At 34.0% G+C, this 71,790-nt stretch overlaps 7 protein-coding genes and 1 long non-coding RNA gene across 15 annotated transcripts; 4 read left to right on the top strand and 4 right to left on the bottom strand.

The window, feature by feature from the left end:
• Nucleotides 1–19,776: 19,776 nt before the first annotated feature.
• Nucleotides 19,777–21,947, top strand: LOC141721073 (phosphatidylglycerophosphate phosphatase 1, chloroplastic/mitochondrial-like). Of its 3 annotated transcripts, none has more exons than XM_074523816.1 (6): nt 19,777–20,507; nt 20,747–20,824; nt 21,047–21,120; nt 21,208–21,315; nt 21,425–21,488; nt 21,579–21,947. In XM_074523816.1, exons 1-5 carry the CDS (start codon nt 19,781–19,783, stop codon nt 21,446–21,448), a joined length of 1,011 nt encoding a protein of 336 aa, XP_074379917.1. In that variant the 5' UTR covers nt 19,777–19,780; the 3' UTR covers nt 21,449–21,488; nt 21,579–21,947. The 3 variants fall into 3 exon arrangements, with proteins under 3 accessions (XP_074379917.1, XP_074379916.1, XP_074379915.1); XM_074523815.1 differs by having other exon boundaries at nt 21,425–21,491; XM_074523814.1 differs by lacking the exon at nt 21,425–21,488 and having other exon boundaries at nt 19,780–20,507.
• A 1,037-nt stretch (nt 21,948–22,984) lies between these two features.
• Nucleotides 22,985–25,353, bottom strand: LOC141721072 (taxadiene 5-alpha hydroxylase). Its single transcript, XM_074523813.1, has 3 exons — nt 23,882–25,353; nt 23,562–23,749; nt 22,985–23,432 (listed from the first exon to the last, which is right to left on the bottom strand). The coding sequence occupies exons 1-3, from the start codon at nt 24,939–24,941 to the stop codon at nt 23,136–23,138; spliced, it is 1,545 nt and encodes a 514-aa protein (XP_074379914.1). The 5' UTR covers nt 24,942–25,353; the 3' UTR covers nt 22,985–23,135.
• A 7,930-nt stretch (nt 25,354–33,283) lies between these two features.
• On the bottom strand, nt 33,284–41,898 carry LOC141721071 (uncharacterized). 5 transcript variants are annotated; one of them, XR_012574647.1, is made up of 5 exons: nt 41,826–41,898; nt 39,930–41,544; nt 39,383–39,455; nt 34,159–38,140; nt 33,284–33,620 (listed from the first exon to the last, which is right to left on the bottom strand). XR_012574647.1 is itself a non-coding variant. In XM_074523812.1 (2 exons), exon 2 carries the CDS (start codon nt 41,511–41,513, stop codon nt 40,467–40,469), a length of 1,047 nt encoding a protein of 348 aa, XP_074379913.1. In that variant the 5' UTR covers nt 41,514–41,544; nt 41,826–41,898; the 3' UTR covers nt 39,739–40,466. The 5 variants fall into 5 exon arrangements, 1 of the variants encoding a protein (XP_074379913.1); XR_012574646.1 differs by lacking the exon at nt 39,383–39,455 and having other exon boundaries at nt 34,159–37,592; nt 38,022–38,140; XR_012574645.1 differs by lacking the exon at nt 39,383–39,455.
• LOC141721070 (uncharacterized) lies at nt 34,313–36,350 on the top strand. Its single transcript, XM_074523811.1, has 3 exons — nt 34,313–34,478; nt 34,773–35,757; nt 35,860–36,350. The coding sequence occupies exons 1-3, from the start codon at nt 34,313–34,315 to the stop codon at nt 36,197–36,199; spliced, it is 1,491 nt and encodes a 496-aa protein (XP_074379912.1). The 3' UTR covers nt 36,200–36,350.
• A 4,436-nt stretch (nt 41,899–46,334) lies between the features above and the next one.
• LOC141721069 (zinc finger BED domain-containing protein RICESLEEPER 1-like) lies at nt 46,335–49,424 on the bottom strand. Of its 2 annotated transcripts, none has more exons than XM_074523810.1 (3): nt 49,235–49,424; nt 46,752–48,723; nt 46,335–46,676 (listed from the first exon to the last, which is right to left on the bottom strand). In XM_074523810.1, the coding sequence occupies exons 2-3, from the start codon at nt 48,709–48,711 to the stop codon at nt 46,621–46,623; spliced, it is 2,016 nt and encodes a 671-aa protein (XP_074379911.1). In that variant the 5' UTR covers nt 48,712–48,723; nt 49,235–49,424; the 3' UTR covers nt 46,335–46,620. The 2 variants fall into 2 exon arrangements, with proteins under 2 accessions (XP_074379911.1, XP_074379910.1); XM_074523809.1 differs by having other exon boundaries at nt 49,254–49,423.
• Nucleotides 49,425–51,364: 1,940 nt separating this feature from the next.
• On the top strand, nt 51,365–52,687 carry LOC141721067 (HVA22-like protein f). The gene is made up of 5 exons (XM_074523807.1): nt 51,365–51,469; nt 51,608–51,634; nt 51,814–51,936; nt 52,030–52,276; nt 52,465–52,687. Exons 1-5 carry the CDS (start codon nt 51,423–51,425, stop codon nt 52,489–52,491), a joined length of 471 nt encoding a protein of 156 aa, XP_074379908.1. The 5' UTR covers nt 51,365–51,422; the 3' UTR covers nt 52,492–52,687.
• On the bottom strand, nt 51,814–56,089 carry LOC141721068 (uncharacterized). The gene is made up of 3 exons (XR_012574644.1): nt 55,828–56,089; nt 52,649–52,769; nt 51,814–51,950 (listed from the first exon to the last, which is right to left on the bottom strand). It is a non-coding gene; the product is annotated as an uncharacterized LOC141721068 (long non-coding RNA).
• On the top strand, nt 53,436–54,920 carry LOC141721066 (uncharacterized). Its single transcript, XM_074523806.1, has one exon. It carries the CDS (start codon nt 53,525–53,527, stop codon nt 54,899–54,901), a length of 1,377 nt encoding a protein of 458 aa, XP_074379907.1. The 5' UTR covers nt 53,436–53,524; the 3' UTR covers nt 54,902–54,920.
• Nucleotides 56,090–71,790: the final 15,701 nt, after the last annotated feature.

Genomic DNA, 71,790 nt, shown 5'->3' with positions numbered 1-71,790 from the left:
CTCTGGTCCTGCCAGCCTTTTAAAGTCCTCCATCACCTCAGTAGCCCAGCCCAGCAGTGCATCAGGGCCTCTGCCAGGTAGTGTGGCCCCATGTAACCTAGCCTCAAGAACCCTCCGTGTCACATGAATCTCCTCTCGAAGCTCCCTCACACCACGATCAACATCTGTAGTCCTGATGATATGCTGTAACTCTCTAATCTGAGCCAACAAGGAATCACGCTCCAATAGAAGAGCCTCATACCGGTAATAAGGAACTGGGGGCAATATAGACTGGAATGGGGCACTCGCTACTGAATGCCCAGTGGAATCTGAATCAGCTGGTGGGGGTCCTCTGACAGGTGGCCTCATGCCTGGAGGTGGAATAGCTTGCAATGGTACGGGCTGCAACATCGGTGGAGGTAGAATAGCCAATGCTGGTGGAATAACAGGATGTGGATCCGATGCTGGTGCTCCAACTGAAGGCTCTGAGTGATCAGCTGATACGGGAATAAAAGAGTCGGCCATCTCTGCTATCTGGAATCATATCGTAATATAAGAATCTCGTACCATGACGCAAACTATACTAATACCGGTTATACCATAACACTCAACCTCTCGACGTTCTATCGTCCTATACCTTACTTCTAATCCTATCCCTCTACCCATTCTCGTCAACCTAGGCTTGTGTCAGTGACTTATAACCTGTAGCTCTGATACCAAACCTGTGGCGCCCTCCAAACCCGGGTCAGAAGTTTGGGGTCCACACACACACCTTAATTATAACCTGTTTATAACAATAATAAAGATAATAATAATATATGCAGTGACCCTACTTACCAACCACCACGGACCGCAATAGGTTAAACTATGCACACAAGCCAAACACACTAATATATTACAAACCGTTCAAATCCCAACTATTTCAAACTCAAACTGAGTATTAAACATTATTATAACCTTTTACAGACTTAAATTATTCCAAAAGAAACCTACTAGCTCAGCTTTCTCAACCTGAACCCCTAGCTCTCGCGCTGGACTGGGGATCCTCGCTACCAACTGGTTCCTTTTTAACTGGAAAGAATATAAACAACATCGCACAAATGAGCTAACTAGCTCAGCAAGTCACAATGACAAAACTGAGAATAATGATCATCAGGTGAATATGATTATGATATCAAGTGAACAATGGATTATGATTTAGAATTAGATACTATACTTTTAATTTAAAAACCAAGGTCAGGCTGCTGATCAGTCACGCACTAACCCCGAGCAAGGCACACAGCATTGCTCTAACTACTGGATCCAAGGCACACATTGGCCTAACTTGACCATTATATGGCCTGACCACGAATCTGGTCCACAATTTTATAAAAACAATCCAATTCTAACATAATAACAGAATATGCAATAATAAACAATAACTGAAATCATTAACAACAATAAATGTTTAACAATGAAAGGGTTTCAATCCTTGTAAGGATCAATAAGGCAATTTAAAAGCTTGGATGCTGGGTAATGAAAGAATTGGATAACAAAGGGATCAACATTTCAGGGTTTCAAAGATTTGGGCTTTCAAAGCATATGATACAATGATTGAATGTACAAGTAATTCAGTTCAGTGTTTGGGATTTTGTTTATATGTATTTGTGGAGTAATATCGTATACTTGAGATTTGTGTTTAGGTTTACAATAATCAATGGTCTAGAAAGAATAAGGTTTATGGCTCAAGAACAATAACTGGAATCAGGGTTTAGGTTTCAGTGCTTCAAAGCACTTGCAATATCAATCTGACTATCAAATACTACAATATCTCGAGAAAGTTCAGAACACTTGCCTGATATTAGCTTACTACACTGCACTCGCTTCCAATCACAACCATCTTACTCCTTAATTCTCTGTTTCCCTTTCCTACGCCTTGCCTCTTCTGCTTACATATCATAAGCATCTATCAATAATCAACTCATAGAGTTCTATTCAGCACATACTTCTATCTACCCTTCGTTTTACCCAAATCCGATTAACGGACTGAAAGTTATGCAATAATCAAGTAAACACCGAATATATAGACCGATAGTCAATTAACAAGTCACATATAGCACATAATACATCACGTAATCAATGATATATTATTTATAAAGAAGTCTCGGGTCATAAATAGGCTTTCTGGTATTTAAAATGATTTTTAAAATATTTTTCGGAATTAAAACGGGTCGTTGAATCAATTTTGGGTTAATAAACAGGGTTCGGTTGGCCAATTCTGGCTCCGAAATAATTTTAGAATAATTATCGAGCCTTGGAAATAATTTAGAATAATATTTTAAAGCTCGAAACTATTTTTCAGAATTTTTAAATCATTTTTAAATAATTAAATCTAATTAAATAATTAATTAAAATTAATTAATAATTAATTAAATCAATTAATCAATTAATTTTTGAATTAATTGACCAATTAATCAATTAGAAATTAACTGAAATTAATTAACTAATTAATTTAGATTTATTTGTGAATTAAAAATAATTTTCAGAATTAAAATAATAATTTTTAGAATTTTCAGAAATTAAAAATGAATTTTTATAATAAAAATAAATAGGAAATATGATTTTTAAACATTTTTAAAACAGGAATCCAATTTTTGCAAAGTCTGGAAACTTCAGGGACCTAACTGTATCGTCCCCAAAAGTCCAGGGACCAAACTGCAAATTTTACACCCCGTCGCCGGAAAACACAGGGGTGGCCGGAGAACACGTTCCCCGCGTCCTCACCCCACCAACACCTCCAGATCACATCTACAGGTTACCAGGAACACAACCATGCAATCAGAACAACCTAACAATCCCTGAGTTGGCCGGAATTTGGCCGTGAAATTTTCCAGTTTCCGGCGAACATCGGAAAACTTCAAAACACAACTCCCTTCTCTACAGACCTCGTTGGTTCATGAAACTTATACGACTAGATTGCAAATTTCACAGAGAACACAACCCATTATAACACAACATCAATCTATCACAGAATAAGAAACCCCCAAATTTCAATTAAGAACATTCATACGGGTTATAAACCCTAATTTTAAAATTCGAAAATCAAACTCAAATTTGACTCCAAATCAGACGTATGACATATGAAAATCATCAGGAAAACAAGCTCTACAACATGCAATCATCAAATCATAGAAACAATCATCCGAACAAAAATTCATATTTTTCATAAAAATAATTCGAAAATAAATAATTTTTTAGAAATTAAACCTTTGATTCTGCAGGTGTATGGATTACAGATTCTGATAGAGCTTCTCAAGACCTTCAAATCCAGTACTCGAGCTTTTCAAACAAAGATCAATAACACCTTCAAAAGTTGGTTTGATTCTTGAAACAGTTTATGAATATAGGATTTTTCTCTGTAAAATTATATATTTATCTGTCTGCAAATGATTTTGATACGAAATAAAATACGGTAAAAAGGCTATTTATATTTACGGAAAATTAGTATCCCGTTGGATCATTCCGGATATAAAACGGTACGTTTATTTGTAAAAACTGATCCAAACGGTATCGGTTTTTGGGATAATTATCCAAATCAGTACAATTTGTACTGCGGTCTTGGTCTCAGCGCCTGGTTACACGTATTACGAATGATAATTGTGATAGTTTAATAAAAAGCTCCCGTTTATCGAAAATACGGGTTTTATTGATTTACCGAAACGAATATTGTATCGAAAATGTTACGCCGGGACCCGCGCAGGACAAACCGTACGCCGGATCGAAAAAGTCAAAACATGGAATATGCTCGGAATATTACAATTAGGTTAGGAAGGAGTTCTCGAAAGAGTTTCGGGTTCCAAAAATGTAACAACGGTTGACGTCGGTTGGTTCCCGTTTTTATAAAATAGATTTTAATTACCCGGAAAAAGATTTTAGAAATTTCATATAATTCTTATAAATCCATAAACCAACATAAAAATAATTAGGAAGATATGACAATTATCTATATTTTATTTTGGACATATAAAAATTAAAATACTTAATTAATATTATTTTTGAATAACCAAGTACAGATAACACTTAACAATTAGCTCACAGAATAGATACTGAACACACATAATAATTATATAATAGCAAAATAATTACACGATATATCCCGAATATTACAGAAGCAACCAGTTCCAAACACTTATCATCTTGACAACTGGAATCATCCTAACTTCAGCTGGAGCAACAATCAGAATGCGGTACAACAGCCTTATCAGCAGTTTGGATCCAATCAATTCAATCCTCCTGGTTTTCAGCAATAATTTGCACCAAGAAAACAACTCCAACTTCAACAACAAACTCAAGATGCAGGTCAATATTCGAATGAAAAATTTAAATTGGAGGAGTTGAGGCTTATGTGCAAAAATCAGGCTCTTATATGTCGAAGCCAGGCTATTTCTATTAAGACTCTGGAGAACCAGATAGGACAAATTGCTAAGCCTTATTGAATCGACTACTATGAACGCTTTCTAGTGATGCAGAAGTTCCAGGCAAGAGGGAAGCATAAGAGCAGGTTAAGGCAATTACATTGAGGTCTAGGAAGGTTGCAAGCCCTGAAAAATCTCAAGTTCCAGAATCTAAAGTTTTGGCTAAAAAGATGTGTAGAAGGAAGCTGAAGTGGAATCAAGGAAGAAAACTGTGGAACACATCCTCCTGAGGGTAATACAGGGGAGAAACAGGTCTATCCTCCACCTCCTTTTCCTATAAGGCTGCAGAAGCAGAAGTTGGATAAGCAATTTGCTAAGTTTCTGGAGGTGTTCAAGAAACTTCATATCAATATACCTTTCGCTGAAGATCTTGAACAGATGCCTAGCTATGCGAGGTTTATGAAAGGTATTCTCTCTCGTAAAGTGAAGCTCGATGACTTAGAGACTGTTGCTCTTACGGAGAAATGCAGTGTTGTGCTGCAACAGAAGTTTCCTCCGAAGCTTAAAGATCCTGAAAGCTTCACTATTCCTTGCACTATTGGAAACTTGTCATTCGAAAAATGCTTGTGTGATTTGGGAGCTAGCATCAATCTGATGCCCTTGTCTATCTTCAAGAAGCTTGGTCTACCTGATCCAAAACCGATATATATGTCCTTGCAATTGGCCGATTGTTATATTACATATCCACGAGGCATTATGGAGGATGTGTTGGTCAAGGTGGACAAACTTATATTTCCTGCTGATTTTGTAATTCTTGACTTTGAGGAGGATAAGAAGATTCCCATTATCTTGGGGAGACCATTCTTAGCTACTGGTTGAACTATGATCGATGTGAAAAAAGGAGAGCTTACGATGAAGGTTCATAATCAAAAGGTCATTTTTAATGTGTTCAAGGCAATAAAGTTACCCACGGCTAAAGAGGAGTGCTTTCAAGTAGAATGGGTCGACTTTGTAGTAAATTCGGAACTTGAGCAATTGCCAAAGTCAGATACCTTAGAGAGATCATTAATAGGCGAATCAATTATTGAAGATGAAGAAGGAGCAGAGCAAATGCAGGTGTTGAATGCACCTCTGTGGAAGAGGAAGTTGGATATACCATTCGATTCTCTTGGGTTAGCAGAGCTAAAAATTTCTCAAGAGCGTTTTGAACTATCTATTGAAGAAGCTCTCACACTTGAGCTCAACCGAATGCCAGATCACTTGAGTTATTCATTCTTAGGTGCACCCCATGATAAGGGGTTGGGATATATTTTTGTTGATGTAAAGAGTGGCTGGACGGATCTTCCCGTGCCTATAGAGGGTTCTTCTCATGTGCAACAGGTAGTTGATAAGACTGGTGTTGGTGATCAGCAGTACAGGCGAGTGACTAGGCGTATAGAGGCCATGCACGACATTTATCGTCATTTGGCTGCAGATTTGACACAGGCTTTGGGCACTATTTTCCGAGACACTGGTGTCGAGGTTGATTGGCCACCTGATCCTCCACCCGAGGAGCGTGATCCTCCTAACAACTAGGTATGCCTGAAATCCTTATTATTACCTTCAATGAGAACATTGAAAATTTTAAGTTTGGGGGTGATAATGTAAGGATTAGTTTGTGTGTGTCCATATAGTTCATATAGATTCATGTTGCATATAGTTGTATTTCATTCGTAGTGTTACATGATTCTTCATATAGGACATATTTGTTTGTCTTTTTATGTGATTTCATATAGTTGCATTTGCATGCATATTAACATGACCCCTTAAGATGAACTATGCTATTTGATAAGTTGATGTTGATTTGAGTGTGGTGATGACGAATAAAGGGATGTTTAAGTCCTAATGAATTGATTTGCATGCCAAAAACAAATATTTTCACAAAGTCTTATAGGGTTGCTTTTGATCTTGATCATGATCACACTTGTTTGTTATTGAGATTTAATCACTTGGTTATATTTAGAATTTGTGATATTCTCGTATTGACGTAAAAATACTGATTTTTTTATCTGGACAAAAATTTGGATTTCATTGCTAGTTGTTGTAAGGCTAGGCGTCAAATGGCTAGTATCCGGCTCATATTTTGTGAGTAGTTTAGAGTTGAATGAGATGGAGCGAAACGCACTCATTCAAAAATTGTTGGAAAAAAAAGCAAAAGAAAAAAAAAGTACGTGTTTATGCATAATTGATTATGAGTGAGCTCTTTAATACTCGAGTTATTAAGTTCTAGGGGATTTTGTGCCTAGGGACCTAAGGCTTTTCATAGTCTAGGATCAGCTAACCTAACGCTCGCTACATGGGTATTACTGTATAAGTCTTTTGGGACCTCATTCATTGCACGATCAAATAAGAATCTTTGTTATGTGTTCAATAATAGCGTGAATCCTTGTATAACTCTAGTAGGAAGGAGGTGTTGTGAGTCATTATGTGTTTAACGTCTATTCTGTTTATAAACTTGTGATTGTTTGGATAAAAGATAAGTTATGGCTATTGATCTAGTTTCGAGAGTATATATGTTAAGCATCCACACACGCACGTTTCTGGTTTGTGAGTCGGTTTGTGTGATTTATTCGAGCTCTGTTTTGAGTCATTGCATTCTTAGAGGCATTGGCTTAGTCATTTGGTTATGGTTATTCTGAGGGGATCGATTGCATTATCATTTAGTTGCATTCACATAGTTGCATTCATGAATTAGGTTTGTTTTGTACTTTTGAGTCTGTTTATGCTTGAGGACAAGCATCGATTCAAGTTTGGGGGTGTGATGATTGGATTTTATATCTACTTGGAACGCTTCATTACAGGCTTAAATTGTTATTTTGGACTCAAGTTATTGATATTTTTGATGTGTTTTTGTGTTTTTGCATTTCAGGCATTAGTTGGAGGATGAATGAAACTTTTATTGAATATATGATGAAAATAGTCAAGAATCTGAAGTAAAGTATTCCCAAATTGTAGAGGATCTCGAGAGCTTCGCATGGACTATTGGATTGTCGAATTCTGATAAGCGGAACTCAACTTACAAGAAAAAGAAGAAATTGGAGCAAAAATCCAGAAGCACGGCGCGCCCGCGCAGGGAAGCGGGGCGGCCGCGCTGAAAGAATAGTAGCACGGCGCGCCCGCACTGGAATGCGGTGATTCCAGTCTGATTTTGAGAGTCTGGAAGCCCAGAACGACCAGAAGCCTATATATATCAATAAACTCACATTTTTAACAACAAGGAGACCTGAGAGAGCAATAAGAAGACCTAGAGAGCACGAGAAGGCTACGGAGAAGAAGACTTTTATTTTCTTTGATTTAGGCGATACTTGGATGCTTGTTTTCGATTTGTCTTTGAACCCTAGTACTCTTATATTGTTTATTATCATGTTTTCATTGGAACCCATGGTGACGATGAGTTCGATTATGGGCTAATCGTTATCGTGGGGTTCCAGCGGATATATTTATGGATTTTTTTAGTTAAATTTTTTTGATATCTTAGTGTGTGGTGATTGTATGATAACCTAGTATTGGTTGTGCTTATTCGTCTTATGTGCGTAGCTAACGTATAAGATAGTGTGTTAATCTTTATTGAAGCGACAATGAATATAAAGGTTTAGAACTTGCCATGCTAGCATAGGTTCATGTGTTATTGTTATGCATGATTTGTAGGTAATTTTAACCATCTTACTTGCCCTATGTAATCACGATAGATAACTTGCGCATTAAACCGTTATGTTTTCAATTCTTATAGACATATAAGGACTAAGCATAATTGGTGTCTATTCAACTTCTATCTCTTTTGTGGATGCTTGGTAGTAGGGTATTCGTACAACGAAAATTGGCGTTTACTAGTTTCGTGTTATCTGATTAGTGTCATCACCATTACATGTTAAGGTTAAGAATAAAAAGGCTATTGAATGAAGTATTTAATGAAGTTAGGATCCCATGTTTGTCTCATATAAGTAATTCAACCTCAGTTCTCTTAGTTAATGCTATTTAGTAAAATCTCTTAGTTTAATCAAAACCCAATTTGTTATTTGTCTTAGCATTGAACGATAACCATACATTGTTGCATAGGTGCATAAATTGAACTTAACCTAAACCAGTCTCTGTGGGAATGAATTTAATTTATATCTTATACTACTTGTGAACGCGTATACTTACGTGAATTATTAGCGCGTGTTAACGTCCTAACAGCAACATAGTAAGGATTTTGTGCAAATGGCATATTAGCAAATTGTGCATTCAAATTATGTGCAGGCATAACATTCACATGCATTGTAGGCATATTAGGAAATGAAGGAGGTGCAGACATGGGTGCAGGCATAGCAAGTTTGCAATTAACAAACAGATGATTAACACCACCACACTTCACACAGATTTTTCTAGGTGCATATTTATCAGGTGTGTAGTTGTTATGTTTGTTAATTCCTACTTTCCCAATTCTATTGTTTTTCCTTTTTGATTCTGCTTTAACTTCTATTTTCTCCAATCTGTCATTCAATTGCTTGATTGACAGATACCCTATATTGACTCTCTTGTTCTTTTTCACTTGACTTGTTTCTCCTGGAACAAAGTTCTTGGAAACTGATCCATATTTCTCATTTTACTTAGCTAGATGGGATTTGCTATCAGGCTTCCTTTCACTCAACTGATGTGGTTCCTTGTCTTTTAACAGATAATTTTTTTAATCATTCGACGGATAACCTTCATTATCCGTCGAATCCACATCCGTTGAAAGTCCTTCTTCCAAGTTGGGATTCAGTTTCTCCTTGCTCTTTTTCCAGGCTTCATCACAGAAGGATTATATACCTTGAACTTTAGTAATTTGAGTATGGACATCTCTAGACGATTCGCATGCCTTAATTACTTCCTGTTCTCGTTCAAGTTGCTTTCTTAAAATATCCTCTTTCTTTAAGGATTTAGTTAGTTCATCTTTGGCAATCTTGCACTCCATCTTCAGTTTCTCAAACTTAACAAATTGATTTTCTAACACATTGTTTCTTTCACTCAAAAACAAATTGTTCTCTTTAATTTTAGTATTTTCTTTACTGAGAGATTTGAGTGTAACACACAGATGATATAATTGAGTAGACATGTCATTTATAGCATCATTACACTCAATTTTAGATAAATATGCTATATTAGTGGTGATTACCTGATTACTAGATGAACTGACCTCTATTTCATCTGATTTGGCCATAAGTGCTAGATTGACATAGCTTGTATCCTCATCCTCCTCTAATCAATCAGCAGCCCAGTCATTTTCCTGAGTTAGAAAAGCCCTAACCATTTGTTTGAGCAACTCAAAGTACCTTTTTTTGTAATCCACAGGCTCAAACTTCTTTCTATCAGAATCAGGCTTTCTGCATTCACTTGAAAAATGACCACTCAAGCCACACTTGAAACATTTTAACTTTGACATGTTTCTGTTTGGCTTGGATGCTCCAAAATTCTTCTTGAATTTGAGCTTGGCAAATCTTCTGGATAGAAAAGCCAAATGCTCATATATGTCATCCATATCATCTTGACTAAGATGGTCTTCATGTTCAGCTACTAGCCCTTTTCCTTTGCATTCACAAACTCTCGGGTTTGGTGCAGATTCCACAGTTTATACATTTATCTCTATCTCTCTCTCTTGCTCAGCAACCAATGCAATGGATCCTCCCTTCTTCCTTCCTTTCTCCAGCTTTTCATCTTGCTATATTTCAAGCTCATAGGTCTTTAGAATCCCATACAGTCTGTCCAAGGTAAATTCCTTGTAATCTTGAGAGTTTCTTAGTGAGACTGTCATAGGCTTCCATTCCTTTGGCGGAGATCTAAGGAATTTGAGGTTTGAATCCTTTGTCTAATAGACTCTTCCATGCAGCTTTAGAGCATTTAGTAGTTTTTAAAACCTACTAAATATGTTAGTGAGTGACTCACTTTCTTCACTATAAAAATGCTCATTTTGCTTAATCAAGAGTTGCATTTTGTTTTCCCTTACATGCTCAGTTCCATCACATATAACTTGAATTGTATCCCAGACCTCTTTGGCAGTTTTGCAATTTATGATGTTGTCAAACATATCACCATCAACACCATTAAACAAAATGTTCATGGCCTTCTTATCCTTATGAACTTGCTCAATATGTAGATAAGACCATTCTGCTCTAGGCTTTGGGATGGATGTCTCATTTCCTGTAGCAGCTCTCATAGGGACATGAGGACCTTTCTCAATACAGTCCACATATTCTTCATCTTGAGAGAGGAGATGCAGGTGCATTTTCACCTTCCAGTGGTGATAGTTGTCTTTGTCCAGAAATGGAATTTTTACTCCAATATCCTTTCTGCTCATCTTGTTAGTTGTTGTGATCTTTAAACTCTTTGTTCTTCAAGAGCTTGCTTTGATACCAATTATTATTCCCAAACAATCTAACAAAGAATTCATTGAAGGGGGGTTGAATGTAATTCTGGTTTCTTTTTTATTTTAAGTAATGTTATATCTTAAATATATAGTTGTGTTTGATTTAGCTAAGGTGTGGAATGAAAATATTGAACAAATCAAACACAAAGCAATCAAATACAAGTATTTAAAAACTTTCTGGTGGATTGAATTTTTCTACCAGAGATATATATAAAATCGAGAACTATGTGCTGCAAGGTTTGCACACAGCTGCTTACAAGTAGAACTTACAAAGAACAGAGAAATTATTTACAGATACAGCTTTATCTATTTCTCTGGTAAATTGCTTACTGACTTGATTCTTTTCTACTTGCTACCCTCGGTTTATATATCACCAAGTTACATGATAAAAAGACAAACAAATAAGATAAAATGTTTCTTAGTCTAATTACATGCTTCTTCATTTCTCTATCCAGCATCTTTGAATATCTTCAAGTTAGCATGAAAATGAAAATGCTTCTTTGTTCTCTAAAACCTGTAAGTAGGCTGCCACATTCCATTTGCATCTAATCAACCCATGTGACTGTCAGGTCACTATCAACTGCTATTTGAATTTAAACATCCGTTGAAACTTCATTGGATCATCCGTCGAAACTGTGTTGAATCATCCGTCGAAGCTTCACTGGACCATCCGTTGAATGTGACTTGGGTCTTCCGTCGAAGCCTTGTTAAATCATCCGTTAAAAGTCTTCCATAGTAGTTAACTCTATTTCACTTATGCAAAATTACAAGACATTTAATATTTATAATTGGCCAACTTATTTTGCATATCACACTAATAGTCAACATGACTTTGAATATCCTACAAATTCTAAATCTTTAAGGCATTTTAGAATGCAGAAATGTGTTACAAGACTTATTGATACATAAGTTACTCTCTCAACGGATGTTATAGTGATCATCCGTTAAAAGCTACAAAATACACTAAATTGAATCTATTAAGGTATTTTATTTAACTTATCATCAAGTACACAACATATTTCTAACACTAATAGTGAAGGGTTTCGAGCACATAAACGCAATGGAAATGATGTAAAATTAAATTAAAATCAGAATAAAATCGAAATCATATGCAGGATCCATGCGAAAATAGATATTTAATTCGTAGTAAGAATCTTTACCTTAAAGAAGTTTTAAGAGTTCATTAATGGATGATTACTGGAGTTCCAAACCATGTTGAATCACCACGTAACCTCCTCTCGCGATCTACGCTTTACGATATCCACACGAACACTTTTCTTGAAGGATTGATGTGTACTAGCACCCGAAAACTCCATTTCTATCTCTCTTCCTCTTTCTCCTTAAACGACTAGGGTTTTGTAAACCATGTATTCATTTGTATAAATCAGCCCTCAAAGAGTTATATAAAGAGAAAAATGAGTTTTTTAATTATAATATAATTATAATTAATACTAATCCGAAATCCCAATTAATTATTTATTTAAGTCACACTTAATTAATTAATAACTTATTTCAGAACTAGTTTAAGTAAATTTTCTATTTTATTTATTTAATTAATTAAGTCATACTTAATTAATATCATAGATAAAATAAAATACTTATTTAATTTAAATTCATAATTGAAATTATTTCTCCTTCAAGCGTTCTTAGTATGTGAACATGTAGGTTATTATTACGTTAGCAATAATTTTAATATCTCATATTAAAATTATAAACAATAAGCGGCATCTAGTAATACATCATCACTACCCAAGTAATAATAATTAAATCGGTGATTCGATTAAACCTTTCGTGATAATGTACAATGTAATATAATCCCTTTAACCAAATATTATAGATTAAACTAGAGGCATGTAATGTGTCATCCTCATCATAAATAATCCAAGTTTTCTTGATTAATGAGTAGATTATCATATCAAATCAACATTTGAGTGTGTCCACGCATTTCATAGTCCAGCTCACACAAGAGGCCAATAATATCACCCCCTAAAACAGAAGGGTTAAATCTCATCTAGATCATTCATATTTCTGATACGGTTTATAATATACCCAATGTCCACTTTTATCATTACCCGATCAAAGATAACTTATAATGGAATCAAATGATATTAATCCCTGTTACAAATATAATGACTTCAGGTCTAAGGACCATTACATCATTATCACTATGAGAATAACTTATGACACTATAAATATGTAGTATCTCAAAACGGATCAATCCAGCACCATGTATCTAATACATGTGCCTGTATTTTGACTTTAGTATCATCATACTTATGATCAATGAGATGTGATCATCAGTCAACAAACATACTAGCCTTAATGCATTATTATTGTCCCCTATAATAATACTCGACTAGGGATTTTTAGGAATATAGTTACAATTCTCATAATCTCATTTCAAAGTCACGTACTTAGAGATATAGAATTACATATCATATTTCAAGGATATTTATTAATCTAACATTTATATCGCATTAAATTAAGAATTAATAAATTATAATGCAATAATCGATAAAACATAAATATTAATAATTCAAATGTCTTAAACTAAAATATCATAGTGTTGTCTATAGGGCACAAACACCAACATATAGACGCTCAAAATAATAAATTTTAAACATCGTGATAGTAGCTAAAGTATATAATTCATGTATATTAAATTAAATATAATTAATACATGTGCATTCAATAAAAATATCATAACGTATAATAATAAAGGGGCAATATAGTAATTTTAATATGATTATATTGTCTCACAAACCCTTTAGTTGTTGTATTTTTTATATATATACATATATATATATATGACATTTAAATAAGATATATGTAACATTACGAATTGCGTATTATCTGTTATATAATTTATTTTTCAGGATATACAAATTATGCTTACTCTTTAAACTACTCTTAATATTTATTTGCATGTACATTCTGAAAACTTCGTTCGAAATTAATTGACCAATTCATTCACCCTTACATTGAGAATCATTGTCATAGTAATTACGAAAATTCCAATTAATCTTTGTTAATATATAGTTTTAATAGAATGATGATAATTGCCGCTATCCTATAATAATTCTCAGTACGGTTACAAATTAAGAATATTTTATATTTTTCGTGTTTAAGTTCATTAACATTAGTAGTCTTTTTTTCTTGAAAATAATCGGTCTATAAAATATATACGCTTAAAACAATAAATTTTAAAATTTGTGTTGTTAATATAATTTTAAATTAGTAATAAATATATGTAATAATAGTTAGAGTAATTAATGCATCTATATAAATGAGATGCAATTAATACATGCGCGTTAAATAAAAATAGAGAAATACTAGAGTTCTCAAAACGGTTCACAAAATCGTTTCCTGAATTATTAGTTGTCATTATTTTATTGATTATTTCATACATATGAGTTAACAAATAAAGACACACCAAGTGTAATTTGAGAAAGATTTTGAAATTATTTTGGGGATATATAGTATCTCATATAAACATATAATAATGAAGGGGAAAAAAATAATTACAATAGGATTATATTGTCTGACAGACCCCCTAATTGTTATAGCCAAATTGTTACTAGTCGCTTAGCCAAGGCATCCACATACTTCTGGGACCTGGACTCGGTATTGAATGATGTTATTTTCATTAGTTTGCATTTTGATGTCATTGTGTGGTCCCATGTCAAAAGAACTGGAAATCAGGTTGCACACCATTTAGCTAGGTTATTTCCTTTTGGTGTACAACAAGTTTGGTTAGACAATTGCCCCGGTGAAGTGCTCTTGTACGTTGAAAAAGACATTTTATCCTGCAATGAATCAACTTCTTTGTTTTGGTGTAAAAAATATAGATATAATAAATAATAAATGACATTTAAATAAGATATATATAAAATTACTGATTGTGTATTATCTTATGTATAATTTATTTTTCGGAATACACAAATTATGATTAATCTATAAATTACTCATTTGCATGTTTATTCTGAAAAAGTCCTTCTAAATTAATTGGCAAATTCATTCACCCTTACATTAACAATAGTTGTCATAATATTTAAAATATATATAATTTTAGTAGTTCGAATCGGGTCTCTATCGCATCGGATCAGTAAAAATTCATATCCATTTTTAATGGATTGAATACGTGCTGGATCAAATTATTATCATATCGATTTTATTTTTATACAACTCATATCCCGCTATTAGGTTTAGGGGTCAGATCATATTCGATTTATTGACAACGCGAGAGAAATAATTATTTTAAATAAAAATAAGTGAGATATGAGTTTCCGGTGGGATAAGAAGTCTTTTAAAAAGAGACGCATACCTTGACAACATATCACATTCCACAATATGTTTTTTGAAAGAGAAAAATACCTTTAAGTAGGTAGTTCAGGCACTTATACGAGTATGTGGTATATTTTAGTGATTGAATTAATAAATTTTAATCAAGTCATGTTACATTATTGATATATCCTCGTGTATTTATATTAAAAAGTCTTTGTTCTCACCCACATTATGTGAGTATGTATTTAGAAGTATTAAATTTTTTGTATAAAATAGTATAATTATATGGGAAAAGATAATCTAAAGGATACAATAGAAAACTTATCAGAAAACTTATTGTTCAATGTGACTCAATTTCACAATATTTAAATACTAAATTATAAATTGAACCGTACAGATGTAAATATCATGTAAAAATAAGTAAGTATGTAAATTTTAAATGATTTTATAATTTGGATCAGTCACTTTATGGCAAAACATGATCGTTCAATCTCAACCATTAATATTAAATAAGAAAATAGAATTATTATGAAATCAATATTATACCACTTGAATTTGCATAAAATTTTTTCTGCAAATGTATTTGACTTATTCTTCACATTTATACGGTTGGATCGTAAAATAATATTCGACAACTATAATTTTAGGCCGCATTAATATAAAAAATTTCTATTGTGATTTTTAAAAACTCCGAACTCTAATTACATATATGCATATTTTTGTATATTTTTATTATTAAATTTGGTCTACTATATTAATAAGAGAATTCTACTGAATTCAATTACTTTTTAGGGGCGGTCAAATAATTATTTTTAAAGTGGTCAAGTTTTATATTTATATAAATATATACATAGAATATAATATTTTTAATAATAATATAATAAAAATTTCAATATTATAACAATCTTAGAAGTGGTAACCTCTAGCCCCTTGCAGTCTAATGTTACTGGTATGGTAAAATTGCACACTTAATAGGTATCTAAAGTTGCACACTTGTTCGCCTAATAAAGATATCTAAAACTAGTTCCGGAACTATAACGTAAATTATGAACGGGGTCGAAAACGTAGAGACTGGGTTTCAAAATATTCTCATATCTTATTTCTTATAAAGTTCGAAACAAAATTCTTATATCTTATACGAAATTTGAAAATCAGAGTATCAAAACTTTTCCGAAAATAAAAGTAAGTCGAAAAGTACTGAACTCAAAATCTGACCAGATCTGAATTTACTCTTTTTGACCCTCTAAACGACGTTATCTTGAAAAACATAAACCACAAAAGTTGAAGATAACGAAAAGATCTCTCCGGAAAGTCTAGAATCACTGAATTTTGACTTACGATGAATTTTCTACGAATTTTACAAGACTGTTGATTTATGCTGAGAAGAGCCCTACGAATTTTATAAATAAAACGAGGAAGACGAATATGATTATTTATAATGATACAAAACCCTATATCTTAATTTACAACTTATCCATATCAGAATTGGATCCAAATTTTAGGCCCATTAGTCTAATTCAATTTTAAATCCTAGTCATATTCTAATTTTAATATTTATTTTCTATTATTCTATTATTAATCGAATTCTAAAAATTACGGGATATGACATACTACCCTCCTTAAAAGAATTTGGTCCCCAAATTCACAACAATTCTAAAGTTCGTGACACGTCTACCCCTTGATCTACCAATGGTTAAACTATAGTCCACAAGATCGAATCCTAGGGAATGTACTAGTCTCATACCTAATATACTCCAAAGGTCAGCCTGCTCTGATACCATATGTGACAACCCGGGTCATGTCCCGAGCCTTTTTCGAAAATCGGGTCAAACCCCGATTACGAGTCCGAAATAAGCCGAAGCATACTGTCCCGAGTGCAGCCAACTTGGGTTACGACAAGCCCACCACAGGCCCCCAAAAGATCATGATTTGTTGGTGCATATAGTAGTAGTACTTCACCTTATAAACTAAACAGAAGTCCCACATCGAGGAGATTTGGGGCTTCTGTTTAATTTATAAGATGAAGTACTACTACTATGTGCACCAACAAATCATGATCTTTTGGGGGGCTGTGGTGGGCTTGTCGTAACCCAAGTTGGCTGCACTCGGGATAATATGCTTCGGCTTATTTCGGACTCGTAATCGGGACTTGACCTGGTTTTCGAAAAAGACTCGGGATTTGACCCGGGTTGTCACAGCCGACATCGAGGCGGAAGCGTCGTCTGGATCCGAATCTGCTAAGTGGACTGACAAGTTACATGTCATCTTCTGTGAGTTATGTGATCCTGAGGTTGTAAAGGGTAACAAGGTAGGAGGAACTTTGAACAAATAAGGATGAAGTACGGCTCGCTAAGAATTCAAGAAGCCGAAACCAGTTGTGAAGTACACTATTAAGCAATTCGAGAATCACTGAGATGCAATGAGAGTTGATTACCGGTTATTCAGGAAGATTAAATTTGGGGAGAGTGGTTTGGGGTGGAACGAGAATACGAAGACAATCGAAGCATCTGCTTCATGGTGGGCATCAAAAATACTGGTAAAATCCTCATAACAATTGACAATATTTGTTGTTTATTTTTAAGATTGTTATCAGATTTAGCTTATGTCATTTGTGGAATAAAAAAAATGTTTATATTGTCTGCAATATTTGTTAATTTGTAGCGTTTTGGGTGAAATAAACATCTCTTACTTGATGCATTTCTGATCTCCTGTAAAAATGAATACGTTGATGTAATCACTGTATTTACCGATAGAAAACGAGGGTATGTGCCAAACAATTTAGCTATATAACAAGTGAAGCAAGATATGAGAAAGTGTTTAATGTTCTCATGATTATTAAGGTCTGATTAGTCTTCTTGGAAGGAAAATTTAAATACTGTAGAATTTTAAAACCTTGAGCATGTTATTCAGTCAGATAGTCGGTTGTTACTCTATTGGTGTGTTTTGTACTGACTTTCAATGTTTATTGAAAAGTAGAACATATATCAGTAAAGACAGAAGGCTTGTTTGTTTTTTTTATCACCATTAGTCTTACAATATCATTGGGATGTATTTTGATATATATGTTTTAGCTGGTATTTTGATTTATATAAACATTTACATATATTCCAGCAAAGAAAGTTAAGAAATTACTTACACGGTCAAATTTCTTTCATATTGGGTATGTATTATTTTTTCATTATCCTTGTAACTTCGCAGCTAATTTGCATTGTATTAGTTTGTTAGCTAAGCCAAAGTTTCTCTTTTATAGAGTTTTGAGCGATGCACAATCTTAAGCTTCTGGTTGATTTTAACCTTATTTTGGCCGTAAAGGATACGCAACACAAAATATTCTCGTGTTGTGTGATTTTAACATGTGTTTTACTTTTTCCTGGGCAGAGTGGAAAGGCGGCGTGCACGACAGTCACATTTTGACAGAGGCTAAATCTAGAGCAGAACTTAATTTTCCATATCTAACTTGAAATAAATTTTATATTACAGATGTAGGCTATCCACACAAAAAAAGGATATATGGCTACGTACAAAGGTTCAAGTATAAGATTTCATCAAGACTTTTGTAGGAGTAATGGTACCGCACGTGCATCTCGAAATATAAAAAGAAAGATTTAATCATTTACATTCTTCGTGTTGAATGGTTATTTAACGAATATTTGGAGTTTGGAAAGCTAGATTTGCTATTTTAGCAAATATGCCAGCATATTCGATGGATACACAAACCGACATCGTTTTGGCTACAATGACGGTTTGTAATTATATTCGTAAGACAAATGTTGAAGATAGCCCGTTTCAAGTTGCTGAAAGTGAAAGGTACATTCATGAAAATTTTATTACGACAACTAATAATAGGGATGCAGACACCGAAACAGCGGGTGATCCTGGTAATATGTGGATTGCAAAACGTGATGAAATTGCTTCCCATTTAACGTAAATGTTGTAATTTCTACTCCAATTTTTTGTTTTTAGTAATTTGTATTTTAATATTTTTGTTTTAAATTTTGTCTTTTGAATTTTATATTTGTGTATGAATTTAATGTGTTAAAATTTTGATTTTTTTAAAGAAAAATATTATAACTTATAAGTTATTATTTGCCAAACACATCACCAAATTAGAACCTACTTAAAAGTAAAATTTTCCAAACGCCAAAATCACTTATAAGTAATAATCTATAACTTATAAGTAAAATTATCCCAACACATAAATAACTTATAAGTTACGATTTTCATATCACTTATATAACATTTTACAATATTAAATCATACTCCCTCCGTCTTAGCCATTTGTATACAAATGGTTTGGGTATGGAGGACAAAAAATATAATAAAATAATATTACTTTTGTTAAGACAGTGGGATTAGAGAGAAAGAAAAAGTGTAATTTAGTGAAAAAAAAATAAAATTGGTTAAAGTGGCGGGACCATTCAATATTTATTAAATAAAGTGAATGCAGTGGGAGAAAGTAGTGGGTGTAGTTGATTTTTATATTATAATTTTTTTTTATCATTTTTGGTAAATTTGAGATGTATAAAATTGAATGAGACATCAAAAAATGAAAATGTATATAAATGAATGGAATAGAGGGAGTAAATTTAATTTTTTTTCAAAAAACCACCTACCCTTAAACATGTCTCAAATATGAACTTTTCAATTAAAAAAACATGTCTTGTCTCTAGTACAAGCCCCACCTGCTATAAAAGCTCCAATGCACAGGAGAAGCATGTACAAAAAACAACTCCCAAAGCGAACAAAATATGAACACAAAACCTTGAAGACAAGAAAAAGAGAAACAAAGCCAAGAAGGTTGGAAATGGAGTCAGCTACCTCGGTTGCTCCACACCAAACTAAAACTATCTCTTACTATTATCCTATCCCAATCCCCAAATATCATCTTCATTTCCCCAAATTCATCTCTTCTCAAACCCTAAATCTCCATTTCAGATCAAGAAAACACCATTATTTCATCTCCCCTTGTGCTACAATCACCACTACTTGCAGCAAAGATCATGAAGAAAACAACAATTATGATGACCCATATCAGCAAAATTTAATCTTTCCTCATAAAAATGATCAAAATTTAATCTTTCCTCAAAAAAATGATGACCCAAAAAGCAATGTAATTTCATCAAACAGTTGGTGGGAAAAATTGAGAGCTGTGGTTGGGCAGAGTGTTAACTTAGAAGGGATTTCTGGGGCTTTCGGAATTATTGCGAAAGATAGACATTTAGTAGTGCCTCATATTGCTGTACCTGATATAAGGTACATTGATTGGGTTGAATTGAAAAGAAAAGGGTTTCAAGGTGTTGTCTTTGATAAAGATAATACTTTGACTGTTCCTTATTCTTTCACTATTTCGAGACCTCTTCGATTTTCGGTTGAAGAATGTAAATCTGTGTTTGGCACCAATATAGCTGTCTTCAGCAATTCTGCTGGTAAATTTCTAATTGTCCTTGTATTTATGTTGTTTCTAATACAAAGTAACATAGCATATAAACTGTAATGACTTCGACTGATGGTTTGGTGAATGGCGATTTGTACTAATGAGACTAGTGATCTAAGATGGTTTGCGTAATTTGTAGGAGTGATCATAAATGTATTATACATATAACTAGTATTTTTCTTGTTATTGTTTTGGTTATTTTACAATGTCTTTGATCTGATGATAAAACAGGACTCCACGAGTATGATCGTGATGGTAGGATAGCAAGAGCACTTGAGTTCAAGATTGGAATTAAAGTTATCAGGCACAGTGAGTGATCTTTCCCAGTTCAAATTTTAAAGCTTTATTAGGTAGAAACTAGAAAGTGTTTACCTATAGTTTTGTGGTATGATTGGATGATTTAAGTGACATATGGGCTTGAACTTTAATTCAAGGTGTGACATGGCCTGTGGGAAAACTCAAATTTCTAACTAGATAATTTTGGCTAGTTTTTCTGTATCTAATATAATTCTCTTGTTTTGCTAAATATAGGGATAAAGAAACCAGCCGGATCAGCTGAGGAAATTGAACAACATTTTGGATGTGAATCCTCAAGACTAATTATGGTTAATAAGATTTTTTCAAGAGAATCAAGTCCTAAATGTTTGCTATGGTTTTGTATTAACTAAATAAAATCATAATGTATGTTGCAGGTGGGTGATCGACCATTCACGGACATTGCATATGGTAACCGGAATGGTTTTCTAACTATTTTAACGAATCCACTAAGTGTTGATGAGGAGCCTTTAATTGTTAATCAGGTTAGTTTGATCTTCCTCTGTGATCCATTCACGGAAAATGGGATCTTGTATAGTCAGCAAAGAATTATTTTTGTAGCGATTATTCTATTAAGTTTTTATTTTCGCGCAGAAATTAAATATTTTTTCATTCTGATTCCTCGGTGTAGTAACATATGATGATAACTCGGTGAAACGTGGTAGTGCTGCTGCTTTTTGTTGTATATTAGTTCTCTTTCAGTGTGGATTTTCTATTGTTTCTAATTTAATATTACTAATATTTGCAGGTGAGGAAGTTGGAAGTAAGCCTTGTTAAAAGATGGTCTAAGCAAGGGATTCGCCCGACCAGTCATTGGCTACTTCCATATTCGTCGGAGTGTGTGATAGATCATTCACCTCTGTAAGAAATTTTGTGGATAAACAGTGATATTAATGTCTCGTAGCTATCAACAGTGACGTCTTTATAATCATTATTTATTCGTTTCGTGATACCTGTTTGCTATATGGAACATTAAACATAAATAAGCAGAGTTTGGTCCATTAAGAAAATATTCATACACAAAGTAGTGGAAATAGAAGTACAGTTCTGTACTTGGATAGGAACAGCCTTTAATGTTGCTATTTAGTACTCCCATGAAAATTGCTCTAGTTGGTAATAGTACCTTCTAATATATAAAGCTATTTTCATGATCTTCTATTTTTGTTTCAGTTATAGTTTATCAGTGAAGAAAAAACCATTAGCAAGTCTCAGATTTGTGTTAAAAGTTTTTTTTATTTTTCTCGAGAGGTACTGTATGTAGAATATATTCTCTTACTACTGGTAATTTGATGTCAATAAGCTGCTTGGTTGGTTAGGTGATCCAAACCTATAACACTAGCTAGTAGCTACTGGATAAGAATGTCGACTATTATGAAAAAGAAAACAAGATGATTATTAAGAAGTATATGACCGGTCGACCTGTGCTGTCCCATAATTTTTTGAAAACAAAATGTCAGTAGAGGATGCTACAGTGGCGAAAGCATCTTCCGTACCTTTGGAGGTCAAGGGTTCAAATCACCTGTTTGGATGGTTATGTGAGTCTTTATGAACAGTATACACTACGCATAGAACTTTGGTATTGGAGTTATAGTGTAACAGAAATTCGGTATTAGTTTCGTGGTGTAACAAATCTAATTGCTGCATATTTTACCGGGGCCAAAGTTTTTAGTAGTGGACCTCTCTTCCTTTGTCAAACTTATCTAGGAAAGATTACAGAGTCCTTTACCATGATTGTATTAAGTTAAATGAAATGAAGCATTTAAAGGTGGACGCATTGTACAGATTAAATTAGTGGTATGAATTATTCTACAGTATATGACTTGTATGTATCCTTGTATGATCATAATTTCTATTTTCTCTAGTGTCCTTTCTCGTTATTGATTTAGTAGGGTGCTAAAAGAAAAATCACAAGTAACATTTAAGTTCAGTATAACTATGGATAGGGGATAATATTTACTTTAGGGGAGCATTTCTCTAGGCAGGTAGGTAATTTTTCATTGAAGCCCGAACAATTAGGCTGGGGGTTTCTGTTTCGATGCAAATAAATAATGATGGTGTCGTGAAAATGTTGAAAGGTGTTGCTTTTGACGATATACTGGATTTCCAAATATCTAGAAACTTCTGACATGTAACATTCTTAATCTGGTCCAGTAAATTACACAAGTTAAGAGTACAAAAGTTTGTATTACTAATACCTAAACTTAAAAGGGAGGTACATATCTGTGTTCAGTATGCCGTGCGGTTACTTGTAGAGATTGAGGAGTTAATAAATCTTGTTATTTCACAACCATTTTTCTTGGGGAACTTAGTTTAGCTTAGGAGATATTTTAACGGGCATTCCTTGTGACGGTATTGGAAGAGGATCCATAATAACTGGCTCGTCAGGGTTTAGTAATGACCAGTCATATTTCATTACAACATAATGAACAAAAATCAAAACGTTTAGTTTTGCCAGTTGATGACCTGCACACAACCTTGGGCCTCCACCAAAAGGTAGGAAAGCATATGGTTGAATAGGAGCATCAAATCTACTTGGATTAAATTCCATGGGTTCCGGAAAGTACTCTTCATTAAAATGGGTTCCATATGCAGTCCACAGAATCTGCAGAGCAAACATGAAAATGGAGCTTTCGTTAGTTATAGTGCTGTTAATTTGATGATGTAGATACTTCCATGAAAGTTAAAGTATGTTCCAGTGGGTGAAGGTAAGAAGATAAGCAAGAAATATCACCTTCCATCCTCTCGGAATTGTAAATCCTTCATATTCAATATCAGATACTGCTTTTCTGAATGAGCCAAAGATTGGAGGAAAAAGTCTCATACTTTCGCGTGCAACTTTCCAGGTGTAGTTCATATTTTTCATGTCATCCAGTGTCAAACTTTCACCATGCCTCTTGTTGTTCATAATATTGACATGTTCTGGTATATAGATATAATGAGATAGAGTTGAAGTTAAATTGCTAGAATTGTCTGAGTTCTAGCAGTACAGCTGGGGAGAGGTGATATTATTATGTACAGGTAACTGTAGCTAGAATAAAGCTGAATATGTACCTTGAAGTAGAATAGAGTAACAGTTTGGATGTTGAGCCAACATTTTGAATGTGGTTGCAATTGCAAATGATGTGGTATCATGAGCTGCAAATACCAGTAAAACCACATTGTCGACAACCTCTTCTTCGCTGATCTCACCTTTTATTAGCCCAGCCACTAGTCTTGAAAGTAGCATCCCTTCTTCCTCCCCGCTTTCTGGTCTCCTTTCCATTTCCTCTCTTTTGCTTCTCACGATATCAACCAACATTATCTGTATCTCCATTCGTGCATTCTTCGCCCTTGAAAACTTGGAGCCTGGGAAATTGATTGCTGGGGAAAAAACACCTTCCAGAACTCTTTCGAACATCTCCAACATTCCGGGCTCCACCACAATGCCTAATAAGCACTCGAAAACAATAGTGAATGTCAGCACTTTGGTGCTACGATATAGACTAATTGTTTCAGAGCCATGCCAGTTCCTCTCCAAGTGAAGCTGTACTGACTTGCACATTTTTGGCACTATAGCCTCTAACCCTGCTGGGCCAAGAGTTGCGGAGATGACCCCACGTAGTAGCCGGTGTGCGTCCCCTTGTTTTTCCATAATGGAGTTTTCCCCCATGAGCTGAACTGATGAAGATGGCCACGAGCTTATAACTAGCTTAAACTCATTAGACATAAAGAAGCGATTAGCTTCAGCTCCATTCACAACTACAGTTGGTGATCCCATCAACCTTGTCTTGAAGATTTTCCCATGTTTAGCTACACGAGGTTGAACAAATTCCTCGTACAACCTGTTCTTCTGCTGTGATTTATAGAACTCGATAGTTTCACCAATCCAAGGTAGTCCCATTTCACCTGGAGGTAGCTTCTTCTTGCTTTTACGCCTCACACTCTCTCTATGAATCAACACCATGATCAAGGCACAAAGTGGACCCAAAACAGACAAAGCCAAAGAAGGAGAAACGTTGATGCTCATTGCCATTGTTTGCCAAACGAAGAAGATGAAAGATAGGTTGTTGTAAGCAGTTTTAGCGACTCGTGATGAATTTATAGTACAAACGAGGAGAACCGGGTAATGCATAGAATCACTAGATTCACAGTCATCTGGTAATCTAGTCGGCTAAGAAGCATTAAAATTAAGGAAACGAATCAAAGGTCGGTCCCTGAGAAGATGATGGGCATTGGGTCGGTGATATGCATCAATGCATGTGCTCAAGGAGTCTCTCTCAGACAGTTTGGTGTTGTTACTACTTGGAGAAACTGAACATGAACTGGTATGTTAATGTTGCACTGCACCTTAAAATATCGTAATGTAACATGAGTATTAAATTAAGGGGCAAACTTCAGGTTAGTCATGGCAAATGGAGTTTTTAAATGAGAAGGATCCCAGAAGATCTGCCATACAGTTTGCACTTTGGTATATTTGTGCACTCTGCATTGTTTTCAGCAATCATGGGAGGTGCTAAAGATTCCATTTTCTTCATGTGACTTCCACTGGGAGATAAAAACATTTTAATTTATTATGTAATTTAAAATATTTTTAAAAACATTTTCTCTATGTACACTTGGTATATTTTGCAAATATTTTAAATAGGTTCAGCGTTAAATAGGTTCACGCCCTGAACGTATAATATTTTAAAACCAACTCTAACAATATCCTTGCGTATGCTTCTTGGTCGTTTGATTAACATTGACTAATAATTTTAATTTTTTGATTAAAAGTTAGTTAATTTGATCATCGAAAAATAGAAAATGACAACTAAAAGGGAAAGTATATAGTTGATCATTTTTAACTAGGTCACGAAATATTCATTCAACAGTATTTGATAAAAAAAATTGACATGATACATATTATTATATAAATATCGGTATCAGTTACTTATGCATTTGGCAAAATATTATCACATAGAATAAATTAAAAAATAATCGAGGATACGCATCTTGCAAGTGATCTGCATTTATTCGCAATCACCCGTAGTTCACAAATGATGCGTAATCTCAAGATGTGCATCTCCCATAATTTTTTTAGATTTTTTTTTTTGAAATTTGCATTAGTAATATCCGACAAATAAATGCATATCATGTCGATAAAAATAATCAAAATTAAATACTCCCTCTCTTTTCTATCAATTTGATACTTTGATTTTTGCACATATGTCAATATGCTTTGAATGCATATTTAGAAATATTATTTATAATTTTTTAAAATAAAAATAAAACAAAAAATATTTTAATTTACATAAAAAAATAAAAATTATATTTTTAACTACCCAGTTCAAACACATGAGAGGGTGATGCAACTAATATAGAAAGTCAGCATAGCAAGTCAACATAATAGAACTGCAATATTCTAGAAGGAATGTTAGTTAGATGAGCTGGCAATTAGTTTGTTACAATTATCTTCTTATCCATTTTATATAAATAGAATGAACAGGCTTAGCTTGCAAGCTAAGTAAATGTAATATACTCTTCTTCTTCTTCAATACAGAAATGTTGTTGTTTGCTTCATAAGCTTGGTTAAGTTCTCCATTAATGGAGCTGTCATGGTATCAGAGCCATAGATACCAATAGTATATACTATTCCGCTGCTACATATATCTACATACACATTCATTATCTTTCTCTATTTCAATAGATCTGTTTTACTACTCTAATTCATAATCTCTGAAGCTCATAACTGTCATCAATGGCGTCGTCTCCTTCATATCTAAATGCTGCAACTGGAAACGCATCTTCACTGGTTACTTCTCTCACTTTTGATACAAATCATCCGTATTTCTTGCATCCATCCGATCATCCAGGTTTAATTCTCGTTACTGTCACTTTAACTGAGCAAAACTATAATCAATGGTTTAGATCTATGAAGATTGCGCTTTCATCTAAGCTAAAGCTATGTTTTGTTGATGGCACATATACTAAACCTGCAACTACTGCTACTAATGCCAATCTGATTTTACATTGGACTCGTTGCAATGATATTGTTATTTCATGGATTCTGAACACTGTTTCACCTGAAATTCGTCAAAGTGTTATGTATATGAATAATGCTAAAGACATCTGGGATGATTTTGCTATTCGATTTGCTCAGACAAATATTCCTAAGCTGTTTAATTTGAGAAAGGAACTGGCTTATTTGAGTCAAGGAAATTTGTCAATTTCTGCATATTTCACCAAATTTAGGTCTCTTCATGATGAATTAGATGTTATCTCAATTGTGCCACGTTGTGATTGTGGAAAGTGCTCCTGTAATGTGAATGCTAAATTGGACAATTTTAGTAAAAGTGCAAAGTTGTCACAGTTCCTTATGGGACTTGGTGAGCAATATACAACTATAAGAGGCCATCTCCTATTAATGACACCAATTCCATCTCTTAGTGCTGCTTACAGTCTATTGATGCTGGAAGAAAATCAGAGGGAATTGGGGATTAATACTAATGTCACTGAGTTTGTGGCTTTGTCTGTTAAGGCTTATGATAAGTCTTATGATAATCAAAGAGGAGGTCTCAAATCTGGAAGACAGAGTACTGTCAAGAAACATGAGAATGCAGAAATATGTGATTTCTGTCAAATGTCTGGTCATTCAAGAGACAAATGCTTTTGTGTACATGGTTATCCCCCATGGCACGGACTTCATGGTAAACCTAAACCTAAGCCTAAGCATCAAGTCAAAGCTGCACATGCCTACAATGTCAATACTACTTCGAAATCAGTAACTGCAGTGAAAGCTCCTGATACTGCAGGATTTACCAATGCTCAATGTCAACAACTTATGACTATGATACAGATCAGTTTAAAAGAGTTATCTACTCCAAACAATAATGCTGCATCTACATCTGGAATGAACAGTCAATGACCTGCATCTAATACTTCTACTCCACATATGGCTGGTAATGTCATTCACTTTGTCTGTCATACAAACAGTAAGCATACTTTGAAATCTAATATGTGGATTATAGAATCCGGTGCCACAGATCATATTACTCCTCATTTTCACTTACTACAAGATGTGCACACAACTAATTCTGTGTTGCATTTGCCTAATGGTCAATACACTGTTGTTACACATATTGGTACTGTAGCTCTACATAATAATATTGTCTTGACTGATGTGCTTTATGTGCCAAGTTTCAATTATAACTTGCTGTCAATCCCAAAGCTTACTGCTACAAATTCCTGTAATGTCTTTTTCACTAAAGATGCATGCTATATTCAGGACCATGTTTTGAAGAAGATTACAGAGATTGGTGAGCTTCATGATGGACTGTATCTTCTACATCACCCTGTCAATAGTTCTGAGTCTTTACCTGATGTAATTCATTCTCAGCCTGATCATACTACTCATGTTCAGTCTATATGTAATAATGTGCAAAATGTAACTATTTCAAAACTTTGGCATGCCCGTTTGGGATATCCATCTGTGTCTTCCATGAAATTTTTACCAACAACAATGTATAATCACTCTGTCCTGTTTACTGAATGTGATACCTGTCATTTGGCTAAACAAACTAGACTGTCTTTTTCTGATAGTATTACTAGCAGTTCTAGTCTATTTGAACTCATTCATGTAGATGTTTAGGGTCCCTACAAATACAAGACACATGGAAACTGTAGTTATTTTTTGACTATAGTTGAAGACTTATCCAGAGCTACATGGGTGTTTCTCTTTGCTGATAAAAGTCAAGTTTCTTTGTTATTAAGAAATTATATCACATACATTCAAAAACAGTTCTCTTGTCATATCAAATGTCTTAGAACTGATAATGGCACAGAGTTCTTACATTCAGATTTCAGAAATTATTTAGCCTCACTTGGTATTATTCAGCAAAAGAGTTGTACTTACACTCCACAACAAAATGGAGTTGTGGAGAGAAAGCACAAGACTCTTCTTAATACAGCTAGAGCTTTGAGATTGCAGGCATATCTACCAATTTCTTTCTGGGGAGATTGTATTTTAACAGTCACATATTTTCTAAATAGAACCCCTGTGGCTAGTCTGAAGGGTTTAACTCCTTACCAAATCTTGTTCTCAAAACCTCCTGTGTATGATCATATTAGAGTATTTGGTACTCTGTGTTATGCTACTAATACGCTTCCACACAAGGATAAATTCAGTAATCGTGCTCACAAATGCATTTTTCTAGGTTATTCATTTGCTCAAAAAGCATATAAAGTCATGGATCTTGCTTCCAGAAAGGTTTTTGTGTCCAGAGATGTTATGTTTCAGGAAAATGTCTACCCATTTGCTTCTATTCCTGTTTCATCTACACCTGCTCATTTGTTTGCTCCTGACATATCATTTCCTGAAGATCCTTTTTATGCATCTTCTACACTGAATTCATTTGATTCAATCACAAATGATGCTACTACTAATGAAGAGCTGCAAAATAGGGAATCTGAATCTGTTACTGCTCCTTTGGAGTCCACTGAAATTTCTCCAGTAATTCCTACTCCAACTATACCTGTTAGACGAAGTACTCGTGTGAAATCCATTCCAAGTAAATTTCAGGATTATGTTGGTCTTCCTTCCACTGTAGTTTCTAAAGTCAACACAACTATCTTGTCTCATCAGTTAGCAAGATTTTCTCATGCATATCAGGTTTTTGCTGCTAATATTACTCATGTGCCTGAGCCAAATTCTTATAAATCAGCCTGTCAACATTCTGTGTGGTGTGAAGCTATGGCTACAGAACTTGCAGCACTGGAAGCAAATAAAACTTGGAAAATCATGCCATTGCCTCCTGGAAAAAGAGTTGTTAGCTGCAAATGGTTATACAAAGTAAAGTTCAATCAAGATGGTACAGTAGAGCGTTACAAGGCACGTTTGGTAGCTCGTGGTTTTACCCAAACAGAAGGACTAGACTATTTTGAAACGTTTGCACCAGTTGCAAAAATGTCAACATTTCGAGTGTTATTATCTTTAGCAGCCATTCATAATTGGTCTGTTACCAGATGGATGTTACAAATGTATTTTTATATGGTGAGTTATAGGAGGAAGTTTATATGTCTATTCCTCAAGGCTACAATTTGCCAACAGAGTTTGCTGCTTATACATCTAAAGTTCCTCTGGTATGCAAACTGATTACGTCACTTTTTGGTCTTAAACAATCTCCACGGGAATGGTTTACTAAATTTCGATCTGTTGTGATAGCTTATGGATTTACTCAAGCTAGTTCTGATCATAGCTTGTTTATTCTGGCTACATCTTCCAGTTTTATGGCAGTACTAGTCTATGTTGATGACATTTTGGTCATTGGAAATAATACGACAACAATTGCCCATCTAAAGACTCATCTTGCTGGTCATTTCAAAATCAAGGATTTAGGTTCAATCAAATATTTTTTAGGCATCGAAGCTGCTAGGTCTGATAAAGGTATTTACTTGAATCAACGGAAGTACACGTATGATATCATTCGTGATGTTGGCTTTGAAAATGCTCGAATTGCAGTTGTTCCTATGGAACAAAATCACACTCTACTTAATAATTCTACATCTCCATTTCTCTTTAATCCTGTTCCTTATCGTCGTCTGGTTGGGCGTCTTATTTACTTAACCATAACACGTCTGGATATCTCCTACGCTGTGCATATTCTGTCTCAGTTTCTCTCTTCTCCTCGACAGTGTCATCTTGATGCGGCTTATCGTGTTGTTCGGTATCTTAAATACACTCTTGGTCAGGGAATACTGTTATCTGCTCATAGCACTTTATCTCTTACTACTTATGCTGATGCAGATTGGGGGGGGGGGTTGTCCTCTTTCTCGTCAATCTCTTACAGGCTACTGTGTCGTGTTAGGATCTTCTTTGTTATCCTGGAAAGCCAAGAAACAACACACTGTGTCACGATCTTCTGCAGAGGCTGAATACCGTGCCTTAGCTGATGTTTGCTGTGAGATAACATGGTTACTCACTCTTTTTCAAGAACTTGGTTTTTGTAATCTGAAACCAGTCCAACTCTTCTGTGATAACAAATCAGCCATGTACATTGCTGCAAATCCAGTATTTCATGAGCGCACAAAACACATAGAAATTGACTGTCATATTGTTCGTGAGAAATTACAGAAAGATGTCATCTCTACTGCCTACATTGCTTCCAAGGAACAACCAGCTGATCTCTTCACCAAAGCTCTCCCTTCTTCCTCTCTGGTTCATCTCATGTCCAAGCTTGGAGTGGGTGTAACTAATATAGAAAGTCAGCATAGCAAGTCAACACAATAGAGCTGCAATATTCTAGAAGGAATGTTATTTAGATGAGCTGGCAATTAGTTTGTTACAATTCTCTTCTTATCCATTATGTATAAATAGAATGAACAGGCTTAGCTTACAAGCTAAGTAAATGTAATATACTCTTCTTCTTCTTCAATACAGAAATGTTGTTGTTTGCTTCATAAGCTTGGTTAAGTTCTCCATTAAAGGAGCTGTCAGATGGCTGGTTTGTAACCAAAACAATGAATTTTCAATTTTCAGGGCTGTGAAGATGTTTTCCGCACTCAAGGTTGAAGGACTACAAGTTTGGCTTCGACAAACATTTAATTCGATTTATATATCATCAATTTACATTCACGTATCCGGCCATGAACAGTTTAACGTGATACAGGTTCAGATGATGTGATATTACCGATTAGATGTGATGGGCCTTCGTATGCTCCTTATTCAACAACGTAGACGGAAAATAAATTTTTAATCGAAATTGAAAGGTTATAAAGGTTAATTAAGTTATTTTTTAATATATAAAGGGTAATTAAGTTGCTTAGTAATTAGTATTTTATTTACTTTGACCGTCCAATGCCATTAACAATTTAACATACTAGTTTATAGCATGTGCTTTGCACACGGGTATTTTAAAAATTATTTAATAAAATATATAAATAAATTTATAATTAAAATTGAATAATATAATTCTGAAAAATTAAGTTATTTATATAATACTTTCGTTACATAAGTTATTTTTATATTATATATTTTATGAGATTATTTCTATAAATAGATTTGTCAAAATTTAAAATTTACTTCAAATTTGTATTAAAAACTTACCATAAATAATACAATTCATATTTATAATTGTATTGTAAAATTTATATAATTAAAATGGGTCATAATAAATATATGGATCTTTTATAAATCTAATATAGATACCGAACCTAAAAATACATAGTCCACTGGGTCAAACTAAAGTTAAAAATTATATCCGAGCCAAAATATAAATATCAAACCTTAGAAAAGGGTTATCCAGCAATTTATAATATATAGATTACGTTATTTTTGAAACAAGTACAATGCAACCAACAAGTCAACATTCCTATCAAATAAAAACATTTAAATATAACCATGATATTGATATACCTTTGTACCAAAAGGTGGCATTTGGTTCAAAAAAAACCTTATTCTAACTAACTTCACTAACTAGACGCTGAAGTAGAACAAACAAACAAACAAAGTAAGTATATTTAGATTTATCAAATTTGTTTATTCACTGTGACATGAAATCGGTTTCACTTCCCTCCATTTTTATTTGTTTGGAATGATAATTTATAGAAGTCAGAGTTCACTCTTTAGTAAAGGGTCCAATTCATTACCAAATTAAAAATTAATCTCATCCAATATGTTGGATTTCATTTTGTGGAAACGAAAAAAATTATCAACTCGCTTGAGGGATTATTGTACATCAACTTCTATCGGAAATGGTAAAAAAATTTATCCTTGACGAAAGAGGAACGGGTTGATCCGCCCCATCTTGAGTCTTGACACTAAGGAGTTAATTTCACTTTCATTTAAGATCAAAACAGTATACCTATTTTGCAAAATACTGTTTACAACCCTTACCTTTCAATATCAACTACAACATGCATCTCTTTATATTATAAAATTGAAATTGAGATGTTAATATTAATAACTAAAATTTCAAATTAATTAAAATATTTATTTTAATACATTTTTTACATGAAAAAATTTATAGATTTATTCTATTAGTAATACTCTAAATTAATCATAATGCTAAATACTTAAAATATATTTATTAAGCAAAATATATGTTTATATATATAATCATAAAGTTTCTAAATATATCTATATTTTAAAATTTTAAAAATTATACCGAGTAATAAAATAATTGACATTAATATCATTTTTATAATTTGAAATTCTAAATTTTAGTTTAATTTAAAAAAATTAAAATTATTATTTAAATATTTTGCTGAATTTCAATTTTACCTTTTACCATCCACAATATAAATATTTTCAACAAAATGGTTAAAAAGATGCATATTGTATTTGATATCTAAAGTTAGGGGTTGCAAACTGTGTTTTTAAAAATAAATTTATAGTTTTGTTATTAAATGAAAGGTAGGGGTTGCAAAATATAATATTTAGATAATGATATCCTGTGTTTTATAAAACCATAAACGTTATGCCTCTCCGAGCACGATAAGTGAGTTTTCATGGATAATTTGTAAATTTAGTTAGTATCATACTACAAGTTACTACAGCACTACGGAACAAAACATAACTATGTAGTGGACTTGCTTTTACAAGGTAAAAACAGATCATCGATCTTAACCCAAGCACCTAATTACCTGAAGAACAAGAGTCAAAATTCAGGTTTACAAGAATTAAGCTCAAGTCCTCGACAGTCGTCACTGCACTGCTGTTGCTGTAGTCTCATTTACTGCCTGCATTCCAACAATTTAATGTGGGCTTCCCAGTCTTTCTTGTAAATCTTCAAGACTTCCAACTACTCCTCTGACACCCTCATTAATCTGTTACAAGCTAAAACCAACATTACACAATTAATAATCAAGTAATAGATTGCCCCTACCTCTGCAGTTTAACAACCCAAGCTGTTCCTTCAAATCTTTTTATCATCTACAAGTTTGGGAGTCTATTTTCGATCATCTTGCATACAGACCAACATTTGAATAAATGGTGTTTGCCATTAAATCATAAATATATGAAAAGACAGAACACAATGTATGCATCGATAAGGGGCACATGCACCAACTTATAAGAGTTCAAATGAGTTCTTAGATACAACTTGGTCCACACTACTTCTGTATTATATAGGAACAAAAATTTACCTAGAATCCAAGGTCCATATTTCTTTGATTCAATAAAGAAAAACATAGGAATCATTATTTTCAAATATCAGAAATAAATACATGCTTCTTTTTTATTAAGCGTTAACATAAGCTAGTCATACAGGGCTTCTGTCACTGGTTTCCAGGTCTAACAAAATTTTTGAGACACTTAATTAATACACAAAATACTACAATTGTATTCATGAAAGAAATAGAGTAAAAAATGGTACCTTAAATGCAGTCTGCAGCACATTCAAGTAACCATATACAACTTCAGCTGCCAATATTTGCTTCACTCCTATATACAAAACCCACTATCCCATCCGCACTACTATCTTTATCTCAACTCTTTCTACCTTCTTCCTTGAAAGCAAGCACGTAAAGATGGCGAAGGAGAAGAGCAAGCAGGGTTCTCTGCTCATTTTCACCTTGATTGCTGGCTTGATTTCTCAGAGCTTGGTGATTCCTGTAATCTCTGCTGCAAGTTTCGAAGATCAAAAGAGCTATTACCCTCCAGGAGACCCACATGCAGACGGAAGTCCCCCAAAAGGTATATCGTGACTAGTATCAATTTTCTTATCTAGTGTTTTTTGATAAATGCTAGTTTCAGAAGTTTACAACTGCTTTGTCTATGTTCAATCACTCAACACCCTTATACAAAAGACATGATATAAATAAGGTTTTTGAGTTGTATGTTGCTATATCTACAAACATTGTTCTGTAAAATAAAGTGTCTTGTTAGATCAAAAGCTTACTTAAAAGAAAAAAGCACACGCATGTACTCTAGAGATAAATATTACAATGACATAGGTTATTTGGTTAAAACTTATATTGGTGATTTCAGGTTCTCACCATACCAGACATGGCCACAAAAGCTCACCACCAAGTAACTGCGGAACACCACCAAGTGGAGGACACTACGACCCTGCACCTCCAACTGAAGGCAGTCCACCCACCACCATAATCCCACCAACTAGTCCGTCTATAGACCCCGGCACCCCTTCAACACCAACACTTGAAACCCCTCCCACCACCATAAGCCCACCTACTAGTCCGTCTTTAGACCCAGGCACCCCTTCAACACCAACAGACGGAAGCCCGCCAACTAGTCCCACTACAGACCCAGGCACCCCTTCAACACCAACATATGGAAGCCCGCCAACTAGTCCATCTATAGACCCCGGCACCCCTTCAACACCAACACTTGAAACCCCGCCCACCACCATAAGCCCACCTACTAGTCCGTCTTTAGACCCAGGCACCCCTTCAACACCAACAGATGGAAGCCCGCCAACTAGTCCCACTACAGACCCAGGCACCCCTTCAACACCAACGTATGGAAGCCCGCCAGCTAGTCCAACTATAGACCCGGGTACCCCTTCAATACCATCCTACGGAAGCCCACCAACTAGTCCAACTATAGACCCAGGCACCCCTTCAACACCAACGTATGGAAGCCCGCCAGCTAGTCCAACTATAGACCCAGGTACCCCTTCAATACCAACCTACGGAAGCCCGCCAACTAGCCCAACTATAGACCCAGACACCCCTTCAACACCAACATATGGAAGCCCGCCAACTAGTCCAACTATAGACCCAGGAACCCCTTCAACACCAACCTACGGAAGCCCTCCAGCTAGTCCAACCATAGACCCAGGCACCCCTTCAACACCAACATATGGAAGCCCTCCCACTATTATGAGCCCACCATCAACTCCTATAGACCCAGGTACTCCAGGCAGTCCAATCTTTCCCGTCACTCCTACTATTCCTGGTATCTCATCACCTCCATTTTCATTCAGTCCAAGTTCACCACCCTTTCCATTCAAGTAAGTCAAAACGACAGCTATTTACAAACTTTTTCAGAGCAAGAATATCATATGCAGTATATGTGCCATTACTAATATGTCTTATGATTTAAAATGATGCAGCTACTGGCTCAATCGTCCAACATTGTTATGGGGTCTGTTTGGCTTCTACGGGGCAACTTTAGGTGGAGCATTTGGCCTAACCAGCAATGGTGGTCCAGCAGCAGTGTCACAAGTTAGTCTGGAACAAGCACTTTCAAACACTCATACCGATGGGATTGGTGCGCTCTACAGAGAAGGAACAGGTGCTTTGCTTAACTCAATGGTGATCAGGAGGTTCCCTTTCACAACCGAGCAAGTTAGAGACCGTTTTGTCTCCGGACTTAGGTCTAAAAAGGCAGCATCAGCACAGGCACATGTGTTCAAGATGGCTAATGAGGGCCGGCTAAAGCCCAGAACCTAGTTCATATATGATTGTTGTCGCATATCATTTTTTAGTTTTGTGTTCGACTTTATGGTGCATTTAATTTGGTAGTGTGTTTAACTTCTAGACTTTATGAATGTTTTATTAGATGTTATGATCATAGTATGATCACTTCTCAGTTTATTGATAATATTAGTATGTGTTTGGACTTCACTTGTAAAATTAGTCCGAGTTACTCCAAGAGGAGGTTTAGCACCATGCACCAGGAAAATAAACATAAAAAGTAACATCTTATCGAATGCTTCCCCTTATGAGGCATAGCTGATGAGTCTAAAGTTTAAGATTCATACAACTCTAAACAGTCTGCATAACTTCAAGATTCATATAACTTGATGATTTAAGACAGCAGCTGTAGAAGATTGCATGTACATATGCATGAGGAATAAAGCAGAAAGCAAGATGTATCTAAAGTTTAAAAGAGCTTAATTTCACTATTTTCACTTGAAAGAAGTTAATGTGAATCAATGAGTATATGAACAAGTAATAATGTGAGACTTAATAAATACAGAGCATAATAAAGCTGGTTAAAATTTAGTGAAATGGTTCTTAAACAGTTGGAAATCAGGATAAGGCTGTCAGTTAGTCACTATAGTTAAGCTAGCATGTGATTCTATTCAATTTTAGCAATGCCACTCTAGATAATTTACTTATATTCTAAACCATTTGATAAGGTTCAAGCGCCAAAAAAGACATTCACCCAACTCTTATAGGTGCTTTAGAGAAGCACACAAGAACAGTTACTTGTAAAACAGACTTCTACAAAGAATATATCAGAGCTCATCCAAGAAGCAAAGGGATCACAAGTGTAACAGATAGGTTAAAATTTTAACTGCTAGAGTTAAATAAAACCCTACAAAATAATCGCTGCTTTTTTTCGCTATGTGGGTAATGTTCTGCTTGTACTAACGAGCCGCCTACTATCGATGCTTTTAGTTTTACGTACGACATTATTTGGATGTATAAATTGGAATGATAAATATCAAATAATACACTGATCTTTACAGTTTAGGTAGCAAATTCCCAGCTCCTGTAAATTCAAAACATAGCAAAGTAGGTAATTTAAGAAATATAAGGAACTTGATCAAAATATTGTGATTAGTAGGAAATCTACATTACGAAGTTTCTAAGTTTCTCCACTGCTATATTCAATCTATCTAATAGTATAGTACATGAGTACTGTTGAGAAGCAACTTAAGGAGCCTAGAACTGTGCTAGTGTTTTGCTTTTGCATCTTGAGGTTAGAATGACAACAATTATAATCAAATATAAGCTTGGGAATTTACCTAAATACCACAGTTGGCTCGATGTGAAGATCATTCTTTACCATTCAGCCAATTTCTGTCTATCTATAGTAATACGGCATCTATAATTTCTGCAAAAGAATTGTATTAAAACAAGTAACCAGCTCCACACAATTTTCATTTTCGTGCAAGATCCTAATTCTAGTTAAGAGACCACTTAACACAAAAATAAAAACAAATCACTTAGATAATAGTTTTATCTGGGAATGCAGTGCAAACATCAAACACTATTCCTATAATATACAAACAACATAAATGCTCCGCAAATGTTATATCAACTTCAACTTGGATTTTATGTTACCAAAAGAGAAAAGGGAAATGAAATTACTAGTAGAACAACATATGGTCCTGCAATTGAAAATTCTAATCATTAAAAACACAATAGCATTTATGCATTTATACGAGCAGTTGAAATTTTCAACTAGGAATTACTAATGAATACCCAACCACCAAAGTTAATATGAAAGGGAATTAACACCATTTGAAAAACAGCATGGTACTTGTTTGAGCAGCAAGGACTGATTTGAAGTTTGAACTCCCATGAGCTGTAAAAATAAGAACTTCAGAACACGACAAGCAATCAAATTTTTAGCCACTAGCACCATTGTATGATGATATCCTGCCAATCATAATATGGAATTGTAAAGAAGCACAACAATGAATAATCAATATTAGAGTTGCTAATTTGGCTTAGCGGGAAGGTAACATACAAAAACAGGCACGGCAAAACTCACATAAGATATAGTTTTAAAAACAAATCATCCATCAATTAGCTAAAGTTTCAGAACATGATAAACAAATGTAGGCACATCTACAACAAAGTCGCTGCACAATGAGTGTTTAGACGAAGCTTGTTTTACTTTTAATCGTAAATATCTATTAATGACAATAGGCATGATATGACAAAAAAGTAGATAGAGACCACAGAGGTAGTAAATATTTCTCCATAGATTGAAATTAATTATCCTGAGAAGGCCCTTAAAGATCTATTGATTTGAATAAATCCTACAAGATTGTGCAATTTCATTTCCACTGCTTCATTAATATGCATTAAATACTTTTGCATCTGAAAACCAGCTAAAAATATAAAATACCATATATAAGTTTCAGCAAACCATCTGGAGAAAATTCTTTTATGCTCGAATTAGAGTAACAAGTCATTTCAATTTATTCACATAACTTACATGGCAATGACGCAGTGCAAAAGAATTTAAAAAAAGGTGCATAAATAGAAACATGATTTTTTTAAATGAGGATTTATGGTTGCCATGACGTTCCTCATATGAATAATGACTCCTCAAGTTCAGGTCAACAGGTGGTGTAGTAATATAACCATATATGAACATTAGCACACAGACAAAATCAGTCTAATCCATTAATAATATAATAAACTGTGTAATTTTTAGCTATAAAATTATAGTAATTTGCAAAAAAATACAGCATCCAAAAAATAAATTAAATTCCAGGATTCACAATTATCAGTGAGTAAAAATCTAATTATAAAGGTGACAACCAACAATGAGACATGATCCCACAGACCCATATCAAAGCATGCAGAATGCCACAACTTTTTATATTCATGGTGATAGCCCCTACCACATGTTCCAATTAAGCATTAGTAGGTAATATTCAAGCGTATGCCAACAAATATGATTTTTACCAATAGAACTCCTCAGTGTTTTAGACAAATGGTGTTCACCTAAAAAAACTAGTTTGTAAGAATAATTGCTCGCATATAATGAAATCACCAATCTGGATGAAAGATTTCAACATGGTAGTTCAGCTTTTATAGGGAACTCATGTTAAATACCATTAACGGAAACATGTCACAAAGATAATACACGTTTAGATGGAGCATTACCAGGACAAAGACCTTGAATTAAAAAGAATTTCCTAGCACTTGTCGTTTCTTCATTTGAAATTTAATTCATATTCTGAAGAAAAGACAAACATGCTCTAAGATTGAAACTGATACTAGAATATAACATAAGATATCAGGTTATAGTAAAGAGAGACTCAAACACAAAGAAGTGTGAAATGAAAAAGAGTGGAATATACCCTTTAAAAACTCAGATGAACATATATGCTAAACCATATAACAATACATTAGGCATGAGACAATTTGCTCACTCGAACTACTCTAGTAAATTGCTGCTCACTGTTCTAACTGTTAGAAGCATAATCGACAGAGTTATAATAAGGAGCGACTCAAACACAAAGAAGTTTGTAAATCTGGGAAAATAACCCTTCAAACTCGGATATATATAGCGAACCATATAATGATTAATGATACATTAGGCATGACACAATTTGCTCACTCAAGCTACAATGGTAGACAGCTGCTCACTTTTAGAACCATAATCAACAAAGTTATTTCATCTGATGTGCTTAAAATGTTAGGATCTTACACTCAGTTATTTTGATCCACAGCCACAAAAATCCAATACTGAACACATACTCCACTCTCTTTTTTGTCAAACATGAAAAAATCCAGTGCAGTCCAACCCACATCAAAGCTCAATCACTTAGACTAGGCAGAAGAGAAAAGTTCCAATTGCGGCTTCCTTTCTGGTAATTACATGTTGTCAAAAAGCTCATCTTAGCTATTGTCTGCACGCTGCAGTCGTCTCCACCTCAGAGTATTTTCATAATGCTCCTCCAAAGTTCATCATAAAGATTACAAGCATGAACATCCTCTTAAAATAAGCCAGGAAACTTCAACCCTAGTAGTTAGTCCACTCATACCAAGACTCTATCTAAACATTAAGATAGACACATGGTAATAAATACAAAAAAAATCCCGATTTTCCACTTTAGAAGCAGTCCCATTTGCTTTGTGTTATGGTGGCAATATGCTAAACTAAATGATTATTCACATTTATCCTTAAGCCAGACATGCTTTCAGATTAAAAAACAGATATCAATATGGCATCATGGAGTGTTGATCACTTCATATGAGATTCAAACCAAGAAAATATCTGCTCATTTTGCAAACTAGTCATTTCATGATATGCAAAGGCAAGATTCAGTTCCTCCTGGATGTGATTAACTAATTTTTTATCTGGAAACAGGATCTTTCGCTCACTAGCAGCTGCTTTCCAACGAGTTGCACGCCCATCATTCCTCATAAATCCATTCTTGTCAATAAAGCCCCTCTCTTGGAAGAGTTTAAACAACTGCACGGAAGTTGTGAGATCAAGGTTTGGAATCCTGTCTGCCAGGAAATTAGGAGACAACGGGAACTCCATGCATTTAATCTCTGCAACATCAACACCCATCTCCTTAAGAACTTCTAAATTTTCATCAACCCTCAACTTCCTAGCTTCATCTTTAGGCATGTGCACAAAAAGGGTAGGTGGATAGTCTTTTGGAATATCCATCCGATTGAACACCCCTTCAGCAATCATTAGCGTTATACTATTAAACCTCAAATCAGCAGCTATTGCAGAAACAAAATACCCACCCGAAGAAGCCCCTAAAGCTACAAGAGGAATCTTCTCGAGATTTTGCTTCTCAATCCACCACTTAACAACTCCTACAACAACCAACCTCTCGTTCCCAAACGACCAGCATTTTCCAGAACTTGTGATTGTCAAAACAGCAAATTTCCGAGAAAGAGCATGAAGGACAATCAACCTTTCCTCGGGCAAACCAACACAATCAGGACAACTAGAAGTCCTATCCCAAAAATTCCCCGCTTTACCACTGCACCCATGAGCCAAGAACAAAACTGCTTTAGGCCTATCGGGGATTTGCCAAATTAACTCTGTCCCATTTTTCCTCTCTACCGTGGGTTGAAATTGAACAACATTATCAAATCTGTTCCATTTCTCCATCGTAACAGCCGACAAAGAACCACTTTCCCCACCATCTTCACGAAAAAACAACATCAACACTAAAAAGACTACAACTACCAACGCAATTATAACTGCACCACGAATGCTCGGAGAACCATACCATGTCTTAGAAAATCTGTTTCCACGCTTGATCATCTCTAGTTAACACAAATTCTCATAAATCTTGCTGCAAACATATTAAAAATCATAACTTTAAGCTACCAGACATAGTCAAACAAGCAGTTTGTAAATTAAAATTTCTAATTATCACACTTAAATTGCAGACTATGAAAAACAAGAAAGAAAATAATAATAAAATCAAGAAATATTACATATAAAGACACTGACATCAACAAGTTATCACATGAAAATTGCAACAGATGTGTGCATTACATGAGTGTTTAAGTGAATTGTACTATAATAATGTAATAATAAATCCACAAACAAAGAGTAAGATTGAGAAGATACCTGAAGAACTGAGGATATGAAATAAAGCTGCTTAGATCAAGAATAGCTTTGGTTAATTTCAGTTTAATTTATAACTGCTACATGTGAAAAGTGTAGTTTCAAGTGTTTGACCCAATTAATGTATTGATTGGGCCCAACTGCCCAAGCCTTAAGCGGCCCATTCTATAGATTTACTTTCTTCTGCTACTCAAAATGTTTGGAATGTTGTTTTTTTTAACAAATAACTCGAATTTACATATAAGCTTATAAATATTGTATTATATATTATATATAAGATCGTAATGTTGCATAAGATTGTAATGTATTTTTAAAAAATATTTTCCGTTACTTAAATATTTTTAAATTGCCCACCAAACTCGTTAAAATGTATCAAGTAGCTTCCCAATTTTCACGACAATTCATTTAAACTACTAAAATACTTCCTCTTTTGCATTGCAAAACCCATTACAAAACATTCATTTTCTTGTCAGTTTCAGACATTTCACTTTCTTTCGCATTGACTTGTAAGCTTGATCTTCTCACGAACTTTTCTCTGTAAACTGCATTAGCTTGTTCTCCTAACAAATTTCCCTCTGTAGATTCGTTATTTCTTAGATTCCTAAGTAGAATTCTATATAAATGATTTCGGTAAAAAAATGACAATAAAAAAACAGTTTAATACGTATTTTAACAACGAATAAATCTAATATGCATTTGAAAAATGTCTATTATTATAAAATTATATTTCTTTTATAAAATTGTAAAAAATGGTCATGTGTCACAAAACTAGTAAGTATATTCTTTATTGTATTTATAAAATTTGGATGTGTATTGTTCTGTAATAACTTGCCAAGATCCAAAAGAAAATTTTAATTTCTAGAATCAAAAGGCGAGGCCTTAAATTATAATTTTTTTCGCCTTGTATTAATCGAAGCCTGTTTGTTTCCTCATATATGGGCTTCATTGGCCTTAAACGATGAACGAGAGTTTACGTGACGTTTTGACAAAAATTCACAATAAAAATTGGATCACTCGGTTAAAAAGTGGATATTATTATTTTGATTATAGATCGAATTTCATGAGAGAAGAGTATGTCACTTAATTATTGTTTATATTGGTTCATGTGATTTGCAAGTTATTGCGTGAGCCCGCAGTGTTTATCTAGTGCACGTAATAGCCAGCAAAACACGTGAACCAAGGTAAACAACATTTAAGCGACGACTCTGTCTCAGGAGCCAAAATCATAAATTTTCCTCCCGTGGAATTCGAACATACGACAAAGAGGATAATTATCCCATCTTTAACAAACTGAGACAATCATTGATGGCACTTTTTCAATTTTTAAATTGTACCAACTTAAAACTCTTACAATATATGAAATATTTTTAAGTCAAAAATACTAACCTTTTTTTTTGCGATTTTACTATATTCTGAAAATATTTGCAAAAATATTGTATAACCAAAATTAACGAGATACGCAACTAGTTGTATCGATTTTCTTAAAAAAAGTAATATTATTTTTTGCAAAAAATATTTTTGGAAGAATATTTCAAAAAAACCCTTTTCACTATTATATTATTTTTTTCTAAATTTAATTTGATAAAATTTTAAAGATATGAAATTGTTCTTTAAGAATTTTAAATGATGGTTAGTTATCTTTTATATTTTAAATAACTTATACGTAAAATTCTCCAAACACATAAATAAATTATAAGTTATGAGGTTGATATCGCTTATAAGACATTTTTCAACTTTAAATCTGTTCCTGTTCCCTGAGAGACAATCATGTGTCGGAGAATTTTTATCCAACACATTGCTTTACGTCCAACGATCAGGATTTTAAAAATAAATTTAATTCTTCCGCGCATAAGATGCCATATCATGCCATTGGTTATAAAATGGAACTTATCCTTTTCACGGATATTATGCGCATAACAGTTACTTTTTTTAAAAATCCTAATAATTGGATGACAAGAATCCAACGACATAAAAATAATGTGTTAAATAAAAATTTCCTGATAAATGATTGTCATGGCGGGAAGGGAAACAAGATCCTTTAAAAAAACCCAGACGGGGCCAATATTTCCCCTCATATTAACTTTTCATTTCGCCGTTGATTTTGCCAAGTTTGTCTATTCACGCTTTTAGGCTCCAGTTTTGTCTTTAATCTTGGGAATCATGTTTATTAAAGTTGTGTTAATGTTAAAATTTGGTCATTGTAAATTATAACTGAATTATCTTCTAAATAAATACAAGCATTTTAATAAATAAAATATTGTATTTTTTTTTGCCAAAATAAAATATTGTATCTTAATTGTTCTTAAATGTGAATTTGAATTAGCACCATTAGAGATACAACACAAGTGGCCGAATTTATCTGACAAGTGTATTTTATTAACGCTTAAACTTGTATGTATAATTTATGATGATTTAATTTATCAAATGATATCACTCAATGGATAAATTAATTTAAGTCCCCTGAATTATACGTACTTTTTTTTCTAGGTTCCTAAATTATAAATGTAAATTTTTAAGTAATTCAACTTCTGAAATTTTGAAATCGCTGTCTTTTCGTTAAGCTTTTAAGCAATACCATTAATTTTTTTGGGTCAAAACAGTTTTTAAAACTAAAAATTGAGTTTCGGAAATTAACGGAACTTCGCCGGAAAAGCCAAAAACATCCTCAACGGAATATCGGAAACCCCAATTTCCGTTTGATAAAATTTTAAATTTTGGCCAACACCCAATAAAATCGGTGAGCTCTAATTTTCCGATACATTAAAATGGACTCAAAAATTCAATTAACGTCGTACATACAGATAAACAACAACATACAAGTATATTAGGCTAATTTATACTTCTACATAACATCAAATCATGGCGGAGAAACGCAGAACACCGGCCACACAAGAATTTTCCGACAAGGCTATTTGAAACACAAAAAATCACAAAAATTATATGAACACAATGGCACGATCTACCAATCTACATCATTAAAATCACTAAAAAGCTATTCGAATCAAAAGTAATATTCAAGTCAAAATTCAAAAATTACCCAAATTGATCAAGATAAACCGCACTTAAGCGACATACTCGGTTCTGGAGACATAAACATAAATATTCCACAGTGAAATTCGAACATGTGACTAGGAGGATAATTATTCTTTTTTTAACCAACTAAGTCAAACCTTGCAGGCAAAAAAAAAGAGCAATTTGATTACTCAAGTTTCGATTTGAACACTAGAATCACTTTTAAAGTTATCTTGGATTTTCCGAAATTTCGAGAATGTTCTTTGAAATTAATTACATATTTTTTATTTTTTTATAAGATGTCACGTCATAAGAAATTAAAGGATTTACTTAGAATTTAACGGTAGGACTATGATGAGAAAAATTGAAAAGTTAGATTACCCAATAAATTTATATTTATGGTTAAATGACCTAGACAAAAAATTAATTCCCACCATTCAATCAGAGTCAGATTTATTGATCGTCTAAAAATTTGAAATATTCAGATATTTTCATTCAGGTTTAATAAATAGCTCCTGAATGTTGTGTCTTACTTCCAAGAAAAAATAATGTCATAATTAATCTTCGATCCTCCAGACTGTCACATACATTTTGAACAACTGATGTACTAGGCGCATAAAATTTGTTAATGACAGGCATACTAATGGATTGTCAACAAATATGGCATTCAAAGGCACCTAATTTCAGTTCAGGCGCTGATACACTAGGCCCCATTATATTTCTTCATCATTTCCTTCTATAAACAATCAGGGGTGAGTATCGGTCGGTCTCCAAACCGAACCAAACCGAAATTATCAATTTCCCTGAAGTATATTCCGTAACCACAAGCAACGATGCTCAATAACCACTGCATTTTCAATATCTTCACCTTCATGCTTTACCTTAAAACACAAGCAACGATGCTCAATTCAGTAACTGATGATTTCCTTGCCATATCAACCACACTGTCTCTATTTAAATTTCCACCATTTTAATCCATTGATTTAATTTATCAAGAATCTATACACTAGGTGATGTAGGACAAGTTCTGCGTTAATAGGACACTCGATTTAAGGTGACATCAAGGGAGAAAATTAATTTCTCTTCCACTTCATCTTCTTCTGCCCATCAATTGCTTACATCCACCTACACGGTTGTTAATGATACTACAACTACATTACAAAATGTATTGCCTACGTCATTCTGGACCTTAAACTAGACTCCACAACAGTAGCCACATATTGGTTGAGATCCAAAGTCACTCGAGTGGGTAACGTGACTAACGTCTATGTCACGTCCAATAAATCTCACACAACAAGAGGGCCTTACAAAGCCCATCTTATAATTTGCTTATTTACGAGCCATAAATACATTTTCTTTTGTTCTCTAAAATCAACTTCAAATCCGAAAGTGCAACTAGCTCTCCAACTAGTGTCCAAGTCATCACTAGTAGTTACAAGTTACTACTATGTAACCACAATTAAAATAGAAACTTCACCATAAGTAACAAAACCAAGACAATGCACAAATGAAAACTAATAGTTTAAAAACATTACGATGTTAGCAATTTATTTTTATGACACAAATAATGCCAAACATCAAAATTCCTGAAACCACCACTGTCATTGAGACAATTTATGAAAAAGAAACCTACATTGATTATCCAAAAGGACCAAAACATATTAAAAACCGGACAGAATTAGTTCCCAACTACCTACTATATGTATACTGTATAGACAAAACTCAATGACTCTGAAGAAAGCCAAAAGGTAGAATTAATATAACTGTACCGACAAGTGATAACTTGCTAGCTTGTGTCATAGCATATGGCCAAAGGAGATGTGTTTGCGGAAGATTTAGTATCTGTTACAAACATATACAAGTCATTAGTCTTTGATTGTAAAGAGATTCAGAAAATAGAAAAGAAAAATTATTAACCTTCCGAGTTGTTCTGCATCCAATCCTGTGCACACATCAGCGCCTGCACAGTGTTGGACCTCAAGATACTCCAATGTGAATCAAGGACTCGATCACCAACATTAAACGCAGAATCTGATGTACCTTTTGACAAGGGAATTCCCAAGATATTTTGCGCCATCATAGAGAGAATGGGATACCTTGGTGTGTGAACTTTCCACCAATTTAAAATATTAAAATCCATGCTACGCGGAAATAGAGGCTCTTCCAAGTACTTGTCTAAATCAGTTTTTATGTTTGCCCCTTGTGAGGTTTCATGGACAAATCTGTCAAAGCCAGTCAGCCTATCACGGGTATCATTACCGGCACCATCCACACTACCATTGTTTTGACCATCAGATGCTAATGTGGAGTTAATATAATGGTCATGGTGAAGTGCCTTCATGCAGTTGGAAACAATCTCTATGCAATCTGGAGCGCTGTTGCCATAGATTCTGGGATAGTAATATTCTATCAACTTCATCTTAAATCTAGGATCCAAGATAGATGCAATTGCCAAAGCCAGACTGCATTTTTTCCAATACTCGTCAAATCTGCTCTTCATCTTCATTCCCAAAGAACTAATAAAATCATCTGACTTGTGACACCAACCAATCAATTGCAAATGAATTTCACAGATTTCAGGGAAATGTGTATTTGCAGTCACATGATTGCTTCCAGTAAAAATATTAGAAACTTCAATAAGGAGCTTCAAATAGCTAGCAATAGGACTAACTCTGTCCCACTCTTCAAAAGACGGGCACATGGTATAAACAGGGTCATGTTCTGGCAACAGAGAAAATGCATCCTTAAACTCTAAAGCTATATCAATCATGAAATATGTGGAACTCCACTGCAGTGCATTATCAAGAAATAAGCACTTTTGGCTATTAATTCCAACTAGTTGAGCCATCTCGTTAAACTTCTCTTGCATTGCTTGTGAACTTTTCACATATCGAATGCTTTCACGAATTTTATGTGTTACTTCGGATACTGCTTCCAACGCATCCTGGGCCATATGCTTGATTAAATCACCCGCACAGCTTACATGAAACAGTTGACCATCACACAGAAGAAACTTGCTCTGAGAGAGTCTGTCTCTAATCTTACAAATGATGTTATCATAGGTTGAACAAGTATCAAATGTCATTGAAAACAATTTTCGATCAATATCCCATTCCATTAGACTCATCATGATCACATCTGAAAGCATGTCTTCTGTATGAGAAGGATCAACCAATAAAAAATTTAAAATCTTCTTCCTGATCTTCCATTCATCATCAATGCAATGTGCTGTCAAACACAGATATTTGGCTTCTCCTTTTCCAGTCCACATATCAGCACTTAAGCTAATCTTACCAGGTAATTTATCTAACAAGTCCGACACCTTCTGTTTCTCCTTATGATATATCTGCATACAATCACCCTCAACCCCATCAAACGTAACAAACTCAAACAAAGGCTGAAGGTTTCTAACAAACGTCTTAAACCCAACATCCTCAACAATTTGCAAAGGATAGCCATGCATTATAATCATACGAGCAAGATCAAAACGACTACGCTTTTGATCAAAATACCCATTCACCAAGTTACTTGAACAATCTTTTGTAAAAGCATATTCAATCTTAGGTTGTACAAGAGTAGCCACCTGACCTACTTGTTGCTGTTGATCAACACAAACTGTAGCAACAGCAACAGTTGTTTCCTTTTTCTTTCTCCCTCTCGTCCCAACCAATTGAGGTACATCATGATTTAACCTCCTTCGACATCTAACTAAATGATTCCGCAAATGTGATGTTCCACTAGTACTCGAACCACTTAGTCTCTTCTGACAATGCTTACACATAGCAACACAATTTTCACCAAATTTAACTCTATCGAAATCTTTCCACACAACCGACTTTAACCTACTGGAATCGATAATAACAGCCTCATTCTCCATTATTTGCAGTCACTGAAAATAAAACACACTCATTTCAATTGGGAAAAAAATAAAAGCTGTATAAAAAGCTCATATCAGTGTAATGCACAAAATATTAAAATGTTGCGGAACGAAATTACAGAGCTAAAGTAATATTCGAAAAACTATACTGGGGAGAGGGGGAATACTTTACTAAATAAAAACACATACGAAATTTAAACGATTATTACACTCGTAAAATTTGCAGAACAATTATTCTCACGTGTTTTCACTCGAAAACAAGCCTAAAAACAAGCCTACACAGACATACATATACAATGCACCATAATTTTATCTACACAGGATAGTCATGCAACATGTAAAAGACACACACGCAAACATAAATGGATACAGATATTACGATATAATACATAAGCAAGAGAAATCAAAAAATTGAGAAACTGGGTAAAACCCGAAAATCGGGTCAATTAATTCGGGTATCGGGTTGAAAGAAAAGAATTGAAATAATGGGATTATACATACAAAAAATGAAAGATATACATACAGTGAGGAAGAGAACGTACAGAGAAATTGAGGAACGATGTGAGAGCCCTGAATTAGGGTTTGTGATTTGGATTAATAAAAGAGATGTAGTTGTAAGTACAGGGGCAGCTGGATCCAAATGGGTTGAACCGGTTGGGGGAGTCGAATCATGCGCTTCAATTGGGCTTTTCTGAGTAAGTTGGGCCCGTTAGAGTTCAGATACTTGGTTTTTAAACCCCGAGAAATTTAGTAGTAAAATCTGTAAAACAATTTTTGTCATTATCAAAGGTTGATTTTATATCAATAAAAAAGTATAATAGAATGATATTATTATTATAGATTGCTATAAAATATAGCCAGTAATAAGGGGTTGATTATAATTATAGAATGAACATGATTTTTTTAATGTAATCTCTATAAATTTTATTTATGCCTATATTTGTACTAAGAGCATCTCAAAACCCTTAGCTAAATTTTTTGTTCATATATAATTAATACAATAAACTAGCGTAAAAGTCAGTGCGAGTCACGAGCCTTTATATATATTTAAATATTATCTCGAACGAATATGTATTTATACATAAATAATTTTTGAATACGATAAATAAGTATTTTAACTTTTTACTGGATTGTCTTACTTATTTTTCTTTTCATACATATTATTAAAGCGGTATTAGATAACTTAGGTGGTGAAATCTTATTTTTTTTATCGTAGAGTTCGATTTTAACTTATCCCGAGAATTTTGTGATTATATATTTATTGTAAGTTACATGTTAATAAAAAAATTAAAACTATATCATTATAACAAAAATATTTGAAATTTGTTTGTAGAGTGCATTGTGTCACTTCGAGGTCGGGGAGTATAATCCCCGCCCCCATCCCCGAACACAACTTTAATCCTAAACGGGAATTCTTTTCGTTACGGATCCCCGCCAGAACGGGAATTTCCACGGAGATGCGGGGAATAATTAAAAACAATAATTTGTATTTTTATTATATTTTTTAAATAAAAAATAGTCTAATAATTCGTAATATATAAAAATATTGATAATATCACATATTTTTAATATCAAATCATATTAAAATTGATTTATAATTTAAATGAATGACAAATTAAAAATGTGTATTATATTATAATATAAAAAAATGATCAATAAAAGTATAGATTATTTTAAACTTATTATAATTTTTTAAATACTGTTTTTATAAAAAATTATTTAATAAAATATATAAAAATATATATACATATACATATACTCTCTCTATATATATATATGCTAAGAAAATTTATAAATGTGAAGTGAGTGAAACAAATTGGAAATGAATATGAAATGAGTGAAACAAATATAAGGCGGTGACATTTTTAAAATTTTATAATAAAACTACAAAAACTAAATAAAAAGAAGACACATAAATAATATAAACCAATATTTTATTTAGTCAAAAATTAAAATAATAAAAAAATTGATAAAAAAAGAGGATGTATTTATGTAATAAGAAATTTAAATTAAGCAAGGATGTTATGTACAATAAATTCGTGTCCTGACAATTTTTTTTTGTCAATTTGGTAAATTCCTTATGAGAAAAGTTGTGCTCTAAATTGATATAATATAATATTAAGTTAATTGTTTGTTAGATGTGAGATTTATTTGGATGGTAATATTCATATCTTAGCAATGTTAACTTTATAAAAAAATAAAAAATGTACACAATAAGAAAAAAAACCCTTAGCAGAATGCCTCAATGGCATCCATAAAAGATTGATATAACTTTGATTTTTACTACATTAAGACGTTGCTTCTTACATCAATGTTGGTCTGTTGGGTATTACATTTCCATGTCAATGCAGCTTTTGTGGCTGTTACTTTAGGAGTGAGTGGTACAAGCGAAGCAAGAAAACTATAGGACAGTTCCACATTATGATAGTGAATTACATTGCAACAAATGGGATTGGATTCAACAGCTAGGCAAAATGATTATTATTGATCTTACCTTCTCCTTGTGGTTTAGTTGATTCTTTTTACCTTGTTAATCAGGTCTCCTCTTTTGCCATTGCAGCAAGAAAGGTAGACTTGCGGCTATCTAACTTATATTCTTTCCTCCATTTCTTAAATTAACCTCGGCTTATTCCAATTTCTATATGTACATGATCTCCAGATTACTACCAAACTCACAGCGCTAGAGATTAAAAATTTCAGTTACATTCAGGATGGGCGTTCTTGGAGCATTGGCTACACATTTGGATACACTTGTTGGGTACTTAATTTCCTGTTGCGTAATACTATCATATAAAAGATTTCATTTATATGAAGTAATATGAATTTATTCAAGTACAGGTACTCATTCTATTGAGGAATGCAACTAACTTTTGTGTTTTCTTTCACACACATGCAGGCCTGGGATGATGCTTCTTTTTCCTCTGTAAGTTAAACTTTAACTAGTCATATCACACATAAACAATAAATTATGTATTACTGTTGAACCTAATTTTACATGCCTCAGTCTGTTTCTATATACCCCATCTAATTACAAGTTCCAGGGTACTACTACATCAAGGCCTAAATCATAGAAAATTGTGAAATTAATGTATATGTCTACAGGTATGCATCAATGCGAGCAATAGAGAGTCCTTCAACGCTAGATGATCAACAGTGGCTAACGTATTGGGTTTTATATTCCTTGATAACTCTCTTCGAGCTCTCTTGCTGGAAAGTTCTTCAATGGTACATGATTCCACCTGTCACATTAGCATTACTATTATACGTATCTGTGGCAACAAAATCCCAATAAATTTGATTTCATGTTCTAATATGCAGGCTACCATTCTGGCCATACATGAAACTAGTGTTTTGCATGTGGTTGGTGCTACCCATGTTCAATGGTGCGGCCTACATCTATGAGAATTTCGTGAGGAAATATGTAAAAATTGGTGGCTATGTTAGCTCGGTACATCCAGAAGGTCAGAGGAAAGTTCTGCAGATGATGAGCCTTGATGCAAGAAAGTCCGTTGAACGTTACATTGACAAATATGGACCTGATGCCTTCGATCGGGTTGTCAAAGCGGTATGTAAAAATTATCACAGATCGTCTGCCTACAGATATATACTACTCCTAACAATTATGTCCTTTAAGTATGACGCATTGTGCATGCTATATACACATATATTTAACGGTGATGCTAAATTAACATTATTTTTTAATGCTATGCTAAATTTTCATATAATGGTTCTTTTCTACCATACTGGTTGCAGGCTGAGAAAGAAGCAAAGAAGCACTGACAGAAGGACTACATTAAACGCATTATGTACACAGACATATACATCGGATGGACTCTATTTTTCTTCCATGTAAATTCAAATGATCACTTAAATGTATACAAAATAGTTACAATATATAGTCTCATGTGAAGACAGGCAAAAGGATAATGCATCTTACCTTTTTGCCACCAGAAATTTGATGATATTATATTAAGTTTGTTGTGTGCTTCTACATAAAATGTGTCCCAAAGCCCTGGACCAGTTGCCATAGCTATCTGTCATGGTCTTTAAGTTTATTACTGCAACAATAAGAAAATATGGATCATATGATATCAATTAGAACAAGTAAAGATGGATCATACAATTATCCTTAAATAAACAGTTATCTGATACAATACTCATCTGCAACTGACTGAACATATATGCAGTTCTATCTGTATATGATGGGCAAACTCATGATGCATAAACAATCTCTTCTCTTTCAAGATTAGCAATCGTGTTATAGAATGTGCTAATCAGTAGCCGAACCATGGAAGGACTTGGCCAACTAAAACCTCGGCTGATCTTGAAAAATAATGAAGAAGTATTTTAATAGACTACCGGTTGATTTTTGAATATCATTGAATAATTTATAGTCCTCACTGATTTTTGTTAATTGGTGGAACTTTGTCTATTTGAGCTCTAGTTCAGCCACTGTGCTAGTCACATATGGAATGGGACATTATCTCTGATTTTCAACAGTTACATATCTTTCCACTTCTTGTATAGTTTCATGTTACACAATTTTCATAATGTCAAATAAAGTTAAAACATGTCCTGTATATTTCTTGCCACTTCTTTCTCCTCTGTTTCTATGAAAAGTTATCAATTTTTTGTAATTATGGTACTTTTTGGCTTCATGTTGCCACTAAATGTTGTGACCCCATGTCAATTATAGCTTTCAAAACTCACACAAAATTCAAATGTTAATTGGAAAAAACACACTTCTAAATCAGCTCCTACCTGCTGTTTGTTACTGCAACTTATCACTTACACACATCTCAAGTCTCACACAATGCACTGTTCATTAGCACTCCCAGTCTTCCTGCTCTTCATTTCATTTCTTTCCATATCTTCCACCAATCAGCAACATGCAAACAAGAATCTGCAGCCAAACAGCATGGAACCAGCTGAACTAGAGACTCTGTTTAAGATCATGGATAGCATGTCTTCTGATAAACCCTGGAGAATCACCAATCCAAATCCTTGTAAGCCTGGCTCATCCTGGATGGGGATTGAATGCAAACCTGGAAATGATAGTCACCTTCATGTCACTAGACTTGACTTCGGTTCACCTCCAAATCCAAAATGCAAGCTCAAATCCACATTTCCGTCACAAATATTTGATCTTCCCTATCTTCAATCTGCTTTTTTCTCCCAATGTTTCACTCATACAAAAACCATACTCACCATTTCACAAAACAAACTCTCTAACTCAAAACTACAACAGCTCAGCTTGCATTCTAATCTGGCCTTAATTGGCCCAATTCCTCCTCAAATATCTTCCTTAAAGTCCCTTCGAATCCTAACATTGTCACAAAATCGCCTCACTGGGTCGATTCCTAAAGAAATTTGCAGCCTAACTTCTCTCGAGCATCTTGATTTGAGCTACAACTTCTTGTCTGGGATATTACCAAACCAGTTCGGCGGTCTAACAAACCTTATTGTTCTTGATTTAAGCTATAATTCACTCACTAAACTGATCCCGGACACAATTGGCAAAATGGGTATGCTTCAAAAGCTAGACTTAAGCTCAAACTTACTCACAGGAAGCCTACCTACTAGTATTGGAAAGCTAAATTCACTAGTTTTTTTGGCTTTGAGCAACAACAGATTGAAGGGAAACATCCCTAAAGGCTTAGCAAAGTTGCAAAGTTTACAGTACTTTATCATGGATGATAATCCAATGTTCATACCACTGCCGGAAGAGTTTGGTCAGTTACGTAAACTGCAAGAGCTGAGGCTTGCTAATTCTGGGTACTCAGGCACAATACCACCAATCTTTTCACAGCTCTTAAATTTAAGCAGTCTATCACTTCAAAACAACCGATTAACTGGCGAAATACCGGTTGGCTTTGGCAATCTCTCTCATATATATCACCTTAATTTAAGCAGAAATTATTTAGGTGGTCAGGTACCTTTTACATCAACATTCTTTCAGAGGTTGGGTAAGAACTTGGATCTCAGTGGCAATCCAGGGTTGTGCATGAGTCCAGCTGAAGCATATGGCGTCAAAAGAATTGGAGTTAATATTTGTGGAAACAACAAAACTGCTTCTTTGATCAAGCCACCAAAGCATTCTAAAGCTCCCTCACATTGTTTTACCAAATTATTCATTCTTCTAAATGCTTTCTTTCTTTTGTATTTGGGCCAGATGGTATTTCAAATTTGAAGATTTCACTTCTTGACTATTCCTTAGTAATTTACTTTGTCAACAGTTCTATTCCTGCAGTCCAGCATTTTCAGCTTTAGTGTCTGTTTGATCAGACATATTATAGGAGTTTAATTTAACAAAAATGTTTACCAGGATTCATTAATAGTGGCAAGACTCCCTCCTCCCAGTGACCAATGTTATGATTTAAATATGTATTCCCTCCCTTTATACTTATAAATATAGAGTATCGAAAATATACGTAACACACCTAAAAAATGTGTATAATGGTCTCGATAAATTATAGTGTTATGTTTGATCGATCATTTAAAAGTAGATTGGTTAGGAAGAAACTCTTTGAAGAGAAAAAACAATAATTTCTAGTATACATGACCTTTTATTTTGATTCTTTTCCGTGCTTTTACAGGGAGGGAGCAGCAAGCTCAGGCACTATCTTTTTAACTTATGGTAGGGGACTAGGTCTGGAGAAATGTAACATCTGTACCTAAGACTTGGGCAAAAGTTAGAAATGCACATCTAACATCCTTCTTGTTCCTATATTATGTTACTCTTATTGTTCTAATACACAGCACACTGAAGGAAGCTTGATAACTAAAATTTTCAGTTAATACAGCGAAGCATGCCTTAATTGTGTCTAATATTGTAGCGACATTACTGATAAACTCTCCCCTAAATAAGATCTGAACAAAACAACAAAACAGTGTATACCTCCTCTCCCTCTCGCTAAAAACAGACCAATGTGCGTAAAAGAGTGAGAATTTAAATTTCTGTGATCGAACTTCTAGCGGTTACTAAACTTTCATCACATGGTTGTGCATGTACTACATGATAATATGGAAAAGAACAGTCAGCCAAAGTTGAAAACAATGATGAAACTAGTTCAAAATTGAGAAAATAAAATGAAATGGCGTGGGACAACAGAGTACCTTTTGTTTCAGAATCTCAACGGGAGGCAAGTGACTGTTTGAAACGGCAGTTTGGGCACTTGAATCAGAAAACTCAAGTAAAGAAGTGGGAGTTTTATTAGGTGGGAAGTACTGCACCACATGAAGAAACAAGGTCTTGAATAAACTGAAGAAAAGGACACTTACTGAACCATTGGATCCCACATTTCAAAGACACATTCAATCACCATTTTCAACTTTACCAGATTGTTTAATTTGCACCACTATTATTTCTCAGTATCTGTTTCGACTTTACCCCTTGTATCCATTCCAGGTTCATTTTCAATATTTACTGTGTATTTCGCATGGTATAGTCACAGACATATTAGTCATTGTCTAGGGCCTTTCCATATAAGATAGTCCTGCAGATGGACAGTATTATGCAAATCTTGTTTCAATACTCGAGCATATATGATTAGGGCCAAAATTATAATACAGATACATTATGCGAAATATTGTTATTCGGATATTTATGATTCGGGCGAAAATTTGAAAAACACGGACATAAATTGCTATATAGAACACTGTTGGTTGTTCTTGCATAGACAGGTTGATTCTCGTTTGAACACTGTATCACTGTATTTTTACTAGTAATCTTGAACTTGGTAAAAAGGAAAACACACGCTAAACACACATGGACACACAAAACAGAAAGGAACAAGAACAAACTTGTGAAGATAAAGTTGCAGAGGCTCACGTGGGCAGGGGACAGTTCTTGGTTCCCCTTGAACACCATTAATGTCTGCAGCAACCACGGCTCTTTGTCTATCAAACCAACGTGTAACCTAAGTTTTCACAAAGCTTAATTATCAGTCTTGTAATAAGGGTAGGGTGCATGTCATATAGGCCGGCATCATGTCTTTATATGATTTGACATATTTTTTTACTAATTTTTTTTAATAATTATTTTAATGTTAGAAATATTTAAAAATAACAAATATAATTCTAAAATATTTATATATATTCGAATATCTAAAAAATTATTAATGTAAATGAATATTATGATGGTATTCGGTTATTACTATCAACTAACTTATATTAGTATAACAATTATATTTTAAATTTTATTATATTTAATTGATAAATAACATATCATTTGAGCATACCTTTTGGCAAAAAAAATGATAGGTACTCTAAATAAGGTGTTGGCCGGCCCGCAAAAGTTGGCTTAGCTGGTTAAACAGGGAATAACTATCCTCTTAGTCACAGGTTCGAATCTCACGGGAGGAGAATTTATGATTTTACCTCCCGAGTTGGAGTATGTCGCTTAAATGCGGTTTACCTTGGTTCACGTGACTATTACGTTAGCTCGTGGGGTTTATCCATTGCGCAACCGAAGAGTAGCGGCTGCGGGTTCCCCCGATAAAAAAATAAGGGGCTGACCGTTTCATCTTTCGAGAGAGTTCAGACCGAAATGAAAAAATGGGCCCTAATTTATTTATTATTACTTCCAAATTGTACCTTTGCACTTCATCTACATGATATTCTGTTAAGAACGTTAGTTGAATAATATAAATTTATAGAATTTCCCAAATGATACCATTGTACAACTAAATTTGTTATTTGGTACCATTAAATATTTTTGATTTTATGTGATACCATTTTAAAAAAAGAATCATAATTTTTATAATTTACTCGTATATTTTCCCTACTAAGTCACCAATCCTCTCACTAATAATACTTTACGTAAGCAGTTCAAATCATCTAAATAGTCTCGTACCAAGTACATAATCATAATAGACCTAATTACTAGGTCAGAATATTAAATTAAAACTTAATATGTGTGATTGTATTTATATTAACTAGCTCTATAACCCGTGCAATGCACGTACATACTCTAAATTGTGCTAATTGAAACTATTTTTACTGTAATTGTTGACGATATATTTATGTTGTTATCTAATGAATGAGTAATTTATTTGTTTATGCATATGAGTACGAGTGATTGAGGTATGTTTGCAATAGTGCATTCGCATACAGTAATAAATTATGTTGGTATACATTTTTTGCCAGTTCATAATTAAATGATATTTGTAATATTAATGCTTTGAAAGTAAAATGAATACAAGTGATTATATGTGACTGATGTATATCAACCACTCTAAATATAAAATAATTATTAATTTATATTTTAATTATTTAATATGTTTATGTGTTACAAATGTGATTGATGGGTCATACTATATAGGCAATTGACGTCAGTACTGTAAGTTTACTCATTGTAGTGTAAGTCCAATATCTTTCTATTTTGGGATGTTCCAACAGATTGTTAACATTTTCTAAAATAACATATTATCTTTACAATGGATTCAAAATTTACCCCCGCTTACTTAATTTGTCTTTAACATAATTCATGATTTAATCTCTATGTCTAACAACGATAGTAACAAATTGTGGGACAGTGAAAATATATGAGATATTTCATAGAATGATTAATAGTGAAGTATAAATCGTACATATCTATATAAATAGTTTATTTCATTTTTTATTTTATTGAATTTAATATGATATTTCACCATTTCATTATGTTGGAGGACGAGGTTAGATTGATGACAAATAATAATATACGAGTATGTATGTTCGTGTGTGTATGTCCGTGTATTAATTTATATACATGTATGTATTTATTGTATGTATATATGTATGCACATATTAATACAACAATTGATAATTTTTTAATAAATGAATGACGATGTGAATTAAATATTATATAGATATTGATGGAGGGGTTTAATTGTCATATGAATTAATTTGCTCAACAAACTCCCCTAACGATGTTAACAACCTATGTGACAGTGAGAGTATATGATATATGTCACACAATAATTAATCGTGAATTATAAATCGTACATATGTGTATAAATAATGTATTTATTTTTTATTTCATATAATTTAATATAACATTTGGTCATTTCTTTGTTGATTTATAGAATATTGTGTTTAAAATGGTTTGACTGTAAGGTAGAGTCAAAGCATGATTATGTGTTATCTGGTAATTGATAAATCAGAAGGGTTGCATAGGTTGACTTTTGATTATGTGTTAAGTGTTTATCGATATACGTGATAAGTATATGCGAAGGGTTATAGATACGGGGTTTGATAGTTATAAGTTAAAATCGATAGACTGTTTAATGATTATAGTATTGTTTTATTCTCGTAAAGGATCCGTACGAGACGTGCAATATTGAAGACGTGCAGAAGGTCCAATGGTGTCGCAAAGCGAATAAAGAATAAGTCAGAAAGCAATGATGTGATGTGGATAGAGTATAGTTAAAGGTTATATGTGAGTTATGATATGCATAGATTGTGAAGTATGAAGTATGAGACTGAGTTGTGAGTTTAGAATCAAACTTAAGGCAAGTTTTCTAAATCCTTTCTCATATATGTTGCTTATATTGCGATGTTTTATTTTAGATTATGGTATCATGTTTATGTTGTGAACCACATCTGATAAATCTTTACTTCTGAGAATGAAACCCATGATTTCCTTTTACCTTCACATTCTGAAAAGCCAAACACTTTATCATATTCTATGAACACATACAATACCACTTCAAAATCACCAGATACCTTTCATTCAATGAATACACACCCTTGTATACTTGATTTCTTATCATAAATACCAACCTTTTTATTATAAAGTTAAAACTCTTTTATACAGGATTTGATTATCAAATGCAAATGTTGTTTAAGTTAAATGTTTCTATAACCATTGATTATGATTCCGTTTATGGAAATGAATGTTTTATTTGAATTGAATAATTAGAATTGGATTATTTTTATAAAATATATGGACCAGATTCGTGGTCAATTGTAGGTCAAAGTGTGCAATAGATCCAGTATAGAGAACAAGACTGTGTGCCATGTTCGGGGTTAGTGCGTGACTGATCAGCAAACTAACCTTTGGTTTTTAGTTAAAATGAGATAAGTTCAATTCAATAATTCTTTTTAATGATTGATGTTAGGAAATGAATAACACACAGAGGGGGGGGGCGTGAATGTGTTTTACTGTTTTTTATGCTTTTCTTGAATTCTTTTTCTGGTTGAACAAAGTAAATTGGATCTTGTAATGAAATATGTTACTGCAGAAATTAAACATGCAGTAATAAAGAACACAAATCTTTTCAAAAATCACTTAATTTTATATTAAAATTAAGAATGTTTTGCTACAAAATTTCTAGGCTCTTTGTTGATAAAGAACTTAGCTTCTTCTTGAAAGAGTTACAAAATTTTCTATCTAATTTGTTTCAACTGACTAAAGGACCAGTGTTAACTTTATAATTTAGTTAATTGCTGGTTTACACAGTGTACAATAAGACATGCTATTAACTTTAGTAAACTGTCACTTGTCATTTCCATTTTAGGAAAAGTGTATATTCCATTTCTGGCTTAGCATATCTTAGCATCCTGTGTTTACTTTGATCTTTCTTTGTCAGTTAATCTTCACCATTGATCTTGCACATCCTTCAAGCTACTTTTTGTAGACTTGTCAATCCAGCTGTTTGGATTGTTTGTTGATTGTAGATCTTGGATATTGAACTGGTCTGCAATTTTGTACTTTGAGATTTTACCTCGAGATCTCCATTTGGTCTATAGAGAACTTGACATCTCAACAAGTATATTGCCTTATCGAGATCTCTAATACTCCATAGTAAATTTGACTTGTAGAAGACTCTGAGTTCTCTATAAGAGAATTTGGCTTGTAGAGATCTCTAGTCTTCATATCTTCACTTTGACTTATCGATATCTCAGAGTTCTCTAGTGGCTTATGGACTTATCGATAACTCAGAGTTCTCTAGTCAAATTTGACTTGTCGATACACAGAGTTCTCTAGTAAATTTTGACTTATCGACATCTCTGAGTTCTCTAGTGGAATTTGACTTATCGATAACTCAGAGTTCTCTAATGAATGTTGACTTGTCGATAACTCTGAGTTCTCTAGTGAAGATGTAACGCCCGGGAAATATTATGTATTTATTTTTATCAATAAATAATTATTATGTGATTTTATTTGAATTTTGGTGAATTAGTTGATAATTGATATTAATCTCTGGATTTTTATTTCTAATAAAATTTAGATATTGTAATTTTAATTATCCATAATTAAATCTAGATAATTTTGGTATTTTCTGGTAATTTTTGGATTATTATGTGATTTTATAAGAATTTATAGAATTAATAATGATTATTCTTACATAATTATAAAATTTATTTTAAAATCAGAAATCGTCCCACTTCAATTGTTTTTGCGTTTTTACAACCCGAAACTCTTCCGAAAACTCCTTCCTAACCTAATCTGATAATTCTGAACACTTTTCATGTTTTGACTTTTTCGATCTGGGGTACAGTTTGACCTGTACGAGTCCCGGTGTGAAATTTTTGATACGCAAATCATTTTATTTATCGATAAGAATCCATACTCTCAAAAGGCGAGACATTATTACCTCAATTTCGTATAAAGTATTTTATAGAAAGCTTTGTTTTGATAATTATCCAATTCTGGTATTAAAATCGTATCGTCTTTTCAGTTACTTAGCGGCTAAGTAACCTATTTTCGGATCCGGTTTGTAAATATAATTATCGAAATATTAAATGAATAAAATAGGTGAAGATTCTGTCAGCTATGTGTGTTGCTGTATTAAAAATGGATTGTGATTTGTTGTACGTGCAGATTAATTTTGTAATCAATTATCGAGCTATATCCATTTAATTCATTTTAAAGTGATTTTATTGAATATTTGTTCCTAAAAAATGCTAAAATTGTTTCTAAAATTAATTTTGTTGTTCTATAATTTCATTTATTATTTTTAGGAGTTTATAAAATTTAGAAATCAATATTTTATTTATAATTTAATTTTAAATAATTTTCTGATTCTATTTAATTGTAAAATCAATATTTAATTCCAAGATATTTCAAAAATTATGAAAATTTTATTTTATTAAGTTTGGAATATTCCGAGAATTTTTAAAATTATTTTGGTAATTTTTGAGATAAATTTCACCTGCGCGTTGTTTCGTTTATTCGTTAAAAACAGGTATAAATTGTGTTTCAAGAATTATTTTAAAATTTAAAAAATCCTATTTTTATTAACTTTTACTTATTTGTGATATGTTATAAAATATTTTATTAATATTCGAGTTTTAATTACCCGTAAATGGATCGTTAAATTTTAAAAAGGCGGGTCAGGATCGAGCTGCAGGAAGGTTGTACTAATTTTTTTAGTACGTGGCAAACAAAGAAAAAGGGTGGCAGTGTTTTTATACACGTGTCAATGGCTGATTGCAGAGAAGAAAATAAAAATAAAAATAAAATAATAATAAATAAATAATAGAAACCCACACCCCACCCCTGTTGTTTCCCCTTCTCACACCTCTCTCTTCTCTCAAATCTCTCACTCTCCCTCGTCTTTATTTTCTCGGTTTTTCTTGCTTTTTGGTTGTGGGTCTGCCGTCTACTGCTTGGTAATTCCTCCCCTGTGCCACCTTGTATTTTTCCGGCGCCACCCTTCCTCGGTTTTCCGATGAGGTGGTGGTGGCGTGGTGTTAGGTCCCAATATGTTTGTAGAAGGGGGGTTGAATACAAACAATACCGTTTAATCGAATAACATGCGGAATAAAAAGGTGAAACAAAATTCAAGTTAAATAAAACTATTATTAAACTTGAAAGGCGTTACAACAACGGTATCGTTTACAAGGGATTAATCTCAAATCAATTATTATAAATCTAGAATAAATTCGACATGAACTTTTTCTATTTTTACAATAAAAAGATCAAATGCTAAAAGCGATTTGAGATTAAGTTCTAGGGATTTCGATCCGCTAGATAGTTACACAAGAACAAGAAAAGTATTTCTAGTGGATTGGATTTAACAATAAATATTAGAAATAAATGATCTGTGTAGTTTGCAATAATTTCTCTGCAGGTTCTCTTGTTCTGTGTTTTGCTGTTGAATATTCAATGCTGTGTTCTTGTTGAAAAATGATCTGCTTTCTGTTGTTTAAGTAATCAAAACAATCCAATTGAATCAGCAAGACTTTCGGCAAGACTATCAAATGACCTGGCATGACAATCCATTTGAACTGGTAGGACTTTCGGCAAGACAATCCAAATAAACTAGCATGACATTCGGTATGACTATTGATTGTCATACCGATTGTCTTCCTAATATAAAAGATAGTCTTGCTGGATTAAAACAGATTTTAATCAAATAATAATTCTGAATTAATTAATCAATTAATTCAATTAATCAATAAATTAATCTTTGCAGATTTAATTTATTTTCTTAATTAAATTATATGGCTAATTAATTAATAGAGAATTAATACCAATCTTGAGCAGCAACCATTCCTCTGAAAATCTTCTGAAAATCACTGTCAATTACGAATCAATTCCACCACTTCAATGTTGACACTCGATGTACTGTCTGATTCATGAGTGACTAACTTCCGTGACGTTTCTTCATGCCTTGACCTTGATACTCTTGATTTTCTTCAGACTAAATTCTTGTAATTAATTGATACCCTGACGAGATCTCTGTCACTTGATTAAATCCACAATCTTGATTTATATCACTGAGGCTTGATCAATTTCTTGAGCTTCTTCCAGTGAATTAAGTCATCAAGTCTATAGTTGAACAATGTTACTTAATCCTTTGACATATGTTACTCTGTGAGATCTCTCTGATGATAGATCCACTATTTACTTATTACATTCTTATTTGAGTTGAGTTAAATCCTCGAATAAACAAATAGGCTATTACATATGCCTTTCAATCTCCCCCTATTTTCTTGTTAGACAATAACAACAAATACCTAAAGGATAACTCAACTAACAAATAAGAAAAAGATATAAACAGTAATGCAAAGTAAATAGCAGAAAAGTTCTGGATTATATTTTACATTTTCCAGATTCCAAAAGAAATTTACAAGTGAATACAAGATAGATGTTCCTCTAGCCTGAACATATAACTACATTAGTCTATCTTGATTCATAAAGCTCTAATCATATTACATTGAGTTTTAAGCTAATTGAATTTAGTTGTCCTCTCTTCTGACTTCACCTTCTTCTAAATCTTGAAGCAGCTCCTTGTCAAAGACACGATCCTTTTCTGAAGTGAAGCTGTCTAGTCTAACTGGTTGAACTCCAACTGTCTTTAGCTTATTCTTGAGTTGATTGTACCTTTTAATATTCTTTTCACAATAAGCTTGAATCAGATCAGCTGCTTGAGTTTTCAACATGGATGAATATCCAGCAGTTCTTAAGTGATGTTCCATCCAGACCAGATGCTTAGCTGAGTAGTCTTTAAGAGATTGTGAATCGAGCTGGCAGATTTGAAGACAGTCAGACTTAAAGAATCTTACTAGATGAGGATTGTTGACCACTTGAGGACTAGCCCTGCTGACAAACTCTTTGAGCCTTTCTCAAAGAACTTCATTCAATTCTGAGCTTCTTTTGACTTAGTTGAGAAGAACCCAAATCTCTGACAAAGAACGATTCTCAAACAGATGAAGTGACACCTTGAAAGATCCTTCGCTCTGACAATATACAAATATGCTCATCTCATTTAGGGATCTGTCAAAGGCAGCTGTGATCCTTGAGACTTCAGTCTTTATAGCATTCATGTACATGTCATTGTTTAGATTAGAGATCTCCAGCTTGTCCAGAAGATATAAAAACTGTCTATCATTGTTTGTGCTCACCTGAGGCATATCAAGTACTCTCCTAGCTTCATCCCATTTTTCACCAATCTTCAGTCTGACATCTCTTCTCCTTTCTTGAGCTTTAATGTCATGAAGATGTTGCTTTTGAAGAGTTTCTGTTCTTTGTATGTCTTTCCTCATGTCAATGATCTGGGAGGCCTTTTTGAGTTCAGCTTCTTTTCTTTTTATCTCTGACTGCTGCTGCTGAAACTCTTTCTCAAACAGAGGATCCACTGGAGCTTCCTCTTCCCATTCTCCAAAATCACTTTCCTCCTCAGCTTCAAAGAAACCATCTTTATCTTCCAAGACTGGTTCAGTGGGAACGTCACAAATATCAAAGTCATCCTGTTCTCCACTATAGTAGATATCATCAGGCTTTCCTGTGCCTCCAACAAATGACTCTTTTTCTTTTCCCTTATCACTTCTCCCTTTCTTCTCCCCCTTAGTTGAGGAATTCTCTACAGACTTTCCCTTAGATCTTCCATGACCTCCATCACCTCCCGAGCCTGAGCCTCCACCAGACGACCCTTCAAAGAAAGTCCTTTGTTCTTCTTTAGGGCAGTGAGAATTTTTGATCATGTAGTACAGGTGCTTCATCCCCTCATTCAGATGTTCCATGCCCGTCTCTATCTTCAGAAATCTGGAAGAATCTAGTGAATGATTCATTTTCAACCAAGTCTTCAAGAGAAGTCATTCTTGTATGTAGATAGCAGAAGTTTGAAATGTCGTCAGCTGATAACGTTGGAGATTCTTGGATTGAGTTAAGCTTTGGTACAACAGATGTCTTTAAATCTGATATTTCAGTCCTGATAAGAGCCAGCTGATTATTGACAGAGGTGGAAGAAGAAGACCGTTCAACCACTTGTGCTTTGAATAATTTAGCTTCAGCCTGACTTTTTGCAAGTTGTTCCTTGAGATCAACAATTTGAGCTAACAGATTTTCAGTGTTTGTGTCTGTGTGTGCGCTCATCTGAATATCTCTCCTGTTTAATTCACTCAACTCACGTGCATGTGTATCTCTCAATATAATTGCTCGTGAGGAGTCTTTCTGAGGCTGATCTTCTGTACCTGCATTTAAAATCACCCTATCCTCTTCAAGAGAGGTTAGTGGTGGTGCAATGGGAATTCGCGAGTCCCGATCCTCAGTCAAACCTATCATTTCATGTGAAATAGATGTTTGAATTGCTTCAGGGATAGATTGACCGAGTTGCCCTCCACTTTCTCCAGATAAATCTGCGAGTGGAGAATCCCGTGAGGGAGCCAGAGGTGTTGGATCTGGGAGGGGAGAAAATGACTCTATTAAAGGTGGCTGAGAGTCAGATTTTCCCTCAGAAGCATGTGGCTGCTCTTCTGCCGTAACTATGGCAGGTACTGTAACCGACTCTATGTGCACTCCTCGCTCCGTATCCTGAGTATCATATACTGGTCTGTATGCTTCCATTGTGAGTAATGGAATTGTGCTTGACTCAGTACAGGATGCCATGGCCCTATGGAGAATTTCAATAGATTCATCCTGTTGAGAGGATGTTTCTAGTAACTGTTCAGTGGCCATTTCAAAGTCCATGTCCTGTTGGGAGGACAAGGATGGGCTTTCAGATGCCTCAGTAAATGTTCTTCTTTTCTTCGGAGGAGGCAGAGCTGAGGGTTCATTCACATCCACCAACAAACTACTTCCTATTAACCTTCTAGGCAACATTTTAGACAGTGGGGGAGAGGTTGAGATAGGTTGTGACTCTGTGTTTGGCTCTGTGACATGGGATTGAAGCTGTGGTTCTACAACTTCATGGTCAGTCCTATCAACCACTGGGGGTCTTTCAACAAAAGTAGGAATAGGTTGAATTGGAGGAACTATTACCTGTAGAGGAAGAGCATCTGATGCTTGAGCCTGGGTGGTTTGAACCACTGGAGGTTGAGCTTGCTGTTCATGACCGGGAAGATTGAAGATAGGTAAGGGAATATAAGTGGCCATGAAAGCAGATACAAGTATTGGAACTTGCATGAATTTGAAAGTTGTGTCTTGGCGGGTGTAAATCTTTTTGCTTACAGGAGGGGGTTCGGTTACTGTGGAGTTAGCAAAAAGGGCTTTATGCTCAGGTGAGAGAATATGTTCTGCTATGAGCATGAGAAAACGAGCATAGTAACACGAGACCCTACGATTTGTAGAATGATCACGTAAAGCAGTAGTGAGGCGTCTCAAGAGAATGGGTAAAAGTAGTTTGCCAAAATTGATCCTTTGATTGAAAACAACCGCAAGACCAATATACTGCAGAGTGGAAGTGATGTTGTGAAAGTTGGATTTAGTGCAGTTGGCAAACACTTTAGAAAGTGTATAGAAGAAAATGTCCCATTCAGACACCAAATTGGATTTTGATAACTTGGTTAAATTAATTACCCCCTGATAGTGAATAGCATGGAAAAAGTTTGAAATATCATTTTCAGAGGGCAAATTACAGAAATTGTCCATAGGAAAATTTAAAGCTCGATTGACGACTATTTCATCAACCACATACTGTGTGTTTGCACGGTGAATGAAAAAGATTTAACATCATCGGCCACAGTAGAGGTTGTGCAAATCAGTCTGAGCAGATCAACATTTAAAATCACATTTGATTTAATAGCAGAGCTAACAATCGAATGGTCATTTAAAAATCTAATCTATGGCTTAAATTTTTCTACATCACATTTATCTGGATTAAAGTAACCAACAAGATTATGCGAAATAATTTGGAAATTGAGAGCCATTTTAAAAATAATAATAAGACACACACTTTCAGAATTTTAAGAATAATATTAAGAAAATTTGAATTAATTAAATTAATTTAATAATTTGAATTAAATCAATTATAATCAAAAAATTTAGAAAGAAATGTATCTCATTAAAATTCTTAACTCACAAAAGCAGATTTGAAAAACCACAAGACACAAAACAGAAATTAAAATAAAAATACCCAAAATCAAACAAACACAAAACGATTTTGAGGGGAACAAAACGAAGTGCAAAAGATTTAAAAAAAATTTGGAAGCACTCCTGTATGTATATACATGTATGTATATATCAGGAGTGATGTTTTAGTTTGCTGAGTAAAAACTCGAGCAAGGAAGACAATGGCGATGGAATTGTTGTTTGGTCGAAGAGAGAGAGAGAGAGATAACTGTTGGATTTTGAAAAAAAGGAAATGAACTGATAAAAAGTAAAAGAAACAAAAAAAAATGTTAAGTAGGACAACTGGTATGACAATTCGGGAGAGTCTTACCGATTGTCATACCGATAGTCATACAAGGCAATTTTGAGAAAACAAAAAACAAAACAAACAAATAAAACAAATAATAATATATAACCGGTATGACAATCTGATAGTCATACCGATTGTCATACCAGTACAAAATAAAATATAATATATCTGATATTAATTTTATTACTGGCATGACAATCAATAGTCATACCGATTGTCTTGCCAGTTATAAAATTAAACTGATTTAAAAATAAACAGTATTAGTACTAGAATGACTTTCTGCAAGATAATTTCAATTGTCTTGCCGATTGTCATTCTAGTTATAAAATAAATTGAGTATTTAAATATACTGAATAATTAACATAAAAACTGTTAAAAACACACATAAAAAACACAGAATATAGAAAATATTACAATTACAGAAAACTGAAATGAATATGGCATAAAATATTTACATAATTAAAATAATTAAAATATTTCAGAGATAACAATATTTTCAGTCCAAAAATAGATTTCTTTTGAATTTTAACAAATAAAATTCATAGAAAAATATTTTTAGAGAAAATAAAATATTCTGAGACATTAAAATTAACAAGTTGAGTAAATAAATAAGATAAGATAATAAAAATTACATAGAAATAAGCAGGAAATTGGAAAATGATAAAATAAATTTGCAAATGAATTTTTCATTTATGAAAAATTTATTTGTAAATTCACTCAAGAACAGATTTCAGATATTCACAAGTTTAATCACTAAAGCTATTCAACATACCCAATTTACCAACTAATTTGGTAAATGTGGATTCCTCAAGAGGTTTAGTGAAAATATCTGCTATTTGTTCTTCTGTTGGAACAAAAAATAGTCCAACAGTACCATTCATGACGTGCTCTCTAATAAAATGATACCTGATGTCGATGTGCTTTGTCCTCGAGTGCTGCACAGGGTTGTTGGTGATGGCTATTGCACTTGTATTATCACATAAAATAGGAATTTTGTTCAATACAGAGCCATAGTCTCGTAGCTGGTTCCTAATCCACAAGATCTGAGCACAGCAGCTTCTAGCAGCAATATATTCAGCCTCAGCCGTTGAATTTGAAACTGTTTGCTGTTTCTTGCTGTACCATGAGACTAGTCTGCTACCTAGGAATTGACAACTGCCTGATGTGCTTTTCCTATCAACAACACTTCCTGCGTAATCTGAATCTGTATATCCAACAAGGTTAAAACCAGATTCTTTAGTGTACCAAATACCTAGATTTGGTGTTCCCTTAAGATATCTTAAGATTCGCTTAACAGCAACGAGATGAATATCTCTAGGATCCGCTTGGAACCTTGCACATAAGCATGTAGCATACATAATATCTGCTCTACTTGCAGTAAGATAGAGTAACGAGCCAATCATACCTCTGTAGCTTGTGACATCTACCTTAATGGAGTTTTCACATGGTCCAAACTTGACAGCTGTAGTTGACGGAGTCCTTGCTGATGCAGAATCCTCTAGATTGTACTTTTTGAGGAGTTCCTTGAGATACTTGGATTGACAAATAAAAGTTCCATCTAACCTTTGATTTACTTGTAATCCAAGAAAGAACTTCAGCTTTCCCATCATGCTCATTTCAAATTTGCTGTGCATTAACTTAGCAAATCTCTTACAGAGATTATCATTAGTAGACCCAAATATTATATCATCCACATAGACTTGGACTAATATTGTATCATTCTTATGCTTTTTAGAAAAGAGAGTTTTGTCTATGACACATCTAATAAAGCTATTTTCAATAAGAAATTCAGAGAGAGTGTCATACCATTTTCTCGGAGACTGTTTGAGTCCATAGATAGCCTTGAAAAGAAAGTAGACAAAATCCAAATGATCTGGATCTTCAAAACCAGGAGGTTGCTCTACATATACCTCTTCATCCAGCTTTCCATTCAGAAAGGCACTCTTGACATCCATTTGATAAACTTTAAAGTTAGAGAATGCTGCAAATGCCAAAAATATCCTGATGGCCTCTAGTCTAGCCACTAGAGCATAGGTTTCATCATAATCAATGCCTTCAGCTTGTGAATACCCTTTAGCTACCAGTCTTGCTTTGTTTCTTATAACCACACCATCTTCATCTAGTTTATTCCTGAATACCCACCGAGTACCAACAGCTCTCTTGTGTGTAGGTCTAGGTACCAGTTTCCAGACTTGTTGACTTTCAAACTGATTGAGTTCATCTTGCATAGCAATCACCCAATCTGGATCAGTCGGTGCTTCCTCAATCTTCTTAGGTTCCATCTCAGAAAGAAATCCTGAGAACAGATACTCATTTTGAGTAGCACGTCTAGTTCTGACTCCAACATCTGGATCACCAATAATCAACTCAAAAGGATGAGCTTTATTCCAGACAGTCTGTCTTGGAAGATTTGATCTTGATGATTCACCTTGAAATTCATTGGGATGTTGTGTCCTACTAGTTGATCCTTTAGCATCTCCCCCTGAGTTGTTGCCATGTTGACTTGAAGATTCTCCATCAGTAGGAGTGGTATCTCCATTGTTGCCAAAGTTTCCATCACCATTACCTTGAGTATCATCATGATTAACAGGTTCTTCACCAGCAACATCCTCAGGTTCTTGACCATGTTCTGATTCTGAATCTGACATATCATCAAACTTCAGTTTCTCAGAAGGATCTTCAATTTGGATACTAGGAAGTTTAGTGTCATCAAATGTAACATTGACACTTTCAGTTACTTTGTGTTGATCAATGATATACACTCTGTATGATCTTCTTCCATATCCAACAAAAATACCCTCATATGCCTTTGCCTCGAATTTACCATGACGATCATCTCCATCCTTGAGCACGAAACATCTGGCACCAAATACATGAAAGTATTTGATAGAAGGTTTCTGTTCATTCAAAATCTCATAAGGAGTTTTCATGAAGTCTTTGTTGATTAGAGTTCGATTCTGAGTATAACATGCAGTATTGACAGATTCAGCCCAAAAGTACATTGGAAGACCTGATTCACTTAACATCGTTCTTGCAGCTTCAATCAATGTACGATTCTTCCTTTCTACCACTCCATTTTGCTGAGGGGTTCTAGGAGCTGAAAATTTTCTGGTAATCCCTTTGTCTGTACAGAATCCATTGAGAAGTGAATTCTTGAATTCTGTTCCATTATCTGACCTTATTGCTCTAAAAGGGACATTAGAATCTAACTCGATCAACTTGATATGATCAATCACAACTTGTGGTGTTTCATCCTTAGAGTGAAGGAATAAAATCCACGTATACTTGGAATAGTCATCAACTATCACAAGACAGTAACACTTCTTTGACATCGAAAGGACATTAACTGGTCCAAATAAATCCATGTGTAATAATTGTAGAACACCAGTTATGGAGGATGTGTCAGTGCCTTTGTGACTTGCTTTCTTTGACTTTCCTTTCTGGCAAGCCTCACATAGTCCTTCTGGGGAGAATTCCAGCTGAGGCAGACCTCTGACCAATTCTCTTTTGACAAGAGAATTCATTATTTTGAAATTGAGATGAGAAATTCTCTTGTGCCATAGCCAACTCTCATCTGTTGATGCCTTTGCATAGAAACAATTGACTTCAGGATTGCTTCCAGAGTTCATGTCAGCTACGAACAGATTTCCTTTCCGGATTCCCATCAAGGAGGGTTTTTCACTTTTCTTGTGCAGAATCTGACACTTCAGCTTGTCAAATAAAATATTGTAGCCGTTGTCACAGAACTGACTAATGCTAAGCAGATTGTGTTCAAGTCCTTGCACAACATACACATTTTCAATGATAACATTTCCAGCTAGCAAACAGCCATATCCCTCAGTTAAACCTTTGCTGTTATCTCCAAAGGTAACCACTGGGCCAGCTTTCTCAACCACATTTGATAGCAGGGCTCTATCTTCGGTCATATGTCTTGACGATCCGCTGTCAAGAATCCACACTACCGGTTGTACCTGTTTAATGCCCTGCAATACAAATGGATTAGACCTTCTTC

Source organism: Apium graveolens, chromosome 4 (assembly GCF_009905375.1).
Source record: "Apium graveolens cultivar Ventura chromosome 4, ASM990537v1, whole genome shotgun sequence".
NCBI lineage: Eukaryota > Viridiplantae > Streptophyta > Magnoliopsida > Apiales > Apiaceae > Apium > Apium graveolens.
The sequence above is the reverse complement of the archived record's forward strand: the minus strand, read 5'-3'. Positions and strand labels throughout refer to the sequence as shown.

What these genes read in the sequence shown, in the direction of transcription:
- LOC141721067 (XM_074523807.1), top strand. Translation starts at nt 51,423, where the DNA reads ATGGGCGTTCTTGGAGCATTGGCTACACATTTGGATACACTTGTTGG. An exon ending in TGCTGGAAAGTTCTTCAATG is followed by an intron (nt 51,937 to 52,029) that starts GTACATGATTCC and finishes TCTAATATGCAG; the next exon opens with GCTACCATTCTGGCCATACA. An exon ending in TCGATCGGGTTGTCAAAGCG is followed by an intron (nt 52,277 to 52,464) that starts GTATGTAAAAAT and finishes TACTGGTTGCAG; the next exon opens with GCTGAGAAAGAAGCAAAGAA.
- LOC141721072 (XM_074523813.1), bottom strand. Translation starts at nt 24,941, where the DNA reads ATGCATTACCCGGTTCTCCTCGTTTGTACTATAAATTCATCACGAGTC. An exon ending in TTACTCTATTCTACTTCAAG is followed by an intron (nt 23,750 to 23,881) that starts GTACATATTCAG and finishes TCTATATACCAG; the next exon opens with AACATGTCAATATTATGAAC. An exon ending in CAATTCCGAGAGGATGGAAG is followed by an intron (nt 23,433 to 23,561) that starts GTGATATTTCTT and finishes TTTGCTCTGCAG; the next exon opens with ATTCTGTGGACTGCATATGG.
- LOC141721071 (XM_074523812.1), bottom strand. Translation starts at nt 41,513, where the DNA reads ATGATCAAGCGTGGAAACAGATTTTCTAAGACATGGTATGGTTCTCCG.
- LOC141721066 (XM_074523806.1), top strand. Translation starts at nt 53,525, where the DNA reads ATGCACTGTTCATTAGCACTCCCAGTCTTCCTGCTCTTCATTTCATTT.
- LOC141721073 (XM_074523814.1), top strand. Translation starts at nt 19,781, where the DNA reads ATGCACAGGAGAAGCATGTACAAAAAACAACTCCCAAAGCGAACAAAA. An exon ending in AATTAAAGTTATCAGGCACA is followed by an intron (nt 20,825 to 21,046) that starts GTGAGTGATCTT and finishes TGCTAAATATAG; the next exon opens with GGATAAAGAAACCAGCCGGA. An exon ending in AGCCTTTAATTGTTAATCAG is followed by an intron (nt 21,316 to 21,578) that starts GTTAGTTTGATC and finishes TAATATTTGCAG; the next exon opens with GTGAGGAAGTTGGAAGTAAG.
- LOC141721070 (XM_074523811.1), top strand. Translation starts at nt 34,313, where the DNA reads ATGGCGAAGGAGAAGAGCAAGCAGGGTTCTCTGCTCATTTTCACCTTG. An exon ending in AGACGGAAGTCCCCCAAAAG is followed by an intron (nt 34,479 to 34,772) that starts GTATATCGTGAC and finishes TGGTGATTTCAG; the next exon opens with GTTCTCACCATACCAGACAT. An exon ending in TCACCACCCTTTCCATTCAA is followed by an intron (nt 35,758 to 35,859) that starts GTAAGTCAAAAC and finishes AAAATGATGCAG; the next exon opens with CTACTGGCTCAATCGTCCAA.
- LOC141721069 (XM_074523810.1), bottom strand. Translation starts at nt 48,711, where the DNA reads ATGGAGAATGAGGCTGTTATTATCGATTCCAGTAGGTTAAAGTCGGTT. An exon ending in GATGCAGAACAACTCGGAAG is followed by an intron (nt 46,677 to 46,751) that starts GTTAATAATTTT and finishes TGTTTGTAACAG; the next exon opens with ATACTAAATCTTCCGCAAAC.